Raw genomic sequence first — 72,089 nt, forward strand, 5'->3', positions numbered from 1 at the left:
TGGCAGCGTTTACACAGCAGCGAACAGGCAGCTGTGAAGTGAGACACTCACTGTTCAACCAACCGGATGAAAGAACTGCAGAGTGCCAAACAGCTGGGTATTTGGAAACATCGAGACATTTGATAGCACAGTTCATCCTTTAAGAAAAAAAAAATGGATTCCTCTTCAGAGCCAGAACATATTCCATACCAGGGAACTGGTTTCTGTCAACACCTTCTTTCCCTCTCCTTTGCTTTTTTTTTTTTTAAGCCATAGTATGATTACTCTGCTCCTTATTTGAAATATCTATATTGAAAGTACTATTCATTGTTCAAAAAAAAAAAAATCAAAGACACCTTCAAAGAGCCAAGATTTGTGGTTCTTCAGGATATTTAGTAACATCGTAAGTCATAGGCTCTGAGCACAATTATTAAAGGTGTCCAGTAATGGTCCAAGGATGAAAGAGACATGCAGCTTCAAAGGGACTGTTGGAAGGATGAATTCATTTGGCTATGCTAGTTTGTTTCTAAAAACAAAAATACATTACCTGTAAGTTTTGTCACCTCAACTAAAAATAAGTTCTGTATTTTCAGGGAGGGATAATCTTGATTATCATCATTTTTTATTCAACCTTCTGCCTCCTATATACACAGAGAATTGACTTTATTGACACATATACTCCATACTTGTCTATGGATTGAATGGTGACCTGAGTGTCTTTTTTAAATGTATTACTATGAAGCTTGTGCTGGAATATCCTATATCTGGGAGTGGGTGTGGGGAGGGGGAATAACCAACATTTTAATTGCAGAACATGTGGTTACTGGAACCGAAGGTTCTTAATTGCATCTTTAGAAAAGGCAAAGGCATCTCTATTAGGCATTTACATTCAATGCACTGCAATGTCTCTTTCTGTACTTTCCTCAGTAATTGGGTGTTGACTCTGTGCCTTCAGGCTAATTCAATGTTTATGGTGTTAAGATACAGACTGGCTGCTCCTGTGTGAATACTTCCTGGCTTTAGTCCATTACCCATCCTTTTCCCAGATTTCAATAATAAATAGAGGCCTTCATTCGCTGAAAGAATGCCCTTGGACTTGTTTATGCTCCATGATGCTCGTACACTGCACTGTTGCCTTGGCCTTTGACTTAGTAGCCTGTGGTTGTCCAGCAGCCTGGTTTCCTTGACAAGTACCATTATGCTGTGGTTTTGTAGAACAGGGATCCCTTCCTACCAGAACCTAATTCAAGTCTCTACACACACTCTTGAAACTGCACATACTTATTTAAAAACATTGCTTTAACATGATATTTCCTATTCAAAAAGCATCTGTGGGTCTTATTTTGATAGAATATCATAATATAAATCTTCCGGTTGGTTCTCAAGGATTTCTATAAACAAAATTTGGCATTTCTGCACTTCTTTATATCTGAAAGTACTGTCACAGGCTTCTGTCAAATATAGGACTTCTTCCTCACTTTCTTTGGAATATAGCAAAAATCTGTTATTTATGTATATATATGTATATATATATATATAATACATATGTAATTACAGAACATATATGTTCTGTTAATGCTAACACTTTCGTGAAAATGTTTGTCATCTTTTCCATTAATTTTTTTGTAAAATGAAGTATAATTTACAAAAGTGAGGTGCATTGATTTTAACTGTATAATTCAATGCATTTTGATAAGTGCTTACACCTGTATAATTCATACTGCTGTCATGATATGAAACGTTTCTGTCATCTCTGAAAGCTCCTTTATTCCCCTCCCAATATGCTCCCCAATCACTGTTCAGCATTCTACCACCATAAATTACCTTTGTCTGTTCTAAACTTCATATAAATGGGTTATTAGAGCATTTACCCTTTTATGTCCAGCTTGCTTTTACTCAACATATTTATCCATGGTTTTTCATTGATCAATAGGCTATTTTTATTGCCAAGTATTATTCCCTTGAATGAATATACTATAATTTGTTTATCCATTCCTCCCCTATTGGTGGAAACTTGAGTTCTTTTCAGTTTTGGCCACTATAAATAAAGCTGCTGTGAGCATCCATCAGCGAATCTCTGTGCAAACATACATTTTCAATTCTCGCAGGTAAATATATGAGAATGGATTTGCTGGATCATAGGTAGGTGTAACTTTCCAAGAAACCAGCAAACTTTACCAAGGTAGTTTTGCCACTGATAGAGTCCCAACTTTACTGCTGGTAGAGTCCCAGTTTCTCCATACCTTCACTAATTTGGGTTTGTATTACGACATAGCTTTAGCTATTCTGGAGGATGTGTAATGCTACCTCATTTGATTTTATTTCTATTTTTTTAAGATTTATTTATTTTAGAGGGGGGGTAGGGGAGGGACAGAGTGAGAGGGAGAGAGAGAGAGAGAGAGAATCTTAAGCAGACTCCCCACTGAGCATGGGGCTCGATCCTATGACCCTGAGATCATGACCTGAGCTGAAATCAAGAGTTGGATGTTAACTAACTGAGCCACCCAGCTGCCCCACTCTCATTGTGGTTTTAATTTACCTTTCCCAGATAACTTATAGTATTGAACATACTCATATATACTTAATGACCATTCATTTTTCCCTTCTTCCCTTTCGTATGGGTGAAGTCTTCTGTTTTTCACTCCCTAGAATGTTATATGCTACAGGAGTTTTAGATGCCCTTTATCATACTGAGGTAATTTTCCTGGCATGCTGAGGATTTTCATCCCAAGTGTTTCTTGAATTTTGTCAACTGCTTTTCTGGATCTGTTGAGAAAATAGGTTTTCCTTTTTTTATGTTAATGCAGTGAATTACATTAATTGATTTTCAAAGGTTGAATAAATCTTGCATTTCTGGTATATACAACACTGGTCATAAAGTATTCTTTTTATATATCACTGGATTTAATTTGCTAATACTGTTTTGAGGATTTTTGTGTCAATGTTCATGACATATATTGGTTTATAATATTCTCTTGAAAAGAGTTGTAGTGTCTCTGTCAGGTTTTAGTATCAGGGTTATAATCACCTCATAAATGAGTTGGGAAGGGATCCCTCCTCCTGTACTTTCTGAAAGAGTTTGTTGAAAGACTTTTATTACTTCTTTCATGAATGTTTGATAGTATTTGCTACTCTTTTGTCTGGTATCTGACATCTTTCCTGGCTTTACACCCGTCTATCTTTACTTTATAATTACCACTATTCCACCGCTCCTGGTTGTTCTACACTTTCCATCCATCGCAAAAGTGTTTTCTTCTATTAAACTTTCCTTAATACTGTGAGCTGAGAACAATCTTTCATATTCAAACTTTCATAGTCCCTTATCTCATTGATTTGGTGCTTATCCTTTTCAACCCTTGCATTTCAATTATCAACCTTCATGTTTTATATTCCCTAAAGAGACTGAGCTTCTTGAATGTGTCTTTTTTTCCTTGAATGTATCTTAAAATTGTTTTGAATCAGCAGCGTACAATATGAAATTTTTTATCTAGTTAGTAATTCATTTTTTTTTTAGTTAAAACCAATGGAAGGTGGACTTTTGCTTCTAACCAATTTAAAGTAATTGTGTAACAGGGATAGTGTTTACCTTGTCACCTGAAACAACTGCATTTCCCCTTCCTAAGGGCAAAATATATGAAATAATAACTTTTAAGACACTTCACATCAGCAATGAAGGGAAAGCTATCCCTGTGAAATGGAAAATAAAATGACTGTCCCAGCTGCCTGCCCTGGAAGAGTTTCTAGGCCACAGCACAAAAGGTGGACACCAGGCTAAGTCCAGTAGAATCCCTCTGTTGAGGAGACAGATCTGAGAAGTTTCAGGGAGACCACAGTGGCTGAAGTTCACAGCACACCAAAGGAAAAAAGAACTTCAGACGGAGAGACTCTGAAGGTCTCCAGAGGACTTCCCTTATGTATTCAGTGGAGAGCAGCTTAGTCAATTTGTATGAGGAAACTACTGAAGACCAGGAAGGTAAGAATGGCTGGTGCTGACACAAAGAGAAGGATAATACTTGTTTCTGTAAGTCATCCTGGAAAACTTCATGCTTCTCAGGGCTTTGAGTAGAAAATCCGGAAGGGTGTTTCTTCCATAGTGGGATAATTAGCCCAAAACTAAGTGTTGCTCTGGTTTCATATAACAAATTATTGTTCAATTATACTATAGCAAAGCTGCTTTTTAAAAAAAAGGAAGTTTAAATTATTCAGTTGAAAATACTTTGGAAAAATTTCTCTATAATGTTATCTTTGACCTAGTGGATATTTAGGAATTTTTTCCCCCCAAATGTTGGTGCTCTTTTCTTTCTTCAGGTGTCCCTTTCTTATCAATGTAACATTTAATTCTGCTTTGTCAAGAGAACTATTCTATATATATTAATTCTTTGGCTTTTATGAAAATGATACTATTATCTGAATTGAGGTATAATTTTCTGTCATTACTTCTCATCTCAGGATTCTAAACTCTATGCTATCTCCTTCTACTTTCAGCACTCACCAGAAGGTGGCCCTACCCAGAGTCTGCTTTCAGTCCTCACTGTGTTCCAATGTCAGTGTTCAAATTGAGTTATTCTTTCATTTTAGCTATGCCCAGGGAAGTTTGGGACACCACCAGTACTCTTTATGTCTCATCAGTCACTCCACAGAACAATAAACAATAGAGATGTTGAAATGGAACACTTGGGGGTTTACTTAGCTTATGTGTGACTGGCATCGCATAGGATATCCAAGTTGCGTTTAAGCCCATGTACAACTCCTCTATTACCTCAAATCCATCAAAGAAGGTGAATTCCTTTTGTGGAGACTTCAGCCATAAGAGTAAAATCATGTTACTTGTAGATCTCCTCTCTTCTTCCTTTACTTATCCACCACAGATTTTTATGTCTTTTATTATGCACATTTTTATGTCCCAGATCACAGAATAAAACCATGGTTAGCAAATTCTTTGTTAAGATGAGTAGAAAAAAATGTGTGTCATTAATAATCACTATCTTTGTTTTAATTAAGTTCTGCTAAGTTCATTTAGTTTATAAGTAACTGTGGGAGACAATAAGACCATATGTTTCTATCTCCACATATACATATCTCTACGTATTTAAGAAGTTTCCCCACACTTCTTTCCATACTTAATTTTGAATAATTAACAATAGCAGCAAGAACTTACTTCCTGGCAGAATGCAAATCTTCAAATAAATGAAAATACATTTACCTTCTCCTACAAATGGATGGCCCAAGCTCCATCAATTATTCCTTCTAGGAACTGAAATTAACTTCAATCCTCTTTATAACTAGTAAAGTTTACACTAAGTTATAGTTAGTTATAATGACCACGCCATATGAAAGTGGTAGGAAAAAATATATTATATACATATACATATACATATACACACATATATATTAGAAAGTTAAATTATTATCTAGATCTATTCACATATCAATATCTCTCTATATATAATTTAGATATTATAGATAATATACTATATGTCACACTCTTCTTACATATATATATATATATAGATGGAGATATTAGTCTATCGATACATATCTAAATGGATAGTTGGATAGATAGATGATAGAGAGCAAGAAAGATAACAGGTATGTTCTAGAGTTCTCAGTTCTGCAGCTGGCCACAAAGCTGGGATGGTATATTTAACTTATTTTCTCCACTGTTCATTCAACATTCCTCTTGTCCTCAACCAATGCCGAGTTTGTCAGAAGTCTTTTACTAGAGGGACAATTCATATCACAAATCCTGAAGAATCGGAGTCTCTGATAGTTTATAATGTAATTAAGATCTCAATATACTTTATATTTAACCCCAGAAACTTTTGAGTTGGAGAGAGCTATTAATAATTATGCTAGTAATGGTGTGCCTGGATGGCTCAGTCAGTAAGTATCGAACTTGATTTTGGCTCAGGTCACGATTTCAGGGTTATGAAATCAAGCCCTGTGGTGGGAGGCTCTGTGCTTAGTAGGGAGCCTGCTTGAGATTCTCTGTCCCTCTTCCTCTGCACTCTCCCTGTTCATTCTCTTTCTCTCTAAAATAATGAATAAATAACCCTTAAAATAATTGTGTTAGTAATAAGATGTATAAATGAAGACAGTCTTAGACAAACCAGGACATCTGGCTGTTCTATATATATGTGAGTTTCTTTATTGGTCTGCTGAATTTTACTGATGGACACAGAGATACTAGGAGAAACTTCAGAGTACGCCATGTGTTCCATACACACTTTTTCTTACCTCCCTTATATAGCAGAACATCAGTTTATCCATAATAGTCAAGATTAAGTACCCTATGCATCAACTATAATTCAAAAATAAAACTTTAAAAAAAGATTAAGTATCTTAACGTACGCAGGGAACATGGAAGAGTTGTCCCTTCTATGTCTGATGGTTCAATGTCATGAGAAGATAAATGATGTCTCTGATAAAGGATTAGTATACAAAATATATAAAGAACTTATACAACTCAACACCCAAGAAACAAATAATCCAATTTTAAAAATGGGCAGAAGACATGAATAGACATTTTACCAAGGAGGACATCCAGATGGCCAACAGACACAAGATCATCAAGGAAATGCATATCAAAACTACAAGGAGATATCACCTCATACCCATACCTGTCAGAATGGCTAAAATCAACAACACAAGAAATAACAGGTATTGTCAAGGATGTGGGGATAGAGCAGTCCTCTTGCACTGTTGGTAGGAATGCAAACTGGTGCAGCCATTTTGAATAATACTACGAAGATTCCTCAAAAAGTTAAAAATACAACTACCCTATAATCTAGCAATTACACTATTAGGTATTTACCTAAAAAATACAAAAATACTAATTCAAAGGGATACATGCATCCTGATGTTTATAGCAGCACTATCTACAATAGCCAAATTATGGAAATAATCCAAGTGTCCATCAACTGTACACAGACACACACACACAGGAATATTACTCAGACATAAATAAGAATTAAACCTTGTCATTTGCAATGACATGCATGGAGCTAGAGAGTATTATGCTAAGTGAATCAAGTCAGAGAAAGAGAAATACCATATGATTTCAGTCATATATGGAATTTAAGAAGGAAAGCAAATTAGCAAAGAGAAAAAAAAAAAAGAGAGAGGTAAATGAAGAAACAGATTCTAAACTATAGAGAACAAACAGGGTTACCAGAAGGGAGGGGATGGGAGGATGGGTTAAATAGATTAAGCAGTGTACTCGTGATAGGCACTGGATGTTGTATGGAAGTGCTGAAACACTATATTGTACACCTGAAACAAATATTATACTATATGTTAATTAATTGGAATTTAAGTAAAAACTTTTTTAAAAAGATGCAATTCACATAAACACAAGCTCTTGGGGGATTTAAATAAATGTTTCAATAAGAACTTTCATTTCAATAATTGAAGAGCCCTTCATAAAGGACTCTTTTTTTTTTCTTTTCTTTTCTTTTTTTTTTTTATTTGACAGACAGATCATGAGTAGGCAGAGAGGCAGGCAGAGAGAGGAGGAGGAGGCAGGCTCCCTGCTGTGAGCAGAGAGCCCGATGTGGGGCTCGATCCCAGGACCCTGAGATCATGACCTGAGCTGAAGGCAGAGGCTTTAACCACTGAGCCACCCAGGTGCCCCCATAAAGGACTCTTGAGACCAAAAAGTTAGAGAACTTCTCTAAAGGATAGTAGTTATCTGCTGAGGGCAGTAGAATTTTGCTCTAGGAGCAAACCGCTAGGTGCCTATACACTGTGAGACTCTTATCAGGGCTTTTCAGAGCCCGTTTAAAACACTCTAATCTGCCATTGACACCATAAGAGCCAAATGGAAAAGCTGCTTGAATTGCATCCCAGACCAGGTGAAAAGCCTTATTTTTCCCTGGATCTTCCCCAAAGTTATCAGTTTAGGGACTTCTCAATAAACAGCTAGAAGCAAAACAATGAGATATATCATATGTGGCCTCTAAAGCCCTAAGATCCCTACCCCCAATTTAATACTTTCTTAGAAGCTGTTGTAAGGTATTACAATTTTTCTTTCCTTTTAAAGGGAATATCCCAATGGATTATAAGTGAATGATTTCTAAATGTTTCATCAAGTGGAAGACCCCTGAATTATTATGGGATTTATCTACTGACCCATGTATATAACAATTGTAAGTTACCAGGACACAAAATTTCTTCCTACATTCTGCTTATTGGGTCTTATCAGCATGAGAAATCAATGTAGTAGACTAATGTGTCCTGCGGGATAGAAGAATATCAAATTTCTTGCAGACTAATTATAGTTGCTATAACCCTGATATAAGAATATAATGTTATATCATTGTCCAAGTCAGGGGAAATCTGAACTATGCACATGTGTACATAATAAAATGTACTCAAAATATCAATAGCTACAAATCAGATGTCACTGACTGTGCTGGTTTGCCCTATTGAGGAGACTACATGTGGTACAGCTGCAACTGCCATCACTAGCTGACTAAATTTATGGTAATCATTCTCCTTCTTCAAGATCCATCCATTTTCTGCACAGTCCACATTGGTAATTTAAAGGGAGATATGATGAGGATAACCACCTAGTGTCTTTTAAATGACTGATTATGGCACTAATTTTTGCAAAGCTCTCATGAATGAAGTATTGTGTTTGTTTTATTATTTTCCATAAGAATGAGAGCTCCTGTTTTGTTTGTGTTTGTTTGTTTGTTTGTTTTATTTTTTAAGTTGGCTTTTTTGGAATCTCCAACCTAAAGGTTCAGAGAATCTGGATAGGAATTCTGTCACTTGCTGAGTGCACCCAGTCTGACTACACACACAAGACTGGGGAACAGCCATATGGCCACTCTGCATTGAAATACACTTGAGTCAAAAATCCATTTACCTCCTACTCGCATAAATTCTCATTCTGACCAGTGGCTCACTAGGGCTTTCTGGGTTCCCAAAGATAAACAGTAACTCAGATTCCTGACTCAATTATTCCAGAAATGTCTGGGTGTTTTCCTTTCCTCAGTGCACAGCCACCTTGTTATGCCTATAACAAGCATCATGTAAACACCAATTACTTTGGAGAGGAAAGTTTAAGCACAGAAGAAAATTTAAGCACATACTTGGAAATAACTGCAAAGGTCTTCCTTAAGCTTCTCCAAAATCTCCCCATTTTCTTTCTTTTTCTTTTTCTTTTTTTTTTACAAGAGAAACTGTTCTTTACTACATATACAGATATTGCTAGAGTAGAAATGGTTGAGGAGCTTTTATTCAGATCAGATTAAGTAGGATTTTATTTCTAGGGATATCATAATCAATGAGACATCATCAAAGATCTCTACGTTATCAAAACATTGATTGTCATCCCTACTTTGTCTCTGATAGTTAAGTGCTACCGCCCTCTACCTCCCAGGAGTTCCATCATCTGCCCTATAATCAATAGTCCTATCACAATGCTAGCATCTTTTTACTTGCATCTATAGTCTGCAGAGAACAAATTCAATATTTTTCAAGGATGCTAGAACTCCTCTCAGCAGTTCACTTCTCATGATTCTGTGGAGCGAATTCCTATAAATGGAGTCCAGAGTGGGTAAGCTGGTCACATGCAATAAATCCACACTTGTTCCCCTTCACCAAAAAATAATAATGATATAAGAGTAGTATTTAAAAGACTAATTTCCTGGGGGCACCTGGGTGCCTCAATCAGGTAAGTGCCCAACTTTTGATTTTAACTCAGGTTATGATCTCAGGGTTGTAAGACTGAGCCCCTCATTGGGCTCTCCATTCAGCAGGGCATCTGCTTGAAATTCTTTCCCTCTACCCCTCCCGTTACTAGCATGCTCGCTCATGTACATACTCTCTCTCTTTCTCTCCCTCTCTAAAATAAATAATCTTAAAAAAAAAAAAAGAATAACTTCCCATTTACAGGGCTTTTCTGTGTTGGCCTTTTCTTTCTAAAGATCAGACTACTCATGATGCTTGATTGACCTGTCTATCCAGACGATGAGCTGAAGAAATAAGCAACAATGAAAATATATTTAAGCATATGACTAATTTTGGTAAAATGGAGACCAACTAAAAAATAAATGTGTACTTTCTCAATCCAGACCAGTTTTTAAACTAAACTTTAATTTTTAGAGAAGTTTCAGTTTCACAGCAAAACTAAAAGTAAGTGTCAGAAATATCTCATATCCTCCTTGTCCCTACTCATACACAGCCTCCCCCATGACCAACATCCTGGACCAGAGTGATAAATTCATTACAACTGTCGAACCTCCACCAACATGTTACAATCACCCAAAGCCCATGGTTTACTTTAAAGTTCACTAGTGGGTTCTATATTCTGTGGCTTTGAACAAAAGTATAATGATGTGTACCCACTATTATACTATTATACAGAATAGTTTTGCTCCCCAAAATTTCTCTGTGCTCTACCTATCACCCCATGCCCCACTCCCCATTTCCTGGCAAAAACTGATCTTTGGACTATCTCCATCATTTTGCTCTTTCCAGAATGTCATATAGTTGGACTAATGCAGAGTGTAGCCTTTTCAGATTGGTTCTTTCACTTAGTAATAAGCATCTAAGCTTTATCCATGTCTTTTCATGAATTGATAACCCCCCCTCCTTTTTTAATGCTGAATAATATCCCATTGTCTGAATATACCACAACTTCTTCATCCATTCACCTACTTAAATTTGGGCAATTATAAATGAAGTTACTATTAAAATCTGTGTGTTTACAGGTGTATGTTATACACATCCACATAACTTTTGTGTGGACAGTTTTCAACTCCTTTGTGTAAATACCAAGGAGCACAATCACTGGATCATAGGGGAAGTGTATGTTTAGTTTTGTAAGAAACAGCCAAAATGTCTTCCAAAGTGGCTGTACCATTTTGCATTTCCACTAGAAACAGACGAGAGCTTCTATTGTTCAACATCCTTACCTTAGGTGTTGTCACTGTTTCGGATTTTAGCTATTCTAATAGGTAAGTAGTGATATCTCATTGTTTTTTAGTATTTATTTCTCTGATGTTATATAATGTAAAGCATCCTTTCCATATGCTTATTTGTCATCTGTGTATCTCTATGGTGAAATGTCTGTTAAGGTCTTTGGCCCTTTTATTTTTTTTAAGATTTACTTTATTTATTTGAGAGCCACAGAGATAGGGTGAAGGGGGTGGAGAGGGGCAGAGGGAGAGAATCTTTCAAGCAGACTCCCCCCTGAACATGGAGCCTGACATGGGGCTGGATTTCATGACCCATGAGATCGTGACCTGAGTCAAAACCAAGAGTCAACTCCTGAGCTGACTGAGCCACCCAGACTCCCCTGGCCCATTTTTTTTTAGTAAGGTTGTCTTTTTTTTTTTTTTTTATTGCTGAGTTTTAAGAATTCTTTGGATATTTCTTGTCCAAATATATAAAAGATGCCCAGTAAAGGTACTTATCAGATATATATTTTGCAAATATATTCATCTAGTCTATGGCTTGTCTTACTTTCTTGGCAGTGTCTTTCACAGAGCAGAAATCTTTCATTGTAATGACATCTAGCTTATCAATTCTTTCTGTCATAACTTGTGGCTTGGTGTTGTAATCCAGGCCATTTTTGACTAAACTGTTCAGGTAATTAAGCAATTGAAGGGTTTAGAGTGTAATTTATCCAAATTATCATTGCCATGGCCATATACTGTATGCCAGTGATATATATCATACTGTTTCTATAACTCAGCAAGACCAATATTAGTACTATATTCCAAGTTCTTGAGTCAATTCATATAAATAATGAAGTGTGATTATTAAGAGTACTTTTTATTTTTATTTTTTTTAAAGATTTTATTTATTTATTTGACAGAGATCACAAGGAGGCAGAGAGGCAGGCATAGAGAAAGGGGGAATCAAGCTCCCTGCTGAGCGGAGAGCCCTATGTGGGGCTCGATCCCAGGACCCTGGGATCACGACCTGAGCTGAAGGCAGAGGCTTTAACCCACTGAGCCACCCAGGCGCCCCTAAGAGTACTTTTTAAATTAAAAATATAGGCTATATGGACATTGGAGAGGGTATGTGCTATGGTGAGTGCTGTGAAATGTGTAAGTCTGATGATTCACAGACCTGTACCCCTAGGGCAAATAATACATTATATGTTAATAAAAATAATTAAAAAAGAAAAAATATATATAGGCTAAATATATGTCTTCAGAATATTCAAGTGAGAAACCATAAGTACATTTCACTGTTTACTCTCAGGTTCAGTTTCACTTCAGGGAACCTCTTTGCAAATCCCTTTAAAGTGCTGAGTTAAAGGAGGGAAGAAAGCTTGTTAGGAGCCTAGATTTGGCTAAATTTAGATATGTAAATGAATCAGCAGGGTTTGCTTATACTCCATAGGCAGTCTGTGCAACCTCCCTGTCTTTTTCCTTTTTACTCCACCCCCAATTAAAAGAGGAGTTCAGTTACTGGGTCAAATTCCCTGTGTTGACCTAGCTTTTTGGCTGCTTTGAGAGGGTAGAAGTCTGTACACCACAGAGAAATGGGAATTAGTTCTCTCGTAATTAAGAAGTGAATGGCACTAGTGAATGGAGGTGGGCATTTCTATTCTGCTGAGGGAAAAACATAGGATGAATTAAGGAGAATTTTCTAAGCATAGCATCCCCTAGAAATAGGTTCACCATTTCTCTGAAAATAGCATACAGTCCTGGGATGATGCAAAAAAAAAAAAAAATTACTGCAATTTTGAGTTAGCCTGGAAGTTGGAGAAACTCGTGCAGACCTACTCATGAAGAGAGGCCCTTGAAACAAATTGGTGCCATTTGTAATGAGATAAAAAGGTCTGTCAGCCACCCAGATAAGAACTTTAACATACTGTCATGTGTTACTTTACAATCAAAGATGATTGGGTATAGAAATATATATGAAGTTATTGTTTTTAGCTTTGTTTCAAATTGCCAGGTGTTCAAATAACAGAGGGGATTTGTTCAGCTTTGTTTTTGGTGCAGGTAGCAGAGAACTAGTCAACTTACTTAAGTAATGGGGATTTTTATTGCCAGAATAAATATCAACAGATTTAGAAATATAATCAGAAAAGTACCAGGAACCCAAGTAGCTGTACAGGTTGTCCAGTACCTAAGTCTCTTCTTCACTGTGTATCTGATGTTTTTCTGAGTTGAAATCCCTTCTCTCTTCTAATCAGCTATGTCTGCTGACTCACTATTCTCAGTCCATCACAGCTTTGACTTAATAAGGCTCTCAGCTTGGCATACTTCCAACTCAAGTTCCCTATAAAGATTTGTTTCCTTTTCACCCAACCAACTGATTCCTTTGCTTTCATATTCCTAAGAGAGGAAATGTGAGGACCAGATAACTTTGAATGTCAGTATGCCCTAATTTTACATAATTGATCTGCCCCAATATTTCTATTATACCAATGTCTGTGTTTATTTTAGAGTATTAATTCCAGTCTGCAACTATCTTGATTTTAAGAAGCTTTTAGATTGGGGCGCCTGGGTGGCTCAGTGGGTTAAGCCGCTGCCTTCGGCTCAGGTCATGATCTCAGGGTCCTGGGATTGAGTCCCGCATCAGGCTCTCTGCTCGGCAAGAGGCCTGCTTCCCTCTCTCTCTCTGCTTGCCTCTCTGTCTACTTGTGATCTCTCTCTGTCAAATAAATAAATAAAATCTTTAAAAAAAAAGAAGCTTTTAGATTTCTCAGTTCACAAACACACACACACACACACACATACACACACACACACACACGCATAATGTGACTTACAATATTTTTCTATTAGAAGCCTATTTGACCTGGAGGTACCCTCCCCCATTCCTCATATCTATTTTTCTTTTTTCTTGGCTACAGGGAACCATTTGGGTTTTTACTCAACACACAGGTGGCTGCAGAACTTGGAGATGGTTTCAGGCCAATGGATTGGACATATGTACTGGTCTGCCGGACAACAGTGCTGGACAACAAACCACCTCAACACTCAGTGACTTATGTGACTTATAAGTCAACAGTCAGTGACTTATGATGATGAAAATTTATTTCTTGTATGTGTGTGCAGTCAGCTATTTTATATAAACTAAAAGCCTCACTGTCACCCCTAGATCATTGCTCTACACTTTGCACAGCTTCTGAAAGATGGGTTACTTCCCAGAACTACCTTAGGGAAGAGGGCTTTGGGTCTCTATTATCCCTACTTTCCCCCTTACTCTATTGTTTGCTCTGAACTTCACTGCCAAGAGTTGATAGAGACCAGTGTCTCTTTTCCAGCCAGGTAGGTAGACATGGTACGTATTTAGATTCTTGGCCTCTTGAGGAAGCTGTTTATTTTGTTCTATTTTTCTTTATTTTGTCTTTAAAATAGTTCTCTAAAATGAACATGTTATTTTTATATTAAGCTAAAGGAGGAAAACCCACTTGATCTATATATAAAAAGTGCTTAGTGTATGATATCTGAGTCATTATGACCATGCCACAAAAGAAGGCAGAGGGACCATTTATTTTGTAAATAAATCCATGAAAATGTGACATTATACATTAAGGAAATCCCACAGACACTCTAATGTCAGCAGACAGAAGTTACTTATTTCTCTATTTCCTAACTGACGACTACAACAGTACCCTCACAGCCTTTTGAGCACCTCTAATTCCAGCCAGCTACTATGTACCTCTGTCCTGCTCACAGTGGGCTCACATCATCATCGGGGCAATCGAACCTTTATACCAACAGAATAGTGAGGGAGAAATCATACATGCTCTAATTCTTCTCTTTTATGGAACACTTTTTCAAATTTTGGGGTTCCAAAATAAGTATCCATCTTATTAATGATGCCTTATAAAACATCAGTACACACTGTTGAGAAAAGCACTGGTATATGCCCTAATAGGTCAAATTTATGTGAGTTATTTCACTGTCCTTCACAGAGGGAAGATTCATTTTGGACTCACTTCTGGTAGTGAAAATAGAACTGTAGACAGTATTTATCCCCACAAAAGAGGTGTTTTGTGAAGTCTTCAGTCATCCTAGTGCTTCGGAAATTTCTCCCTTTGGGACTCTCTCACTCTATGTATTGGTCTGTCTCTGTTACTATAATTAGTTAAAGGAAAGGAAGGTAAAGGCTTTAAAACTAAGGAACCAATAAAAGTAATCTAAGTAGCAGATTGTTGGCCATCAATGTTCTTGCAATTGAATATATACTCTTGGCAACTGGTAACATATATTAGCTTTATATTTTTCTTTTCTACCCATTCCTTCAAATGGGTGTAACCAGTTGATGCCCAGATGATAAAAACAAGAAGATATTCCCACACATCAAATTTCTCATCACAGACATCTCACACATGAAAATGAATTTCCTCACTGAGCAGCTACATTGACTTAATTATTTTATGGTAAAATAGTTTATATATATCTTAGTTATGTAGTTGAATAAATATATTGAAATATAGAATAAGTATGAGTTGAAACCAGTCATTGGAAATACACACACACACACACACACACACACACACACACACAGTCACATCTTATAGCAAGAATACTAAAAATACTCATAAGACCCTTGTCCTGAAATTATTTTAACTGAGCTTGGGAGACAATTCTGTAAGTTTTGAGAGTTCTCTTTTAACTTTCAGAAGAGAATATTAAGTGGCTACACACCTACTAGGAAAAAACACAAAGACATAGGCATAACTGTGCATACACACACACATTGATATAAGCTTGTATCCACATAAGCAGACAGTCTAATGCATAAAGCAGAAGTCACCAGTTTTTTAACTCCACCATTTGCCCGGAAAGAGTACTGAATGGGCTGCTTTTTATATCATCATAAATATTGTGGTTTTGTTCTTTTAGCTTCAAAATAGGAAGCAGGTTTTGACCACAACTATGGGAAATGTCTTTCTTATTTGTTACACAGCATTCTCAGATTTCTCTGGAAATCTTGAAATAAACACGCAATGAAATAAACAAGCAAGCAAATAAATTTTACAATTTACACTATATGGAACACTTTTAAAACTAAAAAAAAATGTTTTCACACATCACAAATTTCATCAACAAACCAGCAAACTATAAGAGGGAAGGGACTTGGATGACCAGTTGTTTGGTTAGTTTGTTTTATTGCTGTATCCCAAGTGCTTTGATCAGTTTTTAGCATATGGTCCAACACTCAGTAAATATTTGGTGAAGGAATAAATCTCTTATGAATGAATTCTTCATATTTTTCACAAAATTCATGGTCAAGAAAACCCTAGATTGTTTGAGGCATCTGCATCAGCTTTCACCACTAGAAAGAAATATATTTCCTAAACTAGCATATGGAAAGAACTTTGTGCCACTGAATCAGAACTGTGACAATACTTTGATAATTCGGCAAAGCAAATAGCCAGTTTAGGGTCATATTATGGAACAGGAGATTAGAAAGATATTTCACATTTTTAGCGCTAAGAAAAAGTTTTCACACATCACAAATTTCATCAGCAAGTAACAGAGAATCAGAAGTATATTTTCAATCAGTGGAAAGAACACTGTGCCCGTGAAGAATTAAAAAATTTAGAGGAAGTAGAGACATATGTAAAGAGGTTAAAATATAAAACCTTTACTAAAGGACAGTCAGTATCAGGATTATAGCCCACCAATAATGGGAAAAATAACAAAACGAAAGAGAAAATAAGAGTACGGGAAACCACCATGATGACAGCAGATTACTTTCCTAACTTTCCAGAATGACTGGTTCTCAAAAGAAGTTGAGGACCTGAAACTTTGAAGCACAGCTCAAGAGAAAGTGTTGATTCTATCACCTAGGACAGTACCTGTCATGTAGGAAAAACTCAATAAATATTTGTTGAGAGGCGAAATGATGAATTCCTTTATTCTTAGTTCCTCGGCTTTCAGGAATCCTAAGGAAAAAAACATAATTATAATTATTGCAACCCAATTACCATGAAAAATAAAATAGTAGTACTTCATGAGGGCAAGGACTTAATCTGTTGTGTTCCTGTTGCATTCTTTTTTTTTTTAAAGATTTTTATTTATTTATTTGAGAGAGAGACAGTGAGAGAGAGCATGAGTGAGAAGTTCAGAGGGAGAAGCAGACTCCCCATGGAGCTGGGAGCCCGATGCGGGACTCGATCCTGGAACTCCGGGATCATGACCTGAGCCGAAGGCAGTTGTCCAACCAACTGAGCCACCCAGGCGTCCCTTCCTGTTGCATTCTCATTGTCTTGAACAGTGCCTGGCTCATTTACCATGCTGAATGAATATTTGTTTAATAATAATAATGACAATAATAATAATAATAATAATTGTAAAATGGTAATAACAAAGATCATAGGGTTACATATCCTGGAATCAGCCTACATTTTTATGGCATAATGCTCCCCACCCCCACACCTGAAATAGTTCCTTCAGTACTTCACAATTTGCTAAAGAATAGAAATAATTCCTTCAGATTAAACATTGTTCTTTCTCTGTAAATCTCACTTAAAATGAAAATATCCATTAAAAAAATAACAGAATAATTTCCTATCACTTTAACGCTAACCTGTGCAATGAAATTCTCATTTTCTCCTAGGGCATGCAGCTCCCAGGTGATTTCCTAATGTTTCCCCTTGGGCCAATGTCTCCTAATTCCTCGTGTCAACCAGGAAAATTATAGAAAAAGGGATTTTTATTTTTCCATGAATCACATTTGAAAAATGACATTGAATATTCCATGCCAGCGGTCGTGCCTCATTAGGATAGGATAAGAAGACAGCTGTTTCAAGCAAGCTGCAGAAAGCAATTAAGTGAGAGACAGTAGGAGAAAAAATTCTTTTTAATCTTTAACTTTGGAGTACCCAGTGTTCTAATATGCTAAGTAGTCTTGTCAACTAATCAACTTTAAAAATCCCACTAGCATGGCCACTTAAAAGAGAGTTTTTCATTAAACTTTGTTCCAAGAAATTCTAGGGTATCACTTCACATCTGTCTTCTTTCTCACATCACATCTGCCTTCCCTCTAAGTCTGAGATCAGAGTGGTCTGTTCCTGGTAATCTTCCCTCTTAAATCTTGAAATTGACCAAGCAATTTAACAAAACTCTTTTCTTATCACCTGAGATTGGCGAAACTAGTTTCTGGGTTTAATGAACTCCCCTATCCTGAGTATTTCTCCAAGGCCTGTCTGAAAAGTAGACTTGGCATACCTGTCTAGCACAAGAATCAGGTCCTTATCAATGGCATATGTGTTAAAGGTGATGTACAGAGTCATTCTGAAGGCATGAGCAGGACAATGCAAGAAGAATTGTAAAAGTGGCTAAGGGTGTCCTTATTATCATCCTAGCATCTCTTTAATCACCTTTTCCATACTTTTTGGGGTCCTTCCCTAAACTCCACATGTGCACAGAAGCAGACAGAGCATCAGTGGTGAACTTTATTAACAATATTTTTGGTGAAATCATTTTGGCGTCTCATCACAGTAATGTCCCTTAACCCTCTCTGGTGACTAATCTGGGACTAATGGGTTTACCAGACATGAGATGTTCCCTGATAAAACTAGGAAAGTCCTGGGCAAACTAAGATGGTTAGTTACCTTAATCCCTGGAGAAATTATTTGCCTAATACTGTTGTGGAATGCCCTTATTTACTGCTACTCCCTCTCCCCTCCTAGCCACACATGCTTCATCTAGATGACCCTTACTAACTCTCTAGCCCTCATCCAAGTCCTCAGTTTCTCTAAGAAAACTTCCTGGACTTCCTTAAGACTGGCATATGCTTATTCTACAAGTCCAGGTCATTACCCTGTTTGGAACACCTTTGGTAATACTTAACATATTATCTTAATTGACACTCCTCAGTTTCCCAGGCAATTTATTATGTTTACTACTGTAATCTCATACTTACTACATTTTTTTGAGAGATGATAGCGAGGTCTAATAAATATTTGTTAGAAAGAAAAATGGTTTCCAACAATAGAGGCAAGAATGGGCTAATGTCCCAGTGGTCTAACAGCAAATGGACTTGAAGAAAAATGGTGAACATTATGTCACTGGAAATGTTGAAACATTCATCAGGAGATTTTACATGTAATTCATGCTTTAGTTAAGTTTTCAGACTAACTGAACTCCACAGTCCCTTCACATTGAAGTCATCTGAATTTTAGACCAATCTCCTCAATCTACGTATCGGAGTTATCTGAATCCCCAAACTCTGATTCTAATGGTATGGAGTCAGACTAATGAATTTCTGTATTTCATTGGCCTGCCTAGAGATTCTGGTATACAGCTAATTTTCCACAGTAGCCACACCAGCTTACATTTTTCCCAACAGTACTTGAGGGTTCCTTCTTCTTCAAACCCTCACCAACAGAGTTGCTACATGCTGTAGCAATATTTAAAACAAAAGGCATAAATGGGTGCCCAGGTGGCTAGGTCAGTTAAGCTTCTGCTTTTGGCTCAGGTCATTATCCCAGGGTCCTGGAATAGAGTCTCACATCTGGCTCCCTGCTCAGCAGGAGTCTTCTTCTCCTTATGCCCCTCCCCCTACTTATGCTTTCCCTCTGTGTCTCAAATAAATAATAAAAATCTTAAAAAATAAACAACATACAGTAGTCCTTGTTCAGTCACTACTCACAGTCCAGATAAATGGATCTGAGAACTTCTTACATGATAGAGTGTATTTAAGTTCTAGTTTGTCTTTAAGTTCTAGTTTGTCTGGGTCTGACTAAAACCCCGCCTGCTCCAGTGCAAAACCTTTTAACTCCCATTTATTACCTCAGAGTCATAGATCTAGAGCAGTGGTTCTCAATCTTGAATGTGCATTGAAATCTCTTGGGGAACTTTAAAAATATATGGATGCTTATCTCTGATCCTGACATAATTGGTGTGGGGATGGCCTTCCCAGTTGATTCTAAGGTTCAGTTTAGGATGAGAATGACTCTAGAGGAAGTAACGGCTAAGCTGATCTGAAATGTTCAGGAGTTAGTTGGTCAGATGAAGAGATTTTGTGTGTGTGTGTGTGTGTGTGTGTGTTGGGAAAAATATGGTTAAGTAGTATGGTTAATAAGACAGGAAAATCTAGACAAAGTTTTTCAACTGGGAAAAGTTCTAATAAGTTTTGTAATTGGCAAGACCTATGACTGAAATTAGCTGGAGATAATGTATATAAAGTATTTTGTAAAATAGAAGGCATAGCTTAACAAATAAACTGTAGTTAATTTAATTGAACTGAATTTTAAATCTTTAATGGTATTAATTTTAACCTAAAGAAATTAAAACTACTAAAGATATTTAAGAGATCAACTTTTCACATATGGGTCATCCTTTAAGGTAGTCTCTGGTTATTTCATTTCATTTTATTTTACTTTATTCTGTGATATAGATCTACCCCCAAATCCCAATTACCTTGAATCCCATTTGGTTGTGGATAACTTTCTTAAATGGATGGCTCTATGTTCTTGCCTCATTAATTCCTATCTGGTAAATATCACTCCTTGAATAAACGAGTAAGTTTGCGATCCCTCAGGGACATCAATTAAGTACATAAGAAATTCAGATAGAATGTCCCAACCCTACAACATAGACAGGAAGTGGCTTTTTAAGAGAAATGGCTAATATCAGCTCACTTTACTATAATCAGCTTCTTTCTCTTTAAAGAAAAATTCTGAGGGTGGCTTATTTAACTGTACTTAACTGAGTTAGCTATATTCCAATTCATTGTTGATTCCTTGTACTTGGTAAGTGAAGGTAAACTGTAAAGCTCTTCTTGAGCAGAACTTTGTATTGAATGACCTGCCTCATGGGCCTACTAGTGAGATATAAAAACATCTCTGCCAGGATCCCCTGTGCCTGATGAATAAACACCAAACTTCAGTATAGATGTTTGTGCCATGGAATGGTCTGCTCTATCTTGTAATGTGTCTTTCATATCAAGGAGAGTGTGGCAACCTTAGAAGAATACAGGCTAGCAATCAGAACACTTGGGTTCATCTAGCTTAACTCACTGACCAGGCCCTCAGTGATTCTCTCCTCAGCTTTCAACTAGGAAATACTAGTCAACTAGAAATACTAATAAATATCTCCATGATTTAATTTAAAAGCTGAGTTAAATAAGATTCTCAAATATCACAAGTCTTCTAGTTACAATGGGAGTTCCTGGAAAATGTTAAACTCATTAATGGGTCCTTCTGACTTCCAAGGGCTCAAAACATCTCCCTTTGTGTGCCATGATGGTAGGGAAAATTAAGTCCTGAACCTATGTACTTTACCTTCCTCTTCATTGTGAGTTGATCTTTTCTGGGATTTCTGGAGTGTTCCTGATCAGGTTCTTCCAGACCTTCCCTTGTTTCCCAGTGTGGTAAACAGTCTTTAAAATGGCCCCATAGACCCCTTCCCCTGTTTTTTATGGTCCTGTCCAACTCCCTTCCCATGAGGATAGGCTGGACCTAGTGATTCCCTTATAACAAAGAGAATACATAAGAAGTAATGGATATCAATTTGAAGATTATGTTAAAAACAAACTGGCTTCAGGGTGCCTGGGTGTCTCAGTTGTTGAGCCTCTGACTCTTAATTTCAGCTCAGGTCATGATCTCAGGGCTGTGGGATCAATCCCCTCATCAGGCTTGGTGCACAGCACTGAGCGTGCTTGGGATTCTCTCTGTTCCTCTCGCTCTGCCCCCTCCCTGCTCATGCTCTTTCTTCCTCTCTCTCCAAAATAGATAAACAAAATCTTAAAAAACAAAACAAAACAAAACAGACTGGCTTCTTCTCTGAGCCACTGCTCTTGGAGAAGCAAGCTGCCATGCTGTGTGCAGCAAGAAACTGATGCCTGTTGAAGCTTGTCAACAGTCACCTGAGTGAACTTGGAAAAGATGTTCTGAGGCCTATCACCATCCAAGTGGCTGAGCTTGGAGGCATATCCTTCTCACCCCAGCCTTGAGATGACTGCAGTCCTGGCCATTACTGTGACTACAGCCTGTGAAAGATCCTGAGACAGAGTCTTGCAGCTATATCTTGCTTGGATTCTTGACCCATAGAAACTGTGAGGTAATAAATGTCTGTGGATCTAAGCCATAATGTTTTGAGGTAAATTTTTGTACTGTGATAGATAATTAAAATAGTCTCCCCAGTCTCAGTGGACACCAGCACTGGCCTTTCTTCTTAAAGCCTTAGACTACCACCACATAGAACCTGGAGTTGAAGACATTCTCATTCTATCTCTTAGCCCTAACCAAGCTCATGCTAAGCCCCATGCACCCATCATCCTAAACCTGAGCTCCAGCGCTCCTCAGCTCACCGAGGAGGGATTTGGTTATTATAACAACTCATCAGTGACTCACCTTGATTTTCCTAAGATATTGTGAGATAAGTATTATCATACCAATTTTATAGATAATGCTATTTTCACTCAGGAAAAATAAACAACTTGCACAAGTAAGAAGTATGATTTTTGACTCCAGGTTCAACAATATTATATGAAGGTAACTCTGATTTATTCTCCTATATATTACAGAGATGCTCTCACAAGTTACTAAACAAAAAGAGGTAGTTCTAGAAAATATCAGACCGTCTGTACAAAGTTCTGAGTAAATTTACTTATTTTTAATTTTTAATAAAGTGTCATACTACTATAAAATTTTGTACTTAATACGCACATGTAGAGATTTTTTTTCCTGTTTGAATCTTGTGGGAATCCACTGGGAATCCACACAGTTAACTTTCAATTAAAATTTTCTCTAATTCTTGGGACTCATACACACCTCTTATATGTACATTTGGTTAATTAAATTTGACCCTGTATATATGGTCAGATATAATGTATTTTTCCTCTGAATTTCATTGCTGAAGTTGATATTGATTTTTATTTTGATTTTATTTTGATAAAGATTAAACAAGAAGGGAGTACCAATGTCATAACAAATACAATTCATAATGAATTCTTTCTCTCTACTGCTTGTGTTAAGGGACAGGGGAAAGAGAGATTTTTAGCATAAACCATCCCAGATCTTTAAATTTGTATGTAAAACTGGCACCAGTTCATTACTGCTTTTGCTGAGGAAAAAAAAAAAAATCAAAGTCACCCACGAGGATTTCCCCCCCTTTTCTTTAATAATGGATACTTTCAGAGACCTCCTAAGGTCCCATTCCCCCTGTCATGTTTAAAGGGTTTATTGTTTCCAGAAAAGCTTTTGCTGCTCCCTCTGGAGACTGAGCTGATCCAAGGTAATATTAATTCTGTGCCTCTCTCTTGTCGGAACTCAACTTCAAATGGAATATATGAGATGAAAGCTGAAAGAGAGGTTATGTGGGCTGTCATCTGCCATTGTGTCTGAGGCATCAACGGTGCTCAGAACAAATTAGGTGTCAGTCTGGTAAATCACAGTCAGGAAGGCAAATCAGTTTATAGAAGACTTATTTGGTCTCCTGGAAGGCGCCACCATTCAAAGATTAGCTAATCTTTCTTTTCTTTTCTTTTTGGTAATTTAAAAAAATTTTGAGATTTAGTTGGTCATTTTTATTGTCTCCTCAAACCCCTCTGCACTCACTCCCTGTTTCCCTTACAGGGATGAAGAGCTATTGCTCTAAACTACTAGTCTAGTAGAATTTACAGGATGAATCACAGGGAATGTTTCATTATTTTAGCCTAATTTCCTAAATGATGGAAGATCCCAGAAAAGAAAGGGGTTGAGTCTGAGCAAGGGAATGATGTGACTTAGCTGCTGGCCTTGTGTGTGGAATGTTTCCAGATCAAGGAGAAGCAGCACAGGGAGAAGCAGATAAATCTTGCTCTCATGGGATTTGTTTCAGTTTTTTCAAATCCTTCTTGATCCCATTAGACCCTCATTAAGAAGTTTGGATGGCAGAAGAAAGGGAATTGCTTTTTACCTTGGAATGTAGAATTTTGAATCTGTCACACCTCTAACCTGAGGGAAAAAGAGAAAAGAAAGAAGAAAAAATTATATTTGTCATATTAGGTTATTCAGTCACTTTTGTTTTAATCTGAAATTTTTTAAAAAATCACTAAAATTTATAAAGAAATAGGGTACCAGAAAACACACACACATACACACAATCCCCCCTCCCCGCAAAAAAACTCAACCCTAGATCAGGAGTGTTCTAGTTTTGACTCAGCCAGTAATTTCAAGACCTTGAGATAATTACTTTAATATGCTGGTTCACCCTCTTCTCATCTACAAATGGCGATTATTATTTCTACCCTTGTATTTGTTAACATTGTTATTATGTGGATCAACTGAGAGAAAATCATAATGAAATATAACATGTAGAAAATCAAAGGTGATATTATTATAAAGGCCCCACCACTTGGTCCCATCTGTTCCACCACTCTTCACAAGCACAGAGGTACCTGTTCTCAAAGTTAATCCACTGTAATTTGGATTTCCACTTTACTTGTATTTGCCTCCACTGCCAGCTCTCCCAAATGTACTTTGGGTGCTTGTGACTTGCTTCTGGAGGTATAATCAGAGAGTCAACCATTCCAACTTTAAATGATTTCCTGGGGTTTTGCCTAATAGTTCCTGCAGAGAAAAAAGCACTGGGTACCAATAATTGTACTTATTTTCTCATTTGATTCAGTACCCTGATCTCAGATTTTTCACCCTCTCCTAAAAACCCATTTGCTTGATTCAACATCAACCTTTCTACCTGCTTATTCCAGTTGTGTCTGTCTGTCTGTCCAAGCATCTTGACTCCTGATCCTCCTTCTGGTTCTAGGACCTAAATTTAATCACAAATCATATGTCTAGACAACTTTTCTTTTTTCCTGTTCCGTTTATACTGAACTCGTAGCAACTCAGATATAACATTAAATTTTTGCAACAGTCACGTTGCTTGTTCCCATTAGCTTAGATTCTGATTTCCTCTCCTGTTTCCATTGAGTTACTGCAACATCTTACTAGAAACTGATTCACCCATTTGGCTTACGGGCATGTAGAAAAAGCACATCACGCCCCATTCCGTGAAGTTTGTGTGGAGGCTGCAGCATCATATCAAGGAGAACTGTGCACAAAGGTCGTATAGGTGGCTGCTAACAGCTAACAGGGCCAATTTGAGAAGTGGAAGCCAAGATGATAACATACACTTTATCTTCCAAAACTTCTACAAAGAGATGATCAGAGGCTGGCTGGTTGGGATTGACATTTGTAATATATTCAACTTTTCCTTTCACCTGCTATTTCTTCTCACTGGCAATCTTCTCCTACAAAGGTATCACCCCATTGCTCTTCACTTCAAACTTGTTTTAAAGATTAGCTACACTCTAATTTCTAGTTCATGATCGCTCACTCACTCTCCCTCTGGGATTTTGCTTTTTCCAATTTCTCTCCCAAAATGACTCTTCTATTTGTATCTATAATCCTCTAATTACCAAATCTAACAATCTCTTTGTTTCTCATACTCCTGGAAATCCTTGTGACATTTACAATGTCAGGCACACACTCTGTGAAAGGCTCTCCTGTTCCAGTTTTTATGTCCTAAACATGCCTGTTTCCTCCTCCATTCCTGACCACTTCTTTTCTACACCCATCGCTTCCCCTCATCTGTCTATCTTTGGATCTTCTCAACTCTTTTCAAACTCTACTAACTTTAAATTCTGGGCCCTGTACTTCTTTTGTCATCAAGTTTTCAGCCCTTCTCCTCATTTCACATCCTGACTGATGTTTCCAGCTACTCCTTAGGCATTCCATATCCATGGCTTATGGGTATATCTGATGTATTATACATGAAACTTAACTTCACCAGAAGTTCATCACTTTCTTCTCTTGTATTTTTAGCCCTATGTTTCACTTAAGAACTCTGACTAGAGTTTTTATAGTTATTTGCAACTCAAGTTCTACTGATTCTACCTCTCATATAGATCCCAGGTGTGTCACTCTTTCGTCAGATGTAGTCTCACTGCCATCTTTTTTTTTTTTTAAAGATTTTATTTATTTATTGAACAAAGATCACAAGTAGGCAGAGAGGCAGGCAGAGAGAGAGAGGGAGAGAGAGGAGGAAGCAAGCTCCTTGCCGAGCAGAGAGCCTGATGCGGGGCTTGATCCCAGGACCCTGGGATCATGACCTGAGCCAAAGGCAGAGGCTTTAACCCCCTGAGCCACCCAGGTGCCCCCTCACTGCCATCTTTAATGAAGGTCCTTGTCATTTCTCAATCTGACTCTGAACATCACCAAGTAGTTTATTTTACTTCTTCCCGATTCACCCCCACTTTGTGCAAGCTCCACGATAAGTTCTTTCCACGGCTTTCTGAATATGTTATGCTTTTGTCTGCTTTCTTTATCTCATACGGATTCTCCTCTGCTAAAAGTGCTCTTTCTCCCCAGGTCAAATGCTTTCAAATGTCTTTGCTGAGTTTTGGCTCCTCCTGAGTTATCCCACTTCGAATTTGCTTCAGATAAATTTGGCTACCTGCTAGGTATTTAAAATTTGTTGCTCTCTGTATTTTGTTCCTGGTATCAGGTTCAAACTGAAGTCAAGCATATCCTTTATTTTGCCTCAGAGCTACTAATAATCCATTACTTTTTCTGATGAGAGAAACTGTGATTTCCCTTTCTTTTCTTTTCTCTTTTCCTTTTTTTTGGTAAGTAGGCTCCATGCCCAACGTAGAGCCAATTAAGGGTCTTAAACTCATGACTCTGAGATCAAGACCTGAGCTGAAATCAAGAGTCAGATGCTTAATCAACTGAGCCACCCAGGTGTTCCTCCCTTGATTTTTCGGATGGGAGAAATTGTGATTCCCCTTTCCTTTTCTTTTTAACTCAAACACTGTCTCTTTGCCATTTTAGTAAAAAGGGGTTTATTTATTGTTTCCAATTGTGTGTTTGTAATTCAAGCCTACTTGAAAAGTGATAATTGTGACTATTAAAATCTGAAGAAAGGCAAACCTGGGTAAGCCAGTGGAGCTACATGAGGCTGCGTGGGGTACGCTGGAGCCACCTGGATTTATTTATATCTATTAAAAAATCCTCTTGTATTATGATAGCTGGCTTTTAGGAGATCAAAGGAACCAGTGTGGAAATGTTTTTCTGACTGTGCAGTGCACAAACATCATTTAAATGTCACCTCAACATGTGCATATATCCAAAGCCCGTCAGAGCATCAGGGAGCAATGGGAGCTGGCACTATGCCTGCATTGTTAGCCTTGCTCCATAATGATGGAAATAACAGGCAAAACAGAGACAATAGTAAGGAAGGAGGTAGAACGTGTTGTGGCACGGGGACACAATGCCTGTAACAGATGCCTGAATTTCCAGTTTTGTCTTGAAAAAGAAAATCAGTCTGAGGATGGCTCTATAATTTCCATGGCTGGAGGTTATCTGTCAAAAAGCTCCTGCTCTAGTCTCTTTGGAGATGGAGTTTGTGGCTATACAACATCTTAGAATTGAGATTAATCTCCCAAGTTTGGATGGCAGAAGCAGCAAAATAGGCAATGTGCCTGTCTATGTAGGTCGAATGCCAACGGCCAAGAGCAAATAATCAGCAAAAACAATGTTTCTGGTCATTCTTCTCCTAGGAAGCTGTTGCTTCCAGTATATTGTGAGTGCACTTCATGGGATGATTTTCATGACATTAAATTATCAAATATATTTTGCTATTCAAAGCACTTTTATATTTATTCATTCATTTGGAACTCACATCTCTCCTGTAACATTATAAAACATTAGAACTGGAAATTTTGTTAGAGATCATTTCTCCAACACCAGCATTTACTAAGACCAAAAGAGATCTTGGTTTGGCTAAAATTCTGTAAGTAACTTGTATCATATATCACTGATTTTTCACTCTGTTTTTCCCATAACCCCAAAGAGCCATCCAGGCAAAAATTTGTTCATCCTAGATTCTTTGCAGGGTATAAAAGGAGATTATGGCTTCTGCAGTTGAGGAGGGGGGCTGCGCACAACACCTTCTCTAGTCTAGAGAGGTAGGTGAGTGAACAGTGCTAAGTGAGATGCTTTTCAAACAAATATATGCCAATTATGCAGTTTTTATTTTTAGTATGAAATAGTGGGGTTAGTATTATCCTACGTTCTTGGTTTTCTCCCCATGCTTTATTTTGAAAGAAATAATCATGTATAGAAAGATGAAAGTATGGGAAAGGCATGCTCCTAGTATTGAGGTTTGCTCTCTCCTCTGGGCATTACTGTGGTAACTTCCCACACAGGCAGGGCACACTCCTTTTAGACCATTCCCTGATAGGGTGAGTTGATTATTGGTCCTAACTATCTGATAGGTTAGATCACAATGATATTCCTTGACAATTCCTCAACTTACTATAGAATATTTAAAAGGATGAAACACTTGGATTTCTGATCTCAGGAGTGAGAAGTGATGCTTCACTATGTTAGCATATTTCTTTCTCTAAAATTTTTCCATTCAAATAGTTCCAGTAGAAAAATAGTTTCCAGTAGAAAATTCTGTTGGGCACACAGAGGATACCAAACACTTGTCACTCCACACGCTTCTTCTCTTAAAGTGCTTTCATTTCCTACTCGTCTAAATTTTACCTATTGTTTTGGATTCAGTCAACATCACATCTCTTATAGGAGGCATTTATTGAACACAAAACAATGAATTATCTGGATTTCTATAGCAACAAAGAATTCTAACTACGAATCTAGCATTTAAGGATAAACTATGTTTTTTGTCTCTTTTTTCTTCCCTAATTACATCATGGGATTTAGTTAGTCTCACTAGAATTCTAGGAAATTCAAATTTAGTGCCTTTAAAATATTCTATCAGAAGCTTCTGGAATTGTCAAGGAATAGCTTTGTGATCTGGCCTTCAAGGAAGTCAGAATGAATAATCAATCTACCACCTCTAGGAAAATGACCCTTCAGCATGCCCTGCCTGGGGAGTTACCTCAGTGAAGCCCAGTGTAGATCCTTTGCATGTTTTTCTCTCTCTGTTATGTCTTATAGTGCTCTCAGTGCAGGAATGGACCCAGAGTAAAAGTGGTTAGTAAGTATTTGTTGATTTCTTTTACTTTCTCAACTCCCAACATCAATAAGGAAGATTCTGATAACTCCATCTGATACTAATTCTGTTATTGCCCCTAACATGCATTATTGGGTATCAACCAATTCCAGTCCTTTCCCCACGTCTGTCATGTCGTAGTTATATGAAATTACACAAAACCATTTCACTCTAAGAACGTGTTTATCTTTAGTACAGAAATAACAATTTTTGTTCTGCTCATCTCTAAAAGCTCTAGTGAGGAAAAGAGTCTTACATGAAATGGCCATAACATTCCTAAGCTTTACACATAAGAAAAATACTATTGTTGTGACATTATCATTAGTTCTTACTACCATACATTTTGAGTCTCCGTATTTAGCTTAATACTTTGATATTCTATTTCATATCTTCTATCCTTTCTGCTCTTACATCTCATTTTAGTTTTATACATGTTAAATGCAGACAAATATATATATATATATATATATATATATATATATATATTTTTTTTTTTTTTTAAATCTGCTCTTAAGTCAGGTCAGAAATCTCAGCAAATATTGCTTTTTCCCTGGATTTGAATCTATTATCAGACTCTGTATTGAGAACAGAGATACTGGTTTAAGTATATGAAAACAGAGGTGTAGAAAAAGAAACCATTCAAATTTTCAGTTGAATTTTATATAATGGAAAAAGAGATGATTAAACTATATATCCATGGGAGATAACATTACATGGGGGGAAAAAAGCACTTGTTATATGTTTGTGGGACTCCATTTGCAATCACTGTCACCCTGTCAAGAGGTCAGAAGATGTGATTATGGAAGGGGCAGCCTTGCCATCACTATTTAATCATGCACACAGAACTGCTCACAGTAATCAGGAGCGACAGGCGGAGGGCTGCTGTCTGTGTGGGGTGCAGGGAGGCAGCCCTCATCTGATGAGCTTCTCAGTACTCAGTTTTTCTCTCCTCACCTCCAAAGAGTCACAGGCTGAAACTGGCTGCACTGACTGCCTCGTTGCCAGCCTTAGCTGACTGGCAGATGACTGAAGTCTTCATGCAGCTAGGTGACCAGGGATGCCTAATGTACCCTCCTTGTCTACCTCTACCCCAGCCACCAGCCCAGAGAGCCGGAGGAACATAATTGCATTGGCATTGTTCCAGCACTCCAAGGGCTCATTGCCTGCTACTCTCTCACCTCCTTTACCAGGCAAACAGAAAGGTTAATGGTTAACGATGTCAAGTTTGATTGCTCTGCTAAAGCATAGGTGTGGGGAATGCATAAGTTTCAATCCAGGAATCAGTATCTCCTGTGTCAGATACAAAGTAAGACAGCTGGCAACATGATGCATACTTCTGGGCTGGGGCACCAGACTTGAAGTTCATGTTTTAGATTTTTTATTTAATTAATTTTTTATTTTTTCAGCATAACAGTATTCATTATTTTTGCACCACACCCAGTGCTCCATGCAATCCGTGCCCTCTACAATACCCACCACCTGGTGCCCCCAACCTCCCACCCCCCACCCCTTCAAAATTCTCAGATCGTTTTTCAGAGTCCATAGTCTCTCATGGTTCACCTCCCCTTCCAATTTCCCTCAACTCCCTTCTCCTCTCCATCTCCCCTTGTCCTCCATGCTATTTGTTATGCTTCACAAATAAGTGAAACCATATGATAATTGACTCTCTCTGCTTGACTTATTTCACTCAGCATAATCTCTTCCAGTCCCGTCCATGTTGCTACAAAATTTGGGTATTCATCCTTTCTTTTTTCTTTTTCTTTTTTTTTTTTACAGCTTTATAAACATATATTTTTATCCCCAGGGGTACAGGTCTGTGAATCGCCAGGTTTACACACTTCACAGCACTCACCATAGCACATACCCTCCCCAATATCCATAACCCCACCCCCCTCTCCCAACCCCCTCCCCCCATCAACCCTCAGTTTGTTTTGTGAGATTAAGAGTCACTTATGGTTTGTCTCCCTCCCAATCCCATCTTGTTTCATTTACTCTTCTCCTACCCCCTCAACCCCCGCCATGTTGCATCTCCTCTCCCTCATATCAGGGAGATCATATGATAGTTGTCTTTCTCCGATTGACTTATTTCGCTAAGCATGATACCCTCTAGTTCCATCCACGTCGTCGCAAATGGCAAGATTTCATTTCTTTTGATGGCTGCATAGTATTCCATTGTGTATATATACCACATCTTCTTTATCCATTCGTCTGTAGATGGACATCTAGGTTCTTTCCATAGTTTGGCTATTGTAGACATTGCTGCTATAAACATTCGGGTGCACGTGCCCCTTCGGATCACTACGTTTGTATCTTTAGGGTAAATACCCAGCAGTGCAATTGCAGGGTCATAGGGTAGTTCTATTTTCAACTTTTTGAGGAACCTCCATGCTGTTTTCCAGAGTGGTTGCACCAGCTTGCATTCCCACCAACAGTGTAGGAGGGTTCCCCTTTCTCCGCATCCTCGCCAGCATCTGTCATTTCCTGACTTGTTAATTTTAGCCATTCTGACTGGTGTGAGGTGATATCTCATGGTGGTTTTGATTTGTATTTCCCTGATGCCGAGTGATATGGAGCACTTTTTCATGTGTCTGTTGGCCATCTGGATGTCTTCTTTGCAGAAATGTCTGTTCATGTCCTCTGCCCATTTCTTGATTGGATTATTTGTTCTTTGGGTGTTGAGTTTGCTAAGTTCTTTATAGATTTTGGACACTAGCCCTTTATCTGATATGTCATTTGCAAATATCTTCTCCCATTCTGTCAGTTGTCTTTTGGTTTTGTTAACTGTTTCCTTTGCTGTGCAAAAGCTTTTGATCTTGATAAAATCCCAAAAGTTCATTTTTGCCCTTGCTTACCTTGCCTTTGGTGATGTTCCTAGGAAGATGTTGCTGCGGCTGAGGTCGAAGAGGTTGCTGCCTGTGTTCTCCTCGAGGATTTTGATGGATTCCTTTCTCACATTGAGATCCTTCATCCATTTTGAGTCTATTTTCGTGTGTGGTGTAAGGAAATGATCCAATTTCATTTTTCTGCATGTGGCTGTCCAATTTTCCCAACACCATTTATTGAAGAGGCTGTCTTTTTTCCATTGGACATTCTTTCCTGCTTTGTCGAAGATGAGTTGACCATAGAGTCGAGGGTCCATTTCTGGGCTCTCTATTCTGTTCCATTGATCTATGTGTCTGTTTTTGTGCCAGTACCATGCTGTCTTGATGATGACAGCTTTGTAATAGAGCTTGAAGTCCGGAATTGTGATGCCACCAACTTTGGCTTTCTTTTTCAATATTCCTTTGGCTATTCGAGGTCTTTTCTGGTTCCATATAAATTTTAGGATGATTTGTTCCATTTCTTTGAAAAAAATGGATGGTACTTTGATAGGAATTGCATTAAATGTGTAGATTGCTTTAGGTAGCATAGACATTTTCACAATATTTATTCTTCCAATCCAGGAGCATGGAACATTTTTCCATTTCATTGTGTCTTCCTCAATTTCTTTCATGAGTACTTTATAGTTTTCTGAGTATAGATTCTTAGTCTCTTTGGTTAGGTTTATTCCTAGGTATCTTATAGTTTTGGGTGCAATTGTAAATGGGATGGACTCCTTAATTTCTCTTTCTTCTGTCTTGTTGTTGATGTAGAGAAGTGCAACTAATTTCTGTGCATTGATTTTATATCCTGACACTTTACTGAATTCCTGTACAAGTTCTAGCAGTTTTGGAGTGGAGTCTTTTGGGTTTTCCACATAGAGTATCATATCATCTGCGAAGAGTGATAGTTTGACTTCTTCTTTGCCGATTTGGATGCCTTTAATTTCCTTTTGTGGTCTGATTGCTGAGGCTAGGACTTCTAGTACTATGTTGAATAGCAGTGGTGATAACGGACATCCCTGCCGTGTTCCTGACCTTAGCGGAAAAGCTTTCAGTTTTTCTCCATTGAGAATGATATTTGCGGTGGGTTTTTCATAGATGGCTTTGATAATATTGAGGTATGTGCCGTCTATCCCTACACTTTGAAGAGTTTTGATCAGGAAGGGATGCTGTACTTTGTCAAATGCTTTTTCAGCATCTATGGAGAGTATCATATGGTTCTTGTTCTTTCTTTTATTAATGTGTTGTATCACATTGATTGATTTGCGGATGTTGAACCAACCTTGCAGCCCTGGAATAAATCCCACTTGGTCGTGGTGAATAATCCTTTTAATGTACTGTTGAATCCTATTGGCTAGTATTTTGGCGAGAATTTTTGCATCTGTGTTCATCAAGGATATTGGTCTGTAGTTCTCTTTTTTGTTGGGATTCTTGTCTGGTTTGGGGATCAAGGTGATGCTGGCCTCATAAAATGAGTTTGGAAGTTTTCCTTCTTTTTCTATTTTTTGGAACAGTTTCAGGAGAATAGGAATTAGTTCTTCTTTAAATGTTTGGTAGAATTCCCCCGGGAAGCCGTCTGGCCCTGGGCTTTTGTTTGTTTGGAGATTTTTGATGACTGTTTCAATCTCCTTACTGGTTATGGGTCTGTTCAGGTTTTCCATTTCTTCCTGGTTCAGTTGTGGTAGTTTATATGTCTCTAGGAATGCATCCATTTCTTCCAGATTGTCAAATTTGTTGGCGTAGAGTTGCTCATAGTATGTTCTTATAATTGTCTCTATTTCTTTGGTGTTCGTTGTGATCTCTCCTCTTTCATTCATGATTTTATTTATTTGGGTCCTTTCTCTTTTCGTTTTGATAAGTCTGGCCAGGGGTTTATCAATCTTATTAATTCTTTCAAAGAACCAGCTCCTAGTTTCGTTGATTTGTTCTATTGTTTTTTTGGTTTCTATTTCATTGATTTCTGCTCTGATCTTTATGATTTCTCTTCTCCTGCTGGGTTTAGGGTTTCTTTCTTGTTCTTTCTCCAGCTCCTTTAGGTGTAGGGTTAGGTTGTGTACCTGAGCCCTTTCTTGTTTCTTGAGAAAGGCTTGTACCGCTATATATTTTCCTTTCAGGACTGCCTTTGTTGTGTCCCACAGATTCTGAACTGTTGTGTTTTCATTATCATTTGTTTCCATAAATTTTTTCAATTCTTCTTTAATTTCCTGGTTCACCCATTCATTATTTAGAAGGATGCTGTTTAGTCTCCATGTATTTGGGTTCTTTCCAAATTTCCTCTTGTGATTGAGTTCTAGCTTCAGAGCATTGTGGTCTGAAAATATGCAGGGAATGATCCCAATCTTTTGATTGTATAATTAAACTTTGTGGCAGCCATGAAAATTCATTCTCTCCCCATCACTGACTTCCACCTCTAAGAAGTACAGCTGATCAAGAGCTTCACGATGGAGTCAATGACTGTATTTGTTAAGAGACCACATTTTAGCAGGGTTACACTAAGGGCTGACCTATTTCTGGGAAATCTGGGGCTCCCCTTATGGCTATGACATGCATTCTTAGGCTGGCATGGCAGTCTAGGATCCTTCCACCTAATATTTACTCCCTCTGTACTTCACTTGGGATCTGATTTGTATCATAGTTTTATAGTCCTTACAGCCTTCCCTGGCTCTCTCCCATTTTCCCTCATCCAGGCGTCCCCAATAAAATCCTTGTACAATAAAACCTGTTTGACATCTGCTTCTTGGATCATTCTAACTAACAAAGTCTAAAAATTGTGTAAGCTCTGTAGATACAAATAAATGTACAAATAAAGCATAAAGTAGAAACTGAAAATTGTAAAATTTACCTCTGGGCTCAATCACCAGCTCTACCAATAACTAGATCTGTAATCTTGGCTAATGACTTACCCTCTCTGTCTCAGTTTTGTTTACTGTAAAATGGGGATAATAGTATTACTTATATCTAGGGCTTCGGGGAGTACAAAATAAGTTAAAATGTGTAAAGCCCTGAGAAGAATGCCTATTATATCTTTTTTTTTTTTTTTTTTTTGACAGACAGAGATCACAAGTAGGCAGAGAGAGAGAGAGGGGAAGCAGTCTCCCTGCTGAGCAGAGAGCCCGATGCGGGGCTCGATCCCAGAACTCTGGGATCATGACCTGAGCTGAAGGCAGAGGCTTTAACCCAATGACCCACCCTAAATATGACGTAATGGTTAGTTACCACAGATGAGACAATAGAAGGCCAAAGAGTTTAAAAAACAAAACAAAAGCCTTTGTTTAAAATCTCAGAGCTAACTAAGTAGAGGCATCAAGGTAAGTGCTTGATAGATTTCCTATCAGATGCTCAAGATATTGGTTTTATTTTTTTCTTTGCTTTAGCTTCCTACATGTGTTATCTAAATATGCTGAAATAAGTGTAGAAAATTAAGATAAGAAGTTGCTTTTGCCTTCCAGGAACTTGTAAAGGGATGCTAATGTCTTGTTTCATATCCTTACTGCCCTCAGTGTGACTTTGTTGTTTGCTGTCAGACCTTTGTCACTTCACACATTAATTTATTTATGATACACTTATTGAGGTTCTTCTATTGGTTAAATACTATGGTAGGTACTGGAATACCTTGAAAAAGAAAAGCTAAGCTGGAGACATCACAATTCTGGACTTCAAGTTATATTAAAAAGCTGTGATGACAAAAACAGTATGGTACTGCCACAATAATAGAACACAGATCAATAGAACAGAATAGAAAACTCAGAAATGGACCCACAACTACATGGTCAATTAAACTTTGACGAAGCAGGAAAGAAAATTCAATGGGGGAAAAGACAGTCTCTTCAATAGATGGTGCTGGGAAAACATGACAACAACATGCAAAAGAACGAAACTGGAGTACTTCCTTACACCAAACATAAAAATAAATTCAAAAGGAACAAAGACCTAAATGTGAGACCTGAAACTATATAAATCCTTGAAGAGAGCTCAGGCAAATATTTCTTTGATATCAGCCCTAGTAACTTCTTTGAGGATATGTCTCCTGAGGCAAGAGAAACAAAACCAAAAATAAACTATTGGGACTACATCAAAATAAAATCTTCTGCCCAGTGAAAGAAGCAATCAACAAAACTAAAGGGCAACCTATGGAACAGGAAAAGGTATTTGCAAACAACATCTGGTAAAGGGTTTGGATATACATATATTCAAAATATTTAAAGAATTTATACAGGGGACGCCTGGGTGGCTCAGTTGGTTAAGCAGCTGCCTTCGGCTCAGGTCATGATCCCAGCGTCCTGGGATCGAGTCCCACATCGGGCTCCTTGCTCATCAGGGAGCCTGCTTCTCCCTCTGCCTCTGCCTGCCATTCTGTCTGCCTGTGCTTGCTCTCTCTCCCTCTCTCTCTCTGACAAATAAATAAATAAAATCTTAAAAAAAAATAAAGAATTTATACAACTCAACACCCAAGAAACAAATAATCCAATTAAAAAATGGACAGAAGACATGAATAGACATTTTTCAAAGAAGATATCCAGATGGCCAACAGACACATGAAAAGATGCTCAATATCACTGACCATCAGGGAAATACAAATGAAAACTACAATAAGCTATTTACCTCACACCAGCCAGAATGGCTAAAATCAACAACACAAAAAATAACAGGTGTTGGTGAGGCTGTGAAGAAAGAGGAACTCCCTGAACTACTGATAGGAATGCAAAGGGCTGCAGCCACTCTGGAAAACAGTAAGAAGCTTCCTCAAAATGTCAAAAATACAACTACCCTATAATCTAGTCATTGTACTACTAGGTTTTACCAAAGAATACAAAAATACTAATTCAAAGGGATACATGCACCCCAATGTTTATAGAAGCACTGTCTCTAGTAACCAAATTATGGAAACAACCCAAATATCCACTGACTGATGAATGAGTAAAGAAGAGATGGTATATGTAATAGAATATTACTCAGCCATAAAAAATACTGAAATCTTGCCATTTGCAAGGATATGGATGGAACTGGAGAGTATTTTATGCTAAGTGAAATAAGTCAGTGAAAGACAAATACCATGATGTCACTCATATATGGAATTTAAGAAAAGCAAATGAGCAAAGGAGAAAAAAAAAAGAAAAGAGAGAGAGGAGCAAATCAAGAATAGACTCTTAACTACAGAGAACAGACTGACTGATGGCTACCAGAGAGGAGGGTGGGCAGATGGGTTAAACAGGTGATGGGAATTAAGGAGGACACTTGTGATGAGCACAGATTGTTGTATGGAAGTGCTGAATCAATGTATTGTACACTGAAACTAATATTGCACTTTATGTTCACTAACTAGAATTTAAATAAAACTAAAAAAGGAACATCTCAAAAATATTATATCAAAATGATAATCAAGATGGATAGCATTTAGTAAGTAATCACTATGAGTCAGGCTGTGAATTACATAAATTATTTAATTTAATGCTCATGGCACACTTTTGAAGCAAGTTCCTATACTGTCATTCCAAGTTGACAAATAAGGTACCTGAGTACAAACCGTGTTAAATAATCAGAGTGAGGATATAAAATAAGTGTTTGGGATGTTTCTTAAATTCAAGAATATCTAAATTAAAGGCCAACATTCTTCAGACAGATATCATCCTTGCCCTTGAGAGGACACAATAAACTTGACAGAGCACATAGTGTCTGATGGGTGTTTCACAGCCCTTGATTGAAGTATGTGGGAAACTAGGAAGATTTATGCAATTCACTGGTGCGCTACAGGGGTACTGAAGGATAGCAGATTGGTCAGAATTTGAGGAGGGCTAAAGTATACTCCATAGTAGTCCCTACTTCCTCCATGAAGCCTTCCCTAACAATAAATAATGGACAATCTCCACATCAGAATTTTTGGTTTCTTAATACTTAGGAAATATATTTTTATATTGAGTACTAACCTTTAAAGTATAAATTTTATTAGTCCATTTAAATTGCAGTTCTTTGAGGGCAGGACCTATTCTGGGTACTCTGTGTAGATCTCCACCCAGGGAAGTTTCCCAGAAAATATGTTAAAATAATAGTTCAATTCAATTATATTCTCATCATGAGTGATTTACTGGCACCTACTAGTTTTCTTCTATGAACAAAACATGTGTATCAGATACTGTTCTTGTCACCACGCAGCTCTAGTTTCGTCTATGTTCTCTAGGGAGAGAACATTTACCCATTTAACAGTAGGAAGCCTTGTCACTTTCTGTATTTCCAACCTTTGCTGTGTTCCATACACATTCAAACTTAAAATGAAAGTTCAAGTGCCAAAAAGTGAAGGTGGTGGGGAGTCTTTCCAGTAATCAGCATGTGACTGGAATTGAAGGCCTTTCAGAAATCCCTGTTTAAAACCTGTTTTATTCATTCAGCAGCAGCAATTTCTTTAACAGCTACAGTTATAATTGAGAGATTTGGGGCAGAGAGAATTGATTTCGATAAACGTTTTATTCTTTTACCAGTAATTATCTTAAGTGGACTTCAGTGAATTACCTTTGTTATGCAGCTAACCAGGGATAACCTCAAAATAACTGGGGCATCAGCCAAGGAATGTCTTAACTATTGTAAGGGAATGTAGCCCTCCCTAGAGAGGTAGATTTTTACCCCAGTGCTGGGGATAATAATCACAGCACAGCATTTGCCTTTTTGTAAAACTGGGCATTTGAATCTGGGACTACATAAATTAAAGCTCTTAACAGAAACTGTGGGAATTTTTCTTAGAAAATTTGTGAGAGGGAACTAGTTTTGCTTTTTTTGTCCACTACAGTGAAAATTAGTAGCACATGGCCTATTCTGTTAAAACCTATAAGGAACTGTATGTTCCACCAATCTTTCTACCAAAAATATTTTGCCTAGATATCAAAGAAGGCTATTCACAAAAGATGATGCTGGGTCTTCCAAAACACACAAGAGTCAGTCACTTAAGAGAAGGAAAGCAAAGAAAACATCAGTCAAATGAAAGCTAAGGACACTATAATTTAAATGAAGTGTTTGACTAATAGACGATAGAGCTTGAAGACAGAGTATATATAAATTATTCTGAAATGAGAAATTTATAGAGGAGAAAAAGTCATAAGTTATTAAGGACATAAACATATGTTTAAACACATCAGTAATTTTTAAAAAACTAAACATTTGCAAGATTAGATATCACAACAGCAGTTACATTGCAAAATATTAGCAAGTAAGTAGGGATTTAACAAAGCTCATAAACTTCTGGTAATAGAAAATAGTTGTTGCTATCCTGCAGAAGAATACAGTGGATGTTATTAATTTAAACACATATAAACCATGTCTTTCTTTTGCTATGAAGAAGAAATTATTAGATGAAAGCTCATAGTGCAAACTGGAAATGAAAAGCAATGAATAACTGTTTGAAAGTATGAAAAAGCAACAGAATAAGTCAGAATGTGGGAGCTAAGATTCTGAAGAGCAAATATTCTAAGACAAGTTTAACATTTTGCACATAACTTCCCCTTGAGCAATTTGCTGACTCCTAAACTGCATATGGATATAGTTACATCCAAAAAACCATATACAAAGCAATTTTTAAGGGACTAAGCAGCTAAAACTTTTTTTTTTTTTTTTTGAGTTTAAGGTCGTGAAGAAATATATGCCCATCCTTCTTAAAAACCCTAGAGTTTAGTTGTAACCTTGGAAAAAATACAACTGATGTTAATGACAGATGAAATAAGAGCATACCATACATTCACTACCTCACATACTTTACCTCTGGAGATAATATAATGATATTTAGATCCTCTATATTTTTTCACATATATTGTACAGTGTAAAAACAAACTTTGCCAGCCACACTAGGAAAACAACAACAACAAATGATCAACGTTCAAGTGAAAAAAATAGTCAATAAATTTAGGCTAATGGATGACCAAGATATTAGTGTTCAGACATGAATATTCAAAAATAGATTTCAGAAGATACTGAATTCTATAGGATAACTGGTATCTATAATAACCAAATCACTACAATTTTAAAAACCAATAATTTCAGCTAACAATTCAATACATGAGTTTAACCATATAACATACAGTGCAGAAAATAAAATATCCAAAAGTAAGATATGTAAATACAAAATATCAGTATTGAAGGAAAAGTAACTACAAAAAGTAATCACAGAGAAATGGATAAAAACATATGCACATCATGGAGATGTCAAATATGTACATACTTTCAATCTAAAAAAAACAGAGGGGATATTCGAGATAGATGAAATATCTGAAGATATACTTGTCAAGAATTTCCCTAAAACTAATGAAAAACATAAAGCCAAAGAATGAAACATCTATACAGTCACCAAGTAGTATAAATTGAGGGAATGATATACTTATTCACATTAGAACAAATTTCTGGAAACCTAAAGATAAATGTAAAAATTTAAGAAATCAGCCAGATAAACATTTATTTTTGAAGCATAACAAAAATATGACAGCGGACATTTCAACAGAAACAATAGTATCCAGAAAACACTGGAATGCCAGTTTTTAAGCATAGAAAGAAGATAATGGCCAAGTCAGAATGCGATGCCTAGTGAAAATAAGTTTCAAAACTGAAGGTAATACAGAATTATCAGGAAAAATCATTGTCGAGAATAGATCTGCACAAAAATAAAAACCTTATCTAGGTTTCTTCACACGGAAGAAACAGGATTCTTGAGGGAAGTAAAGCAAAATAGAAAGAAATGAGAAACAAGTAAAAGATCAATTATGTGGGTATATCTAAGTAAATATTTACTATTTAAACAATAATAATGATACTTTCTGGGATTTTAAATACAAATTTGAAATTTGTTGAATTTATACAACCTATAGCAATAGAAAAATGCAGAGATAAATGGACCTAAAGGTTCATATGGTGAGATATTACTTAGGATGTGGTTAAAGTATTAATTTAGAATAATCTCTAATAAATCAAGGATGCAGGTTTGTCTCCAGGGTAACCACTAAGAGAAAAGAAAATAGTGTAATATTTAAGTTACAGTTTAACGGGGAGTATCAGGCAATGGACAGGATGAAATACTAAGGCAACATAAGAAAGAAGAACAAAGTAAATGAGGCAGATGGAAACAAATATTGAAACTATACTTCAGATATATCAATAATTATACTTAATGTAGAAATATATGACAAACACTGCAACCTGGATATAAAAATAAGTCTACTACATACGGCTTACAATTCTAAAATACGAGGAAAAACAAAGTTTGAAAAGAAAAGAATGACATAAGTTAAATTATGCAAACATAAACCTAAGGAAAGCTAATATTATATAAGTAAATTCTAATATCTATAAAAATAGAACTTAAGAATACCACTAAATGTAAAGAAGGTCAGTTCAATAGAAAGTCAGTAATTATTGTTATATTGAATTTTATTTATGAAATATGATCAAAACAAAGGCTAAGTATGTGCTAGAAAACTCAAAGCAATTCACCACATTAATATAAAACATAAAAGGTACATGCATATAAACATACATTTATGCAAATGTATAGATGATAAAAATATAAAACTTAACCCTTATAATATAGAAAACTAGAAAAGAAGGAATTTCTCTTAATCTGGAAAGAAATAGCAAGAAAATGTCTGGAGCAAACACCAAATCCAATGGTGAAATACTGAGACCCTTTACTCTGTGAATAGAAATAAACAAAGACACTCCAACATCAGCACTTTTATTCAACCTATGTGGGTCATAGCTAGTGCTACAAGCCAGAAAAAGAAACCAGATGCATAAGAGGTGGAAAGGAAAGCAAAAACTTGTTGGTTTATCCTCAAACAAGATAATAGGCAGAAAATCTTTAAAAATCTAGACTTTTCTAATTAACACATGCATTTAACAAGATTAATTTATAAAAGATAATATACAAAACAACTGTATTACTGCATATCAGCAACATCAGATAGGAAAAAATTAAAGAAATAGTACAATGCAGAGTAATACCTATTAATGTAAGAGAAAATATGCAAGACCTTTACACTAAAAAATAGAATATAAACATAAGAAAGTTGAAAGAACACTGAAACACTTGGAGAAATACACTATTTTCATGGATTGGAAGACTAAGTATAAAGGTGTCAATTCACATTAAAGACATAAATTAAAGACATAAATCCAGTGTAATCTCAACTGTGTTCCAAAGATTTTCTTTCTGCAAAATTGGCAAACTGATTCTAAAATGTATAAGGATTTGCGAGGGGTTATATAAGCATGACATGTATCTATCCAAGGACTTAAACATCTAGATTATATACAGAACTCTTATATCTCAATAATAATTTTTTAAAAACACAATTAAAAGAAATACTGCAAAAGATTAAACAGACATTTTACAATATATTCAAATGTGGAAAGGTACTCTACATCATCAGTCATTAGAGAAATGCAAATTAGAAATGTAATGGTAGATACTACCTCTTTACCAGAAACACTAAAAGTAAGACCAAAATAGACAAAAAAAGACAGTAATAATATTATTTAAAATATTAGTGAGGATTTGGAGCAGCTGCAACTCTCAGAACTATTTATAAGGATATAAGTTAGTATATTTTTTAGCAACTTCTTGACAGTGTCTTCTAAAGGTGAAAACATTCCTACCTTGACTCAGCAATTCTGCTCCTTCAGAATACATTAATGTGAGGCACAAAAGACATATACAAAAATATTCCTAGCAATTATTATGCATAACAGATAACCAAAAATAACTCCAATGTTCATCCATCCTAGAATGGATAAAAAATAAATTGGTATGTTCATAAAATGGCACAGTATGCAATTTCAAAAAGTGAACTACAATTGTATGCAAGGACATGAATTAATCTTTAACTCATAATGTAGAGCCAAGAAGTCAACTGCAAATGTTCATATATTATTCCATCCATTATATTAGTTACATTTAAAAGCAAATAAAACCAGTCTATGTCAACTGAGTAGTGATTAAATTTGGTGCAGCTAATGACTAGAAGGGGCACAAGGGAAGCTTCTGTGTCGATAATGTGCTGTATCTTGATCTGCATGTAGTTACATGTATGTGATACTTTATTATGTATTTCATATTATGCTTGAATAATGAAACTTTAAAAGAACAGACTCAGTTGCAAAGTAGACACTAGTATTCATATTTTATAGATGATAAATCTGGTAGTAAACTGGACTCAGGAATTTTTACAATTTATTTTCCCAACAGACTTTAAGAAATGGTCTTCAAAATGGCTGTTCTGAATGTTACTGAAATTTATCCTCTTTCTACTTTAATGCTGATGATCTGATAAAACTCCATGGAAGTTCTCAAGTTCCAGAAACTCTAACACCTCATATTGTTTTGCCCTGTAGTATATCTATGTTTTGTTTTCAAATTTCTGCATAATACACCCTTTTTTACTCTCTGCTACTAAGGCCTTTGAATGATATTTGAATTATACATCAAATTATATTTGAACCTTATTTTCCTTATGATTCCTCAGCCTTATGATTTCCTAATATCTGACAATTTTAAGATTTTATAATTTTATAAAATCTAATGATTTTATAAAATTATAGAATAAAATATTAAGGTTTTATAATGATTCATTTTGGACTTTTATATCCTGGGTTGGAATGCAGGTTTTTTGTTGACTTTAACTTTGTATGTGATTTAGATGGATGGGGACATGTTAAGTGAAAGGTGAACTAGGTCAAGTAATGCAAGCATTTGAATTGGTGCTATCCAAACTCTTTGGTAAATAAGGATCACCTGGGGAAATGCTACAGTAGAGATTTTGGAGCCCCATATTCACAATATCTGATTCAATAGTCCTGGAGGTACAGTGGCCCAGAAATAGGCAAGTTTAACAGACACCTCAGGTTTTCTGCTACAGATAACTGAGGACTACATTTGGATAGTTGCTCTCTGATCCTTTACCATCAAACCTTAGTGAATATTTAGATGCCACTAGTACAGACAAGATGAGTGGCATAACAAGAAAGAAGAGGGTCACAGGGAGAATTGAAATGGACAGATCTTCTAGCCAAAGATAAATTTACCCACTTCACTGGAGCTAAGCTGGCACCTGAGGCATCATATAACTTTGTCTGGATACTGTGCACTAAAATAATTACAAGTTTCCCAAACTTATATAAAAGAAAAAGAACCATCATTCTTAAAGTCAGAGATATATTCTAATAAAAACTCAACTAAGAACTGAAAATATTTTTTAAAAATATAGTGAAATAATTTTTTTCTTTTTTTCAATGAGATTTTACTAGGTTTTAAGTTATTTTTATGATAAACGCAAATTTATTTGTGAAGATAAATGAATGTTCTCTTCTACTGTCTTCTTCAGGAGTAAGCAAATAATAAGATCACAGATATGGCTACCATAAAGAAAAGACAGAATGTCTTGAAAAGTTTTGCTTTTTGTTTTTTCATAAAATAACATGAGAACTCTACGTTTTTCCCTACTGTTCTAGTTGTGAGACATAGTCTCTTTATCTGGAAACACTGATGGGTCCTTTTTCCCTTTTCTATAAAAATTTATTTCAAAAGCTCAAGCTAAAGCCATCTCTTAAAGTCCAATAGAACAACTCAAAATGAAATGAGTTCTGGAAGAAAACTTGGAGCATCTGAGTTGAGTTTTGGCATAAAGGACTTGCCAAATGTTATACACTTTTGCTATATGAACTCGGTTGCACCATTTATCATGTCTGATACAAGGCTTCATCCTTCGTATAATGGGACAATAACGCTGGTACTCACTGCAGAGTAGACAGGATCCACTGAGATAGTTAATGGGCCTTAGAGTTCTTTATAAAGTCAAATGCCCAGTAAAAATATTTTGTAGTATATGACATATATGTGACTGGGGCGCAGGTTATATAAAATAGAGGAAAGAGAAAAAAGATTGTGAAGACAGTTTCTGAACAAAATGAGCATGGGCTTGAATTCCCAGACAAAGGAATATGAAAAACGGAACATGAGAGAAAATGTGCTAGTCAACTATATGAATGGAAGTAGTAGAAAGAACATTGAGTTGAATACGGCCTTTGTTTTCTAGCTATTGGGGGACTAAATATACCAAACAACTCTCCTATTCAAAACAACCAAAATGCTGATTATAAGTATTTCTGTTTAAAAGAATTGCCAAAGTACCTTGAAAGGAAGAAATCTTCTGTGGTCAAAATGAAGTAGAGCTCTAAGCCTGAGAAATAATTATCACTATACTGTTTTACTTGAAGGTTTATACCAAACCTGGGAGCCCCCAAACCCTTGCTTTAGTGCCCTCAGAAGGCTGAAAGGATATATATATATATATATTTGGGTATTGCCAGATCAGCACATCCAATAAGAGCCCATACATGAAGCAGAAATCCTGAAGGGCTAAATGAAAAATAAATCTGCTGCAAAGAAGGGATAAAGACTAAATTTGCTTGTCTTCATTATTCATCCTGAGTTGACAGAAATATAATCTTCCTTGAGAATTTCTAATGACAAGACAGAATACATACAAGTTTAAATCTATAATATTTGGAATATTAATTTTTTGAGGATCTTTAAAACATAAAGAAGATAATTACATTTAGAATGATTTAAGATAGTGCCCAAGAGAGGACTAACAAAAATCCTCTCTTCATTATCAAGGGAAATGCAACTTTAACCGGAAACACAAATAATCCCCAAGATAAATTTCCAGAGAAAATGCTCACTGTCAAAAATTACAAATACACAAACAAATAGGTCACCATTAATGAACACCACCCAAAAAAAAAAGAATGACAAACTATTTTAATATTGAAAATGTTATATCAGTATATAAAATGTCATTGAATATCTGAAACCAAATTAAGTCTTGATTTCACAAAAAGGAAAGGAGAATATAAAGGAAAAATAAGCATCTCTGAAAAGGAACTAAATGTAACTTCTAGAAATGATACATACAGTTGAAATAAAATCTCAAAGGGTGGTTATTTAGATTAGACACAGTTGGAGAGTGAATAAATGAAGAGGAATATACAGCATAAACACAGCACAGCAATGCAAAATATGAAGAATGTGATAGACATATGAAATTATATGGGGGACAGTATGGGAAGTTCTAATAAGAAAAACAAAAACAGGGAAAAATAGTGTTCAAACATTTTCTAGCAATCAAAATATGGTCAACATTTGGAAAAACAATTCTTGAGCACAAGTAGCCTAATAAAATTTCAAGCTTGAAAGCAAAATGTAGGTACATAAATATGCACACGAAAACTATAGTAAGTCAATGTTGGGGTACGTGGGTGGCTCAGTCATTAAGCATCTGCCTTCCGCTCAGGTCATGATCCTGCGATCCTGGGATCAAGCCCTGCACTGGACTCCCTGCTCGGCAGAGAGCCTACTTTCCCTCTCCTGCTCCCCCGCCTGTGTTACCTCTCTCACTGTTTCTCTGTCAAATAAATAAATAAAACCTTAAAAAAAAAAAAAAAGAAAGAAAACTATAGTAAGTCAATGTATAAGATATGATTATAAAAGTGGCCAGAAAGAAAAGACAAATCCTTCACAAAGAATCATTATCTAGGGATGCCTGGGTGGCTCAGTTGGTTAAGCAGCTGCCTTCGGCTCAGGTCATGATCCCAGGGTCCTGAGATCGAGTCCCACATCGGGCTCCTTGCTTGGCAGGGAGCCTGCTTCTCCCTCTGCCTCTGCCTGCCATTCTGTCTGCCTGTGCAGACAGGCATATCGGCTGTACAGACGGGATATCGGCTCTCTCTCCCTCTCTCTCTGACCAAAAAAAAAAAAGAATCATTATCTAACCAAATATCCACTCCTCAACATCAGCAATGGAAGTCAGACTATGTAATAATAAAATCAGTGATGTACCCCAAAAAAAAAAATTTCATGTCAAGCTAAAATTCTATAATCAGAAAAACTGTTAAGCATGAGAATAAAATGAAAATGTTTTCTGAAAAACACCAACATACACTCACTACAGCAGATTCTAAAGAATATCCTTTGGGATTCCTGGGTGGCTCAGTCGGTTGGACAGTTGATTCTTAATTTTGGCTTGGCTTATGATCTCGTGGTCCTAAGATCAAGCCTTATGGTGGGGCTCTGCACTCAGCAGGGACTATGCTTGGGGATTCTCTCTCTCCGTCTCCCTCTGCCCCTCTCTCTGTTCTTTCTCTCTCTGTAGAATAAATAAATAAATCTAAAAAAAATGTCATTTGTGCAGAAGTTAAATGATATCAGAAGTTAGATTTGGAATGCGAGAGGCAATTTTGAGCAATAAATACTGACAAATAGGATTGCTTCCAATGAAAGCAATTATCCCTAATTTGTAGATTAAGAACAACAACAAAAAAGAAAGAACAAACTAGATTCTCCTTCTTCCTCTTTTTCTCCCTGATGTTCCCATGATGCAGTTCATTCATTGGGGCTTGCATGACTAGAAGGCTCCCATCTGGCACATGATAGCCCACAGAATTAGCAGAATCTTGGAGAGTCAACTGGAAGAAAAGTTAATTACAAAGCAACTGAACAAATAAATAAGTTTATAAAGAATAAGGAACTTAGATATCTTATTGTCAGAGAAGAAAGTTACGAATATAGAAAGGGGTAAGGTAAATTAAACTTTATGGTGTAAGATTGCAATTAGAATTATTAGTATAAACTTTGTGATATTTTAATATATATGGATATGTATACAAATAAAGCATATGTGTACAAGTGTCGGTACGCAGATGTATTTCTTAGCTTTGTCCATTACAAGAGCCCAAGAAGCACTGGTATCTCAAGAGCAATAAGCACACCTGGCACCCATATGTTGATGTTCAAATACCATTCTCTGCTAGAAGATACCAGCAGAGTTTGGAGAAATAGTTGATTCCAGGGCTGGGGTGGGGAAAAGTATAAGATGAACCCTAGAATATCTTATTGTGCCTTTAAGTAAGGAAGTATTCAAGGAATAAGTTAGATGGAAGGGACTGACTCCCACTGTTCAAATATGTGACAAAGTGACCTCCAGAATAAATAATGATAGCCATGGATTATAAACGATTAAATAAAATGGAAATCCTGAGTCCATTCATATATAAGCAACAGAAGACATAAATAAATGACACAGAGAGAAAAAACTTCATCTTAGCAAACAAACAAACAAATAAACAAAAAAACATCGCTTATTGGGGCCCCCGGGTGGCTCAGTTGGTTAAGCATCTGCCTTTAGCTTTGGTCATGATCAGAGGGTCCTGGGATCAAGTCTCACATCAGGCTCCAGGCTCAGCTGGGAGCCTGCTTCTCCCTCTCCTTCTGCCTACTGCTCACCCTGTTTGTGCTCTCTCCCTCTCTCTCTCTATCAAAAAAATAAATAAAATCTTAAAAATAATAGTTGCTTATTAACAATAAAATGAAATACTTATTAAAGTTTATAATGAAGAAGACTGGCAGACACTATCTTAACCAGGTGGCAGGATTTAGCATCTCCAGTAGCAGGATGGATTGATATCATGCACCTACTGATCGGATGCACTGCAGTATTCCTGTCATAGTTGCATAACTTGCCATAGTTGCATAACCTTAGGGCAACAACAGACCCAATTCGAGAGGTATTTGGCAAAGTAGATAGCCTGTTCTTTTTAGAAAATGTCCAAGTCATTAAGACCAAGGAATTAGTCTGTTTTGAAGCAAATGGAAAAACAAGACTACTGAATGGAGCAAGCAATCCAGAATTAAATACTAGATCTGTCAAGTATGTTATTGGGACAATTCTTGAATGATGTAGATTATATGGCATTATAGTATTAATTTCAATTTTGGAATTCTGATGGTTGTACTGTGATTAGGTCAAAGAGTGTTCTTGTTTTTAGTAAATGCATATAAAATTTCTAAGGCATAATTAGGCACTATGTCTGCAATTTACAAATGGTTCAGGATGGAAGAATGATTGGCTAAATAGGTTAAAATGCTGGCAACCGTAATATGGGAGTTCTTTGAACTACTTGGGAAAACTTGCTGTAAATTATAATAATTTCTAATTGAAAAGCTCAAAACTTTAGAATTTAAAAAATGAGATATCAATAGTTCATAACAGAGGACGTGGAGTCACCAAGGTTAAGGCCTTCAAAGGAGCTTGTAGGGCTTGGGTGGCAGGTCAATAGATTTAGTTCAGACTTCCTTAGTTTGAAATGGAAATAGATTAGCACAATCACTTGGAAAAAAGTAACAATAACTTCCAAAATAATAAAAAGGGAAAAATGAATTGAGAAAAAAAAATCTTCCAAGAAGAATTTAATATTGGCCTTCAAAAGGATGAAGATTATTCTAAGACGGAGTAAATAAAAAAAAACACATCTTCTGTTTTTTTTTTTTTCACATCTTCTGTTTTGAGCAAATCTTTAGACTAGATATCTAGATATCATGAAAAAGGTTTTTCCCACTTAATTGCCAAGAAAACTGTGATAATATTATATTACATATAAACATATGGATAAATGAATTAATAAACATGCATTCATTTAAAGTTGTAGCCAAATTTCAAGAATGCTGGTGAAATCTCTAGGAGTCAGGTTTGCTTGAAGATATTAGAGAATTAAATGCAGACACAAAAAAACATAGAAAAAAGTTAATAAATTATATAATAGCCAAAATAAATCAAATTAAAAACAAATTTTCAATTATGTAATGCTTTCTTAATAGTACCAGATGCCGCTAAAAGTAAAAAAGCAAACCACGAAGAGTGGGAGAAGGTATCAGACAAAGGATTTATATCCAGAATATATTAAAACTGGTAATCAAGGAAGCAACTAATTCAGTAATTTTCTGAAAACAATTATCAATTTAATAACCCTCTGGAAAGATTGAGCAAAAAAAGAAAGGGCCACAATAAACTTAATTCCAAAATCAGATAATGTCATTATAGGAATAGAGTATTAAATGCCACCCATACTTATACCTAAGAAAAGAATTTACATACCAAATCCAGAAATTTATACCAAAGATAATTAAGACACAATGAGTTGTTTTATCCAAGTAATACAGAATTGGTTTCAAATTAAATAACTAAGCAGTGAAGGACCTAGGATCTAGTATATCATGGCAAGGAAACACTTCTGTTATCCACTATAAAAAGAGAGAAAAATTACAAAAATAAAAGAGTGTGGCAGCAAAAATGACATAGTGAATTAATATTCCAGAGAAGGAAAAACAATCCAGAAGTTTGCTAATGATTGAAGGCCATTCTCCTTTACAGAAATATGCCAATGCTGGGCATGGCCTATGGGTTAGGAAGATTGCTCCTACTTGAGGAAATTAGCAAAGTGAGGGAGAGAGATTGTGATGGATCAGAGTAACAAAACTAGAGACATGTAAGTCCTCAAAGAAAAAGCCAATTTATCCAAAAAAACTAAGAAGGTAAATAATTGGGCTGGGCAAAAGTACTACATTAATGTGAGATGCATTACACAGCAAAGAGTATGACAGGCAAAACAAAAATAATGAATTTATAAGAATGTTTAAGCAAGTATTTCTTAAATTGGACAAACATTGGAGAAAAAATCAATAAATTAAACTTGAATAAAATTAAAAACTTCTGTGCTCATCAAATGATATCATTATGACTATAAAAAGCAAATCATAGACTGCACGAAGATATCCAAGGATTTATATCCAGAATAAATTTTAAAAAATTTCTGCAGCCTAATAAAAAGACAACCCAATTTAAAAAACAGACAAAATTCAATGGCACTAAAGAAACAGAAAACCAAAATGACTAATAAGCATTTGAAAAGATACTCCACATCATTAGTTATCATGAGATATGACAACACATCTGTTAAAATGACTAAATTTTTTTAAAGATTAAAAATATCAAATGTTGGTGAGGATGTAAATAACTGGAATTGCTGGTGGGAATGTAAATTGGGACAACTTTGAAAAACTGGCAGTATCTACTAAAGCTCAACATATGCTTATCTTATGAATTAGAAACTCCACTTTTAAGTAAATATCCAAGAGAAATAAAGACACATGTCTGCTAAAGTCATATATTAAAATGACCAGAGAAATCTTATTCATACCAGTTTAATATTAGAAAGAACCCATTGTATTCAAGAAGATAGAATAAGTTAATATGTATTCATACAACATAATATATATTATATTATATAACATACATTACATTTTACCATGTACTATGGAAATTAGATTGACAAAATGAAAAAAGTGTACATATCATTATTTTATTGACAGGAATTTTACATAGCTGAATACAAAATTACAGAGGTAAGTAGAAAATAATTAAAGTGAGGCATAGAGGGAAAAAAAAGACAGAAGAGGAAGAACATAACAGAAACTGGAAAATACTGTGGAATGCACTTAAAAGTTTTAATATGAGAATTGGATTCTCTGAAGGAAAGCAGAAAGAGAGACTACACAGAAGAATATTTGAAAAGATACAGGCCAAAATTTTTTTCAAAAATGATTAAAAATGCCAATCCATGGATTTAAAAATGTCAATGAAAACCAACTAAGCATCATAGTTAACAAAGAAAAACTACCCAAGTTGACCACAAAATACTGAAAGATAAAGAAAATATTTTAAGTGCCCTGAATGAAATAATAATTATTATACAAAAGCCACAATAAGATGGATAACTGACTTTAAAGAGACAAAAGAAAAAGGAAAGAACAAAAAGAAAGAAAGAAAAGAACAAGAAGGAAGGCAGGCAGGCAGGCAGGAAGAAGAAAGAGAATGAAAAAAAAGTCTTTAAAGACTAGAAATGGCTAGTCTGGATTTCTATGTCCAGTAAAAATATCCTTCAGAATCAAAGGTGAAAATAAAGATATGTCCACACAAACACTTGAGGAAATTTTTCATCAGAAGGCCATCACTTAAAAAAGAAACACTAAAAGAACTTCTTCAGCCAAAAAAGGCAATGTGAGACAAAAATATGTAAATTCAGGAAAGAATAAAAATAAAGGAAAGTTTAAAAATATGAGTAAATAAAAATGAATATCAAACTAACAATAAAAATACAAACAACAGGATGTCTGCTCTCATCACTGTTGTTTAACATGGTACTAGAAGTCCTAGCCTCAGCAATCAGACAACAAAAAGAAACAATAGGCATTCAAATTGGTGAAGAAGAAGTCAAACTCTCACTCTTCTCAGATCACATGATAACTTTATGTGGAAAACCCAAAAGAGTCTACCCCAAAACTGTTAGAACTCATATAGGAATTGAGCAACATGGCAGGATATAAAATCAATCAACAGAAATCAGTTGCATTTCTATACACTAACAATGAGAGATAAGAAAAATAAATTAAGGAATCAATCCCATTTACAACTTCACCAAAAACCATTAGATACCTAGGAATAAACCTAACTGAAAAGGTAAAGGATCCGTACTATAAAAACTATAGAACACTTGTGAAAGATATTGAGGAAGAGACAAAAAGAGGGAAAAACATCCCATGCTCATGGATTGGAAGAATAAATACTGTTAAAATGTCTATGCTACCCAGAGCACTTCTCATATTCAATGCAATCCCTATCAAAACATCATCGACATTTTTCACAGAGCTAGAACAAATAACCCTAAATTTGTATGGAACCAGAAAAGAACCCAAATAGCCAGAGGAATATTGAAAAAGAAAACCAAAGCTGATGGCATCACAATGCTGGACTCCAAGCTATATTACAAAGCTGTAACCATCACGACAGTGTGGTACTGGCACAAAAACAGACACAGAGATCAATGAAACAAAATAGAGAACCTAGAAATGGACCCTTAACTCTACTTTCAACTAATCGTCAAGAAAGCAGGAAAGAATACTCAATTGAAAAAAGTCTTTTCAACCAATGGTATTTGGAAAATTGGGCAGCCACATACAGAAGAATAAAATTGGACCATTTCCTTATACCACACACAAAAATAGACTCAAAATGGAGGAAAGACCTAAATGTGAGACAGGAATCCACCGAAATCCTAGAGAAGAACACAGGGAAGAACCTCTTTGACCTTGGCCACAGCAACTTCTTGCTAGACATGTCTCTAAAGGCAAAGGCAACAGAAGCAAAAATGAACTGTTGCGACTTCATCAAGATAAAAACCTTCTGCACAGCAAAGGAAACATTCAACAAAACTAAAAACTAAAACAACAGAATGGGAGAAGAAATTTGCAAATGACATATCAGATAAAGGGCTAATATCCAAGATCTATAAAGAACTTATCAAACTCAACACCCAAAAAGCAAATAATCCAGTCAAGAAATAGGCAGAAGACATGAACAGACATTTCTTCAAAGAAGACATGTAAATGGTTAACGGACACATGAAAAAATGCTCAACATCACTTGGCCTCAGGAAAATACAAATCAAAACCACAATGAGATACCACCTCACACCAGTCAGAATGGCTAAAATTAACAAGTGAAGAAACAACAAATGTTGGCAAGGATTCGGAAAAAGGGGAACACTGTTACACCGTTGGTGGAAAAGCAAGCTGGTACAGCCTCCCTGGAAGCAGTATAGAGGTTCCTCAAGAAGTTAAAAATAGAACTACCTTATGACCCAGCAATTGCACTACTTGGTTTTTAACCCAAGGATACAAATGTAGTGATCCAAAGGGGCATCTGCACCCCAATGTTTACAGCTGCAATGCCTGCTGTGAAGAAGGCATTGAAACACACAATGAAACACACAATGAAAAACACAATGAAGAAGATGTGAAACACACACACACACACACACACACACACACACACACACACACACACTGGAATATTACTCAGTCATCAGAAAGGATGAAATCTTACCATTTACATCTCTGTGGGGGGATCTGGAGGGTATTATGTTGAGAGAAATAAGTCAATCAGAGAAAGACAATTCTCATGTGGTTTCACTTGTATGAGGACTATAAGAAACAGTACAAAAGATCATAGGGGGCAGGAGGGAAAACAGAATGGGAAAAAAAAAATCCAAGAGAGATGCAAACCATGAGAGACTTCTAACTATGGGAAAAAAAACTGAGGGTTGATGGAGGGGAGGTGGTTGGGGGGATTGGGTACCTAGGTGATGGGTATGAAGGAGGTAATGTGATGTGATTAGCACTGGGTGTTATATACAACTGATGAATTACTGAACTCTAATCTAAAACTAACGATGCAGTACATGTTGGCTCATTGAATTTAAATAAAAGATCACAAAAGAAAAAATACAAACAACATAATTTGAAAATAGGGAAATTACTTGAATATATATTTCTTCAAAGAAGATATGCAAATGGATAACAAGCACATGCTCAACATCAGTGTCATCAGGGAAATGCACATCAAAAGTACAATGAGGATCCATTTCATACTCTCTTAAATGGCTGTAATTTTAAAAATGGAAAATAATGTGTTAGCAAGGATATACAGGAATGGAAACCCTTTTGTATTATTGATGGGACTGTAAAATGTTTAAGCCTCTATGGAAACAATTTTGCAGGTCCTCAAAAATTTAAACATAGAATTTACATATGACCCAGCAATTCCCCTCCTAGATATATCCCTTAAGGAACTGAAAAATAAAAAATAAAAAAAACACACTCAAACAAATGTGTTCTAACATGTTCACAGCAGCACCAGTCACAACAGCCAAAAGATAAAAACACCCTTAATGTCCACCAACAGATGAAAAGATACATAAAATGTGGTATATCCATTATAACGGAATATTACTCAGCCTAAAACAAATAAAATACTGATACAGGATAAAATGTGGATGAACCTTGAAAACATTATGTTAAGTGGAAGAAGTCAGACATAAAAACACACATATTCCATGATTCCACTTGTATAAAATACTCAGAGTATTAAGTCCATGGAGGCATAAGGCCTAGTACTAGTGTTTGCCAGGGGAAGGAGAAGGGTGAAAGGAAAAGCAACTGTCCAATGGGTACAGGATTTCCTTTGGGATGATGAAAATATTTGGGAACTAGAAGGAGATGGTAGTTGCACAACATCATGAATGCACTAAATGTCCTGAATCATTTATCTTAAAATGGATATTTTATATTATGTGGCTTTCACCTCAATAAAAAATATTTTTTAAAAATAAACATTAATACTACAAAACTATAATTTGTTGGAGATGTTAAAATATGAACTAATACATAGCATTATGCATTATGCAAATTAGTGCATGGTGCACAAAATACCTGGCTACAGGAACAAGATTGCACTAGGATACCTGGCTACAGGAACAAGATTGTTTGGAGGAAGCACAAGAGGGAAAAAGTTTCTGAATTCTAGTAGCATCAGGAAACTGGTAAAAATAAGAGTTTTTAACTGATGGAAAGGAATCAAAGATTTATTTCAAGGATAACTATTAGAAATGGTAAAAAAATGTATAATTAAAAGATCAGTAGAGGGAAAAAGGGATAAAATTGGATTAATTGGTAAAAAGACAAGAGAGGAGGAAATAAATGGTAAATAAAACAAGTTGTGCCAAATGGGGGGAAAAAGATGGGAGGTATAAATTCAAGTACATCTCTAGTTACATTAGATGTAAGTAACTAAATATTCCTAACAAGAGTGAGACTGTCAAATTGGACTTAAAGAGAAATTGATGGTTGAGAAAAACAGTCCTCCAAGGGCCCCGCCCTTCTTATCTTTGCTGTGTCAGTTGTAAGGCCTAACCATCCTCTGACCCTGGGACCTTTTAGCATGACTACTATGCAACTGCTTATTCCTTGGGGAAGTCAGACTGGTTTGTTCGCTGTTTGCTACAAAAAATGTAGAGCACTTGACCTTAGTTTCTTCAGGTATAGCACAACCCAGGATGTATAGGCATCATCTGGGCTGGCTGGATCCCACTGTGGGGCTTGGTCTCAGTGGAACTTGTGCTACATAAGAATCTCCGGCTGCTGGCTCTGCTTGTGAGTGATAAATTGTCTTGCTCCAAACCACTGAGTCTCATGTGCAGAGTCTCCTGCTATTGGCTCTGCCTTGCCCCCAAACACTGAGTCTCACTATCTCTTATGGCACCTCTGGAACTGTGGCAGCCACTGCTTATTATTTAGCTGCTTAGTTATTTCCTTTGGTTTCCTGTTAATTCCTCACATTCTCTAGGATGCTGGGAATCTACCCTGACCTCAGTCAATGTAGTCCATTATATTCACCAAGTAAAAAAGAAAAATCATAGTATTGCTCAACTGATGAGAAAAAGCAATTTGATAAACTTTAACATTTACAAATAAACATTCAGTAAACTATGAGTAGAGGAGAGCTTCTTAAATTTCTATATAAAAAACCATGGCAGATATTTTACTTATTAGTGAAATATTGAAGTATTTTCCTATAGCATGAGGAAGGAGATAAAGATGCCCACATTACTCTTTCTTTTAAGTGTCCTATAAAATGTAGGCCTTATAATAAGGGAACAAAAATAAATAAATAAGAATTTGAAAATTGCAGTATTGTCATATAGTATGTTTTTTCCTAACAAAATCCAAAGGAATCTGTTTATTAGAAATAATATGTTTACTGAGGTTGCTGACTGTTAAAGTTAATAGATAAGAATTAATTTTATTTCTTTATACTAGTTACACACTTAATAAAATTAAGCTATTAAGATACCATTTTAAATGGTGGCAAATATATCAAATATCTAATAATTAAACTAATGAATTATGGGTAAGACATCTATACAGAACACTATAAAGTACCATTTAGAAAAATTGAAGGATATTTAAATAGTGGGTAAATATTACCTGCACATGAATTAAGATAGGCAAATTCATCCAGAGATTCAATCCCAACTAAATCCCAGTTAAAATCAGAACTTCTTAAAATTAACAAATTACATGTAAAACTATGTGAAAAGGAAAAAGAAAAAGAAGAGCTCTGTCTTGAAGATAACAAAAATGGGAGGAAATAATGGTTTATTATAGGAGATAATAGAATTTATTTTACAGCTGATTTAAAACAGTTTGGCATTGGTACAAGAATAAGCAATTATGCCTCTGAATAGAATAGAGTCCAAGAACAGAACTACATATATGTGGAAACTGAATTTAAAATAAAACTTACTGCTGAGCAATTAGTTTATGCTTGTCTTTTAAAATAAACACTGCTTGATCAGTTGGAAGGTGATCATATCTTTTGTTGTCTAAATTATGGCAATTTTCAGTGAAAGAGCAAGATCTGATAATCCTCCAAAGCCATAGGGAGCTAGGACAATTAGATTACTGAATTAAAAACAAATGCATGACTCCCTTTCTCATATAATTAATTAGTAAAAAAAACAACCCAAGAATTTTGAAGATTGATACATGACAGGTAAAACATTAGATTTCCTAGAACATCATTTCTTTATTACTTTGGAACATGAGCTAGTTTTTAAGCAGGACAAGGAGACAATTACAGTACTAAGAATTGGCAAATTTGACTATAGTAAAATTAAGATATTTTTTCACTAAAAGATGCCATTAAGACAGTGCAAGGCTAAGTATTAAAAATAATATATTTGTAACACCTCGAGCAAAGTGTTTATATCTAAGATATATAAAATACCTATGTAAGTCAGAAAGAAAAATGACAACCAAATATTAATATAGACAAGACACTAATCAGGAACTATGCAAAAGAGAATATCCCAATGAGAATATTCAAATGGCCAGTTAACCTATAAAACAGACCCAGCTTTATTAATAATCAGAGAAATGCAGTTAAAACTGCAATGAGATGCCACTACATAGTTTTCAGAATGGCAAAGTTACAAAGATTCACATAGTCAATCTTTTTTGTGGATGTGGACTAAGGGGAAAAGTCTGATTGATAGCAGGCATGTAAACTGCTACAACCCCTTTGGAAAGGTATTTGATATTATTTGCTAGAGTTGAAAATATACATGTGCTATGCCCTACTCTTAGATATATATTCACCAGAGGTGTGATATGCACCAAGAGAAATGCATAAGAATGTTCTTTGCAGAATTAATCATAGGAGAAATCAAGGATAAAAGTTTTCACAGCAGTAGGAGGAAAAAGATGAATAAAACTCAACTGTTCATACGATGGGATATTCTCTAATACTGCAGAGAACAAGAAAAACTACAGCCACAGATTTAGCAAACAAAAGAGTGAGCCAAGGATGCCAGATAAAAATTAATGTGATATGTAATTCAATTAAAGTTAAAAACAGGCAATATGATACTGTGTTAAAAGTTAGCATAATTATTTTTAGAGCGAAAAGAGAGGTAGAGATTGCAAAGGTCATTAGGAGATATTTGAAAGTGCTGACAATACTCTCTCTTATGTTGAAGGTGATTATTCTAGTGTTTATTTTGGGGAATTAAGCAATATATTTAAGGGGTGTGTGTGTGTGTGTGTGAATGTGTTTTTTTGTGTGCGTGTTTGTTTTTTGCACATTGTATGTATGTTCTGATGCAAATAAAAAAAACAAAATAAAATGTATATAAACGTATATAACTTAACACACTCGCTATAAAGAAAAGGACAGAAAGTGATGGAGGCAAGTCATTTCATGGCAAGTCAGGGGTTCCTTTGGTTTTCAGAGCTCTCTGCCTCTGCCCTCCCCTTTGGGAGCTATCCCTATTTTCCCAAATCTATCTGTGGTTTATTTATCAGAATCCGTTTCAGTTGCTAATAACCAAAATAATCTCATTAATACAGCTTTAAAATGACATGAGTTTGTTTATTTATTTTGAATATCCTCCACTAACGAAGTTTGTATTTCAATCGAACAAGCTTTGATATTACACACACACACATCAAATTTTCTGTCAATTCAATTTATAAATCAATTTCATTCCAAAGAAAACTTCTAGGGCATTATTTTTGGAGGATGATACATGATTCTAAAGTTTATCTAAATAATTAAAGCCTTTGAGGAGCCATATTTTTGAACAAAGAGATAGTGAGGGTGGTAATTTTCTACTAAAAATTAAAACACATGACAGTACCTCTGTAATTCAAGCAGTATTGTACTGGTATAGGAAGTCAGGTAGAAAAATAAAGTACATCTGAGAAATGCAACAAAAATATCTGATTTTAGGTTCTAGATACATATTTAAGTATATAGATAATAAATTGGTAAGTGGATGAGAGCCAAACACAAAAAAGCTGTTGAAATAATTTATTTACTTTGGAAAGGAAATAAGTGAAGATCTAGGCCTCTAATAAAACAATCCACCATAGATTTGACATTTTAAGAGTAAAGGTAACTATAAAATTACTAGAATAAAATGTAAATCAATATGTTGTCTTGGAATTAGGAAGGACCTATATACTTTAGTCTCAAAGTCAGAAACTATAAAAATAAGAGCATTATTAATTTGACTTTAAAACATTTATTTTTTTAATATAATAAAGGCACTATAAGTAAAATTAAAAGACAAAATACAAGATAATATTTACTCTGCATACACCTGACCAAAGTTATACATCTTTAAAGAAAGAAAAGTTATTTTAGGCAATAACAGAAAAAAAAAAGGGGGGGAGATATATCCAGAGAAAATTAGTAAAATACAGAAAAGAGAAAACTACAAAAGCAGAAACACCAAGAATAAATACTAAAAATACTCAACTCCTCTATTAATAATAGAAATCACGGAAACTCACATGAAAAAAACTATCTGATTGCAAACAAATTAAAAAGAAAACTTACACAATTGCAAAAAAATGTATATCTCATTCACTCTTGTTTAGAGTGTAACTTGGACTATTGCTGGATGCAATTTGATCATAAGTAGCTAAAACTTTACAGTGGGCATATTATGTGAAGCAGTAATTATATTCTTAAATACAAGGAAATAAAGATGACAATATATGGTATACATCATTAGTTTGATGCAGTGTTCCAGATTTATTTTTTATGTACAACACTCAGGGCTCCATGCAATACATGCCCTCCTTAATAACCACCACCAGGCTCACCCATCCCTCTACCCCCTTCCACTCTAAAACCCTCAGTTTATTTTTCGGAGTCCACAGTCTCCCTTGGTTCATCTCCCCCTCCGATTTTCCCGAATTCACTTTTCCTTTCCTTCTCTTGATGTCCTCCATGTTATTCCTTATGCTCCACAAGTAAGTGAAACCATATGATAATTAACTTTTTCTGCTTGACTTATTTCACTCAGCATAATCTCTTCCAATCCCATCCACGTTGATGCAAAAATTGGGTATTCATCCTTTCTGAGTTATATTCCATTGTATATATGGACCACATCTTTATCCATTCGTCTGTTGAAGGGCATCTTGGCTCTTTCCACAGTTTGGCTATTGTTGGCATTGTTGCTATGAATATTGGGGTCTATATGGCCCTTCTTTATACTACATCTGTATCTTTGGGGTAAATACCCAGTAGTGCAATTGCTGGGTCATAGGGTAGCCTGTTTATAGTTTTTTGAGGAATCTCCACACTGTGACAACATATATGTAAAAGAATTTTCAGTGGAGATTGTTTAAAATTATATACAACAAATTGGCAATAATGAGAGTATATCCACTCAGTGAATTTACATAAGTCAGTAAAATGATCTAGTTAATTGTTTGTACGGGAATATGTTTTAAATATATTTGTAAGCTTAAATGACCATATGATAAAACTATTAGAATTATAAATAGTTTTATTAAATAAAAATGCACATTTACCTATTAAAATAAGCATTAGAATGGACAAATATATACTAAAATGTTAAGTATTTATCTCTAAGTACTGAGTTCATATTTTTTCTCTAAACAAGTCTGTACTTTCCAACTGCCACATAACACTACATGAAGTCTGGGAGTCTCTGTAACAAGAACCTACCCTCAGGGTGAAAGCATCCAGGTATAGATACCTAACCCACAAAATTCGTCTTTTTGGGGAATCTGGAAGTGATAGAATCTAACTGATAGGCTCTAAGTTGCTATCAATGAGTGTTCTCCACAGAATCCCTAGGACAGATTGCTGCCGTAACCAAGTCCAGCTCACTGTATTTGCTAAGATTAATGGTTATTTTTTATTATTACTTTTTATTGGGTGACGTTTTCCAGCAATCTTTACTTTCTCCTACTATGTTAGTCATAAGTTATTCCATTGCTTCTTTCCTGGTAACCTCGAGTCACAAGATTACCAAGCAGTTTTTACCTCAATATCCTAGAGAGTCTTCAATTATCACTAAGTTTTGATCATTTTCTCATGGTGGCCACAAACAGAGACAAAATATGTTAAGAAACACTTTGTGGGGCACCCGGTGGCTTAGTCAGTTGTGCCCAATTCATGGTTTTGGCTTAAGTCATGATCTCATCGGTTGTAAAATAGAGCCCTAGGTGGGGCTCAGCACTCAGCAGGGAGTCTGCTTGAGATTCTCTCCCTCTCCCTTTGCCCCTCTTCCAACTCGTGTGTACATACTCACACTCCTCTGTCTCTCACAAATAAATAAATAAATCTTAAAAATAAAAGAGAAACACTTTGCTATATAGAGAACTGTCATCTCAATGACTCACACTTGATTTCTTTATCAAATTCATAATTCTGGACTCTTTCTTTCACGAGGACACCTTTTCCCCCAGAAAATTCTTCAGCTTTTGTGTAGTGTCAACTGCCTTCTCCCTAGATATAACCAACACAACCTGTTAATAAAACAAAGCTGAGGTTATCGTTTACCACAGTAAAGGAGAATCAGAGACCTTTGGAATGTCTCTGAGGGGGAAAGGCAAGAAAAGTATTTACAAATAATTTGAAATTTGGTTTAAGGCAGGTATTTGGAAGTGGGAATTTGATTAGGATTAGATGAGGCTTATAGTAGAATGGTAGAATTGATGAAAATAACAAGGCAAAAATTCAACTAAAATGTTGATGGCTACTTTGGGCAACTCCTTTAATGAGTAATCAAGTTATTTGCATTGTGAAGAGTTTCCTGGAATCGTACTCTTAATGAAGACAATGGAGGAGTAATGATAGGTTCCGTTCAGTTCAGTTGGTACTTTCCGTCTTCGGTGTCCATCTGTGTATGGGAGTAAATGGTTTTCTTCTTAATAGGTTCCTAGTGTCCTGAGTTACCAAGTTTGTCAGACATGACATGATAGCCCTAAATTCCTCTTTAAGCTCAGTCTAGTATTCCTGCTACTAATGAGTTTGATTTTGATATATAGAGAGAAAACTGAAGATAATTGTCTCGCACAAAAAAACAGTCACACACAAGAGTATAGAGTTAGAAATTAAATATATTTTGCTGAGGAAAATGGGGATTGCCTAGCCACAATGGAATCTTTCTTTAGAAACAAGAACAAAATGGATAAACATAGGATACAGTATAGTAGCCCAGATTTCACCCCTAATTTTCTAAGTGACCTTAAATATTTGAATTCTTGCCATTAGGACAATTTTCCACAACTGTAAAAGCAATCCTTCAGACTATTTTTTTTCTAGCTCTAATATGCTACAGTAGCTTATGAAACCTAATATTCTGATAATGATGAATACCTTCCAGATGGGCAAATGGCCAAACATTATTTTTCTCTCTTTCCATCATAAGTACCTTCTTGACTAGAGGAGGTAATGGTATCCCAGCAACAGATAAGCAATGCTCCATTTAATTGCCAAAGATTATATTTTAATGAACTCTGGAAAAAGGAAGTCAAGTTGACTAAAGGGTTCTTTGATTAATTTGATGAAAATCTATAAACATCTGACCTAGCTCATTAACACCTTAATGAAGACAGAAGAATCTCTTATGCTCAATTTCCAGAGAACAAGTGCTGTGTGTGGCATTTTGATTTTTCCAGCCAAAGAAAAATGAGGTCTATGAAGTAAAATTTACATATCTATAAGTCAATGTGAATGTGGAAATCATCAAACAACAATTGGGGTACCAAGGGCCTCATGGATGATCTTATTAAAGACAAATTCCCACTTGGTACTCTCATCTCTTCCTCCTTTCTATTTCCCTCTCCTCTTTTCCTGCTCTATTACTGACTTGCAGGTACATAGTATAAGTTTACTACCACCTGAAAGACAGGTTCCCCATGGAGGAGGTGATTGGGAACACTAAACATTTATTGATCAATTACTCTTAGTTAGAAATCACTGGAGTTGAAACACTGAAGGAAAAAAAAAAGAAAATCATAGATAATCTTTGCCCCTGGGAAGCTAGCAAATTTGGCTGATTAGGATGACAAGGAGTTTGGTGGAGATATTTTCAGATAGTTAATGGAAGGGTCGCCTTGGTGGCTCAGTGGGTTAAGCCTCTGCCTTTGGCTCAGGTCATGGTCTCAGGGTCCTGGGATCAAGCCCCACATCAGGGTGTCTGCTCGGTGGGGAGCCTGCTTCCCCCTCTCTCTCTGCCTGCCTCTCTGCCTACTTGTGATCTCTTTCTCTCTCTGTCAAGTGAATAAATAAATAAAATCTTAAAAAAAAAAAGATAGTTGATGGAATTGTTGGGAATACTACAGAACCAGGCCAGGCTCAGTTATAACAGCTAAGATCACAACCAGATGCTGAAATGAATCTCCCTGTCTTTAATATACTAGGAATTCCACTTTGAAGTCTCTGATTCTGTTACTGCCTTTTAGGTCCTTTCTGAGTCCTAAGTCAGTCCTGTACCCTTAAGTCAAAGTCTTGCCTGTGTTTCTCATTAGTGGGATCTAGTCCACTTGTCCAAGCCACAAATGCAAGGGACTTTGGAAAGCAGATAATACAATAATTTCAGCTTTTGTAAGGGAGCATGTTTTTCCCACCAAGCCTCATAAGGTAGGGATTCCCCAAACAGAGAAGGTTAGTGGATGCTTAGAAGGGAAAATATTTACAGCTTGTTTACAGCTTACACTCCATGAAGCATCAAAAAGACAAAGGCCAAGGCAAGGTTGCAACAATGCCGGAACTGCTATCAGAAGAAAAAAAGAATGATTGACACAGACTGAGGTAGAAAAGAATAACACCTGTGGTAGGGAACAAGTAAAGTGAATAAGGATTAAGAAAAGACATCCCAGGAAGTGGGCATAGTGCAAGCAAAGGCTCAGAGGCCTGAAACAAGTGAAGAATTCCCCAAATTTGCATCATTCTCTGAACATGTTACATCTATTAAAGGAGAAAAAGCAGTTGGATTTTAAGATGCACCCTAAAGGACAATTAGTGTGATAAAAACTGAAATGCATCTGAAAATTCACATGTGGTAGGAACTACAAGGAACTATGGCAAAGCGAAATCGGTCAAAAAGATCAGATTTTGCTGTAAGAAGTTTACTTCATCAACACAAGACAGCATGGAGCCCACATTAAGTATTACTTAATTTAATGTTTCTTGTTTCTTGAACTGTATCTTCTGTTTCTGTTTCTTGAACTTCGTATCTATAATCACATTTTCTCATCCCCTTTTCCTTGCTGTAATAAATTATCAGACCTTATTTTTAAATGTGTTTCTATTTCTTTTTTTGTTGTCATTAATTTTATTTTCTTCCCAAGTTTTTATTTAAACTCCAAGTTAGTTAACATATAGTGTAGTGCTATTTTCAGGAGTAGAATTTACCTATCATCACTTACATACAACACCCAGTGCTCCTCATAGGCCTCTCCTTAATGCCCATGATCCATTTAGCACTCTTCCCCACCCACCTCTCCTCCAGCAACCCTGTTTGTGAACTATAGCTAAGAGTCTCTTTTGGTATGCTTCTCTGTTCTTGTCTTTATTTTTCCTTCCCTTTCCCTATGTTCATCTGTTTTGCTTATTAAATTCCATATATGAGTGAAATCATATGGTATTTGCTTCTTCTCTGACTTATTTTGCTTAGCATAATACACTCTAGTTCCATCCACACCATGGCAAATGGCAAGATTTCATTCTTTTTGATGGCTGAATAACATTCCATTGTGTGTGTGTGTGACACCACATCTTTATCCATTCCTTGAATATCAGATCAATTCTCACATAGTATTTTGAATATTTCTTCAATTAAGAGACTTTTACAGATTCTTCTATGGGCTCCTCAGTGGGAGCTTTATTGGCTTCTTACTATGTAACCAAGAGTATTCCTGAATTTCAGTTCTGTCAGATTTTTATCAAGCGGGACATGAAAGATGTTAATGTGTAAAATGATGATATGATTTTTGCAAATTTGTGTAATAAATATCCATGGAATAGCCCTTTTCAGTGGAGACTCTTAAAAACAATCCACTTTGGGGCACCTGGGTAGCTCAGTGGGTTAAGCCTCTGCCTTCGGCTCAGGTCATGATCTCAGGGTCCTGGGATCGAGCCTCACATCAGGCTCTCTGCTGAGCAGGGAGCCTACTTCCCCCTCTCTCTCTGCCTGCCTCTTTGCCTACTTGTGATCGCTCTTTTTGTCAAATAAATAAATAAATAACCAAAAAAAAAAAACCTTAAAAAAAAAACAATACACTTTGAAGACAGTATCATAGTTTTAGGGAAAGAGCACTAAAACTGGAGCTTTTTGACAATAGTGCTTGCCTGGTGACTTATTAAATTTTTTAGGCAAACTACTTTCTTCACCATTTTAGAAAGTTATACTCACAAATGAGTTTGACTGTTTTAGTTTCTCCTTGTTGTTTGTAATTGTCTATCATTGTAATTGTCTACCATTTTTCTCTATATAAAATGGATGGCTCTAGGAAATTTGGATTAAGAAGGCTAAAGCAAGTATATAAAGCACGATCTTAGTAGGATATAAACAACAACAAAAAAAAATATATATATATATAATTATTAGGCAAGATGACATGTGGGATAATAATACTGACTGTGAATTAAATTGTCCTGCTATAGAGTGTTTGAGAGAATCACATGCCAGAAGATTATGTAATATGAAATACTTTTCTAAGAGGTGTCAAACTTTTATCATGTGAACCTATAATTATCTGCAAAATACTAGAGTAAAGCCTAGAAGGAAATGAATGAAATTATGTGTAAATCAATCTAACCAATTATAAATTCTTGGGTTGAAACAGTGAGACTTGGACCATAGATAAATAGTATTTAATTCAATGTTGATAGAATAAAAGAAAGAATGAAAAATAAAATGAATAAATAAAAACAATTGACAAATATTAACTGTCTTTTATGACTGCATATACTACACAATTTTAAATGTGACAAGACAGCCGGGTAAATATATGTATTGATGCTCTAAAATAATTTTTAAATGTATTTTAAATGCTCTTCTATTACCACAGTAATGGCATGCCAGAATTTAGTCCTTAGTACTCTTATCCATTTACATACACTTCTTTAGTGAGCTCATCCTTTCAAATTTAAATATTATCTAGATGTTCACAGTTCCTAAATCCATGGCTAGAGAACATACCCTTCTTCCAAATGAGATTTAAAAATCCAAATGACTCAATGTTTCCTATCAGTTGTCTAATAGACACTTAAAAACTTAACTGATCTCATGACTATTCCTCCCAAATTTGTATACCTGTGTTAGAGGATAATTTTTGAAATAAAAGTAAAATCACAACTTTCATAGAGATATAAAATGATCGTATGTTTCAAAAAATGACCATGTGTTAAAGGTCATGTTTAATTCATTGTTAATCAGGTAATAAATAGGATGTTACAAGCAATTCAAAGGATAATACAAACATCAGACACATTTATAGATCAGGAATATTGAAAGAAATGTGCAAAAGAGGCATAACTATCTTCTACCAATGTGGAAGTGAAGTAAACTGAATCTTTCTTAGAGTTTGGGTGTCTACAGGTAAGAGTGATTTTACACTGCTATCTGTCACATACAATTGGCAGAGTTCTAAATTCACTTAAAGTCAATTAAAGGGCTCAAATCCATCCACAGAATCAGAATTAGATGACCTGAAGGGATGTTTTCTAAACAGTGCATAGTTAAGAATGAAGGAAAATAAAAACATGACCAGATACATTGGAAAAACAAGGTTTACCATTCTCCTATTTTCAGCAAAAACAATTACTAAAATAGTCACTTCAATAAAAAAAAAAAAGGATTAACTTTCGAATGTTATGGGACAAAAGATTTAGTAAATGAATTATGTAGACCTACTTAACTATGACTGTAAAACATTCATTAGTTATGTATTAGAAATTTAAAACTATAGGTAGCAATAAAAACATAGACAGCCAGATTTTCAGTGTGTGTGAAACATGTTTAAGCTCCTTGCCCTGTTCAAGTGAAGGAACTTAAATTTTTAGAACTATGTTATTAAAAATGCAGTTAATTCTTGAACAATGGGAGGGCTTAGGGGTGCTGACCACTACACAGATGAAAATCTATATATAATTCTTAACCACCAACACTTAACTATTCATAGCCTATTGCTGACGGTAAGTCTTATTGATAACATAAATGATTGAATAACACGATTTGTATGTTATATTATTACATACTGTTTTCTTACAATAAAGTAAGCTAAAGAAAAAAAACATTAAGAAAATCATAAGGACAATAAGATACATTGATGGTACTGTACTGTATTTATTCTTTAAAATTTCTGCGTAAGTAATCCACACAGTTCAAATCCATGTTGTTTAAGGGATAACTGTAAATGTTAAAAATTTTTGTGCTAAATAATTAAGAGAATTGCCTAATTAAAATATAATCTATTGTTACTAAATCAAAACAGAATTTAGAGAGTAAAATACAGTAAAAAAAATTTCACCTGGACATAAGAAGGTGGAAAAAATAAAAGAAGTTAGAACAGAGGAAAACAATTCAAAATAGCAAATACCATACAATAGAAATAAATTAAAATATATTAATAATAACAATGGATATGTAGAGATTAATTTATCACTCCCAAATGATTTAGAAATTCTGCCATATACTGCATAAATGTCACAACTGAAACAAAACTACATAAAAATGTTTAAAACCAAGGAATAGAGCTAAACTATGAAACACTGACCTAAGAATGTTGATGTAAAAGATTAAATTACAAGCAAATGAGAACTAAAAGGAGATTTGCTTGAAATGAGTAAATCACATTATATAATAATGAATGAGAAAATGCACAACAAAAGTATCATAATGTAAACTGACAAGATAGCATTCAAATACATAAAGCAAAACTGTCAGGATTATTTTACAATTAATTTAGTAAATCCATTTTTAAATTCAGAGATTCTTTTAAGCCATTTTTATTGTAAACTGAGAGTTCTTGCTTACAAACAATTCAGCAAGGAAATAGAAGACTTGATTACCACAGTTAACAACCTTAATCAATATATGTGTACATATGGCCAATTTACATAAATAAATTACCTAATAGATTTCAAAGGATATCTCAAGCTATTTCAAATAATTGATAGCACATATAACACATTGTCTGGTTGTAAATCAATTAAATTTAAAAACAACAATTAATTTTTTCCCCGAACACAAATGTTTGCAAACTTATAAAAACATTACTAATTAACATTGTGGGTAAAGAGAATATCAAAATGGAAATTACCAAATACTTAGAAATGAATGAAAATGAAAGTACTGAATAGGAACTCTTAAGATACAGCTAGAGTCACTTAAAGGTGGAAGCACAGCTTTAAAAGATATAGGCATTCACTTCAAGAAGCTGGGAAAAAACATTATAGTAAAACTGGGTAAGAAAAATATGATATTAAGAATATGTGGGAATTAATGAAATTTAAAGCACAGAAACAATAGAAAGGAGCATTTGCAGATTCTCTGCAAATCTAAATAAAATAAATCTAAAAAAATATATATATATATCCTTCTACCAATATAGATCATGGGAAAAGGCCTGATGATTCACAGATCTGTACCCCTGGGCAAATAATACATTGTTTTTTAAAAAATGGGAAAAGGTACAAATAGACAACATTAATAATTAATAAACACAAAGAGAATAAAATATTTTAAAATATAAAACATATTATAAAACTTTTTATGATGAATTTGAAAACCTACATGAAATAATTTATTACCTAACAAAATAATAATTACCAAGGGACATGTGGGTGGCTCAGTTGGTTGAGCAACTGCCTTACACTCAGTTCATGATCCTAGAGTCCCGGGATTGAGTGCCGCATTAGGTTCCCAGCAACACGGGAAGTCTGCTTCTCTCTCTGACCTTCTCCCCTTTCATGCACTCTCTCACTGTCTCTCTCTCAAATAAATAAATAAAATCTTTAAAAAAATTAATTTGAGTAGAGATAGAAACTCTTTACTCTTTTTTTTTTTTGTAAGATTTTATTTATTTATTTGACAGAGTTCACAAATAGGCAGAGAGGCAGGCAGAGAGAGAGGAGGAAGCAGGCTCCCCGCTGAGCAGAGAGCCTGATGCAGGGCTCAATCCCAGGACCCTGAGATCATGACCTGAGCTGAAGGCAGAGGCTTTAATCCACTGAGCCACCCAGGCGCCCCGAGATAGAAACTCTTAATAAAACTCAGAATATTTATGTAACTGGACCAGTAATAAGACACCTCCTTAAAAAAAAAAAGGAAAAAAGACAAGAGATGCAGATAGTTTTACTAATGAGTTTAGGCAGAGATGATGCCTGTCTTATTCAAACTCTCTCAGAGAGTTAAAAATAGAGGAACATACATCAAAGTCATTTATTAGGAGTGTGTAACTTGATTGCAAAAGAAAAAAAGGGAATATGCAATAAAAGAAAACTACAGGCAAATATTACTTACTAACATAGATGCAAAATTCCTAAATGAAATTCTAGGAAATATACTTCAGTATAAGGAAATATATAAATATAGGAAATATAGAAATGATTAGATATAGAAATATAGATATAGAAATATATTATTAGAATTAGAAATTAGAAATAAATTAGATATAGAAATATAGAAATATAGAAAATATAGAAATATAGAAATATAGAAATGAAATATAGAAATATAGGAAATATACTTCAGTATAACTTCATCAGGATTAAGTAGTATATCTTGGGAATCCAAGGGTGATTCATCATCAGAAAATCTACTTATATTATCGGCCATAGTTAAAAAGAGAAAAGTAACATGGTCTTTTAAAGAGATATTCAAAAGCATTTGAAAAATTTAACATTCATTTATAATTAAAAAATTAGTTTTCTCAACTAAGGGGAGCAGAAGGAAAAGGTTATAATGTAAATTTAAAAAAATATATCTACCAATAGCATTCATTACATACTCAATGGTGATACTCTTCACCTATTCCCATTAAATTGAGGACAATAAAGGAAAGCCCACTTTCCCTGTCTCTAAGTTGTGGTCAATTCAATAAGAAATATGCAGTCAAATGCTCCACCACTGAGCTATACCCCCACTCAATAAGAAATATGAAATGAATTCTTATTCAGTATTGATAATCTAAGAGAACTAGGAGCTATTAAAACCAATAAAAGAGATTAGCATGTTTGCTGGAGAAAAAGTCAACAGAGAGACATTCTTAGAGTGTACAATTTTTTTTAAAGATTTAAAAATAAGAACTCCTTAAATAGAAATAAAGGTATCAGGTAACTAAGTACAAATTAAGCAAAAGATGTGTATGTTTGTTATGCAGAAAAAAAAACATGAAGGGTATAATGAGCATAACAGATGACTTAAAACATAGAGAAATCCCTTATGGATAGAAAGCCCAATACATTCTTCCCTTAAATAAACTATCAGCTACTGTGAGGGATCTCTTTGGAGCCCTTATCCAGATCAGAATTTTTCTCTTAATTATCATATTACTCAGAGTGGGGTTCCCAAGAGACACTTTTGTACTAAGTGACAGAGTTGCCCACAGATGACATCTAACAAGGGTAATAACAAAGGGCAAGGTGGTAGGAGAAGTTTCCCCCACAGAGCAGGAGATAAGAGTCCATTGCCTTTAGAAATAAAAAGTGAAATAAAATAAAAATGATTAAAACTACTTACATTTTTATAATTACCATAAACCAGCAATTTGAACAATCTCAGGAAAATATACTCTTCCTCCTCCTAAATCATCATTTGTTGTGCTAATGTCTAAACCAGTACTGTGGTTAGTGGGAGTTGCAATAATAATACATATATAAGCTTTTGACTTAGCACATTGCTCTTAACTTTAATTAATATTGTACTTTAAGTGGAATTTAATTTTTTATTTAATTTTTATTTTTTTTTTAAGACTTCATTTGTTTATTTGAGAGAGAAAGCACGCACATGCAGGGGTAAGGGCAAAGGGACAAGCAGACTCCAGGCTGAGTGCTGAGCCTAAAGGGTAAGGGTTTCACTTGGTGCTTTATCCCAGGACCTAAGTTCATGACCTGAGCCAAAGTCAGATGTTTAACCTACTGAGCAACCCAGGCACCCCAGAATTTAATTTTTTAAATTCCTCTCTTATGCAGTGGTTCTTGAAACAAGTGGGTTCAGCTACATGCATTTCTTTCTTCCTTCCTTCCCCCTTCCCTCTCCTCCCCTCCTTTCCCCTGTTTTCCCTTCCCTCCTCTCCCTTTCCTTCCTTCCTTCCTTCCTCCCTCTCCTCTTTTCTTCTTTCTTGCTTTCTCCATTTCTCTCTCTTTCTTTTATATATATATATATATAGAGAGAGAGAGAGACAGTACACATGCAAGGGAACAGGTGGGGAGGGGTAGAGGGAAAGAGAGAGAGAGCCTTTTTTTTTTAATTAAACAGTCATTACAATTTATTTAAACCCATTGTCCCTAAGGACGGTGAATATATTTTAAGCTGGCTGTAACCAATCATCAAGTATACAGAAAAAATGTGAACATCTATTTATGTGTCTTTTTTTTAAAGTTAATTTTATTTTTTCAGTGTTCCAAGATTCATTGTTTATGCACCACACCCAGTGCTCCATGCAATATGTGCCCTCCTTAATACCCACCACCAGGCTCACCCAACCCCACCACTCTCCCCTCCAAAACCCTCAGTTTGTTTCTCAGAGTCCACAGTCTCTCATGCTTCATCTGCCCTCCGATTTGCCCAATTCACTTTTCCTTTCCTTCTAACATCCTCCATGTTATTCTTTATGTTCCACAAGTAAGTGAAACCATATGACAATTGACTTGAGAGAGAGAGAGTCTTAAGCAGGCTCCATGTCCAGCACAAAGCCCTATTAAGACTCCATCTCATGTCCCTGAGATCAGGACAGGTGCAGATATCAAGAGTTAGACTCTTAACTAATTGAGCCACCCAGGCACCCTTACAGGCACTTGTTTCTATATAAGAGCTGAAAAATGTTCAAAATCTCTTCACTTAAAATCCATAACTATGACCCTGAATACTATATATTCCTACATTTCAACAGCGGATTAATACTGAACAATAATAGTACAGTGTACAATGATTGTAAAAGCCAAAAAAATAGAACTGAGTTACTTTAATTTTATCTGAGTGACCATAAGACGTTATT

This window comes from Lutra lutra, chromosome 12 (genome assembly GCF_902655055.1).
Source record: "Lutra lutra chromosome 12, mLutLut1.2, whole genome shotgun sequence".
Taxonomy (NCBI): Eukaryota; Metazoa; Chordata; class Mammalia; order Carnivora; family Mustelidae; genus Lutra; species Lutra lutra.